Source organism: Copidosoma floridanum, unplaced genomic scaffold (genome assembly GCF_036245765.1).
Source record: "Copidosoma floridanum isolate Cflo_tuat_1 unplaced genomic scaffold, Cflo_Japanese_pri ptg000008l, whole genome shotgun sequence".
NCBI classification, from domain to species: domain Eukaryota; kingdom Metazoa; phylum Arthropoda; class Insecta; order Hymenoptera; family Encyrtidae; genus Copidosoma; species Copidosoma floridanum.
In genome coordinates this window covers 15,026,352-15,098,440 of record NW_028321885.1, presented here as the reverse complement: position 1 = coordinate 15,098,440, position 72,089 = coordinate 15,026,352, and the positions used below count along the sequence as shown (strand labels likewise).

The window sequence follows — 72,089 nt, the reverse complement described above, 5'->3', positions numbered from 1 at the left end:
GGTTTTTTTAAGATCTACAACTTTGTCATTCAACTTTTCGGCATTGGAGGTCAAACGCGAAACTTTTTTTTCAAACGCGAAAAAAGTGATTTTCGGACTTTCACGAATTATTTGGGTTAACTCAGCCACTGAATAACCGAAAAAAACGCTATGTTTTTTAAATTGTTTTCTTTTATATCAACGTATTTTTTGTTTTCTGCTAACACTAATGTCATCCGTTTCGTAGACTAATTGGCCTATTAGGCCACCACTAGGTAGCGCTTTTATCCACGTAAATAGATGGTATGAGACGTGTGTCAAAGCACCGTAGGAGTCATTTGAGGACGATAACAATCGATGTCAGCAACATGGTACAATTTTCGATAATTCTGCTAATGCCGACTGTGTTGAAAATTTTGTGGTTTTTTGTAAAATAGTGCGAGTAGATTATCAATGAATGTTGAATGGTAAAACTACAACAAATATTCAAGATTTGGTTGATAATAGTGTGATACTGCTTAAAAGCATTAAAAACTATCTGCAATCTGTGATAGTGTCACCACACATTAAGCAAAAGTTATCTAATATTAAGTGTCTTATAACAACTTTTTTGAAAACATTTATTAAAAAATTGGAAATTCAAGGACATGGTCTTGCTGATACATCAATCCATGATGATGATACTACTGTGGTGTGGAAAGAACTTGATAGTGCGTTTTAAAATTATATAAGAACTGTCATTATTGTAAATAGCAAGCACTTGAATGTTGTAAAATTTCTGAAGTCTGCGGAAAAAGAGTTTGTTTTAAAAGTGACAGAAATTCTAAATCAGCAGCATGCTTTAAAAGTTAACGCAGTCTTAGCAGGGAAGTTTGTCTTAGTGAAGAATAATGACGTTAAGTACTTTAACACTAAATTGGAATGTATTTTTCATACACGATTTCTTGAGGTTTTGTGCATAAGCACACGATCAGTAAGAGCTAATTTAGGAGTGAGAATAAAAACTCCAAAGTCAGGTGTTAGTTTGAGCAACGTTTCGTTGGTCTTAACGCCAACCTCATCAGGCTCACTTTATTAACAGAAAAAACACAACAAATTTCATTAATTACATTGCACAACACATTTTTTATTCTCACTCCTAAATTAGCTCTTACTGATCGTGTGCTTATGCACAAAACCTCAAGAAATCATGGAAACAATTGGGAGCAGAACGGCACGTTCAACAAACACCGTAATGAAATCCGCCCCCAGATCGGAAAGGGGTCAACTCCAGGAAGGATTCTTCACACGAGTGGAACACCTTCATGGATCATCGTTAGCTAAAAAGCTGAAGACCTTGCAAAAACTACACAGGAACTTGACTCATTGTATGGGCCAATTGTCCTTTCTAAGAAAATGTAGGACACACAACTATTTGCCTCAACACATAGAAAATCTGAAAAGGTACTTTAATAATTTCTTCTTTCACAACAAATCGTCGAAGACTTTCTTTCAAAAACGAATTTACTCTTTTACCTGCAGTTTGCTCAATATTGAGATTGACGATTGTTATGCACATGTGTCCGTTCTTAAGAGAAATATTTTTGCTATTAGACAAATAATAAATAATCTACATCCTAACAATTCATTAGTTCAAAGTTTCATAAGTAGTATATATTTTAACAATAGACAAAAAAGGCAGAAACTCAATCGTACATATAATAAAAAATTTTTATCAATACAAAAGTCATGTAACCAGAACCCCTACAATAATAACAACAAAAAAGAAAAAATGTTCCGAAATCTAACAGATCTTGATGTACCGAAAAACGTAAAAAATTGCGTAGTTTTAGGACCGCAATTTGCGTTAAAACCACAATCTTTGTCAAATAGTGAAATTATTCAAACAATTAAGAATGTAGAATATAGCTTGCGGAAAATCAACGATCTTAATAGTGAATTAAAAAGTAAAATAAGAACAAAAATCACACAAGCCATGAAAATTTATAATAACAAAAAATTAAAACTTGACAACGTTGAACATTCAAATACTTTCAATTTAAAATGTACAAAAGCGTTCCTTAGAGAGAACAAAAATATTATGTTTACTCGTTCTGATAAGGGAAATGTGACTGTTTTCCTTGACAGAAACGTATATGTGCAGAACATGGAGTTGATGTTGAGTGACAACACTACTTACATAATGATAAATAAGAATCCATTACACTATTTACAATCAGATGTCCACAAAATTTTAATGAAACTGAATGACAACGAATTTTTAAATTTTAAATATCATAACAATCAATTAACGCAAACTAATACAAATTTACCTAGATGTTATGGGTTGCCAAAAATACATAAACCTTCCCTTTCATTTAGACCAATTATTTCATCCATTAATTCTCCTACACACACACTCGCCTCAATTCTCTATAATTCTCTTTCTAAAGTATTTGAAAAACCTTCGTCACATTTGAATAATAGCGTTGAACTTATAAAACAAATTAAAAATCTTAAAATACCGGAAAATCATATTTTTATTTCTTTGGATGTGATTTCTCTATTTACCAATATTTCGTTAGAATCAGTCATAAATAGTTTGGAAAAAAGATACATGCAAATCCACAGATTATCAAAAATTCCTTTTCATGAAATTGTAGAATGCACAAAATTTTTGTTCAATAATGTTTACTTCACCTTTCATAAAAAATTTTATAAACAGATTTTTGGTAGCCCTATGGGCTCTCCTGTCTCTCCACTATTCACTGACTTAGTTTTAGAAGATCTTGAGACGGAAGCCCTACGCGTGTTAAAATAAAAACATAATTGCGTTCCCTTCATATATAAAAGATACGTCGACGACACTCTCATATGTGTACATAAAGATCAGGCACAATTATTTTTACAGATTTTTAACAAACAGGACAATCACTTAAAATTCACCTGCGAAGTAGAGAAAAACAATTGTATAAATTTCTTAGACATAACAATTACACATAAAAACTTAAAAATAATCACGAATTGGTACGTCAAGCCAATTTCATCGAATAGATGAATTAATTTCAATTCTAACCACCCCCGATCTTTAAAAGTCAATGCAGTGTACAGTTTGGTTGATCGAGCTATTCTTTTGTCTGATAAATTATACCACAGGGAGAATATTCTCATGGCAAAAAGAATTTTACGTGATAATGATTATACTGAACTTTTCATACAAAAATATATCAAGAAAAGACTTCACCAAATAAAAAATACTAATAATGATAATAACAACTTACTAAATGACAATCTACGTGATAAAATAAAAATTTCTATTCCACATAACCCATTATTCTTTAAATTTTGTTCAAAAATTTTGAAAAAATTAAATATACAAATTTACCCTATTATTCAAAATAAATTGGACAGTGTTATCATTCTTGGAAAAGACAAGATTGATAGGCTCGATCAAACCAATGTTGTGTATCATTTTGCATGTGATTCTTGCTCTGCATCATATGTAGGTGAAACAAAGAGAGCATTGAAAAAACGCCTGTATGAACATAAAAGTACTAAGAAAGATGAACTTGTTGTCGCTTCACACATGAAAAAATTCAACCATAATCTTAATTTTTCTCAAACAAAGATTCTAGACCGTGAACCTAATAAACAAAAAAGATTAATATCTGAAATGCTATACATACACTTTACTAAGCACACTATTAATAAGAAAGAAGATACCTTATTTCTCAATAACATATATAAAGATTTTATAAGTAATCTTTCTAAATAATACAATGTAGTGATGTACTGCTGTTATCTACATTCGTAAGAAACGTACATTTACTGTTTATATGTATATGCGTAAATAAATACATGTTTGACATTTACGTTATTCGTTCGAGGCGCCCAAAAGTCTGTAACGATCGTCATAACGATATAGACGTGAGTAATTGTTTAATTTTTTAAAATTATTTACATTACTATTTTATTTGTGACTACTTACTTATAATTAATATTGCATTAATGTAGATATTTGTAAACATTGGCCCTGCAATGTAATTAATGAAATTTGTTGTGTTTTTTCTGTTAATAAAGTGAGTCTGATGAGGTTGGCGTTAAGACCAACGAAACGTTGCTCAAACTAACACCTGACTTTGGAGTTTTTATTCTCACTCCTAAATTAGCTCTTACTGATCGTGTGCTTATGCACAAGACCTCAAGAAATCATGGAAACAATTGGGAGCAGAACGGCACGTTCAACAAACACCGTAATATTTTTCATACAACTCATTTATATCAATGGTTTGAAAATAATATTTAGAAACCCATTGCTACTGACATTGATTAATTCTAAGAACGAGACGCCACGCCAAGTGGACTTTGCACTCTATTTTAAATTTAGTATTAAATATCAATGAATATCAGGCTATGAATGGTAGTTCTTACATAGAACTACTTATTCCTATTATTCAAAAAAAAGCTTGTGTTAATGTTGAAAATTTAGATCACTAATGTTTCAAATGGGCCGTTTTGTCAGCACTACATTTTCAAAGTCAAAATGCGAGTCGAGTCTCAAATTATACAAATATAAGAATGATTACGATTACACTGGCATCACATTTCTAGTGCAACCTAAGCAAGTACGGAAGTTAAAAAAAAAAAAGGTGTTTCAGTTAATATAGATTTTTTAGAAAAGAGAAATAATAATTTTAAAACTTTTCCACTTTATTTAACAGCTGATAAAAGCCTATATAGGTGAATTTGTTACTTATAGAAAGTCACTACACGGAAATGAATGATAAGGGAAAAACAAATAAAAAACAACAAAAATTTTAGAACGGAGATAATAATTTTATTTATTCTTAAATGATGAGAGAGTTAGAATAAGAAGAAGAAGAAGATGATGATAATGATAATGATGATGATGATGATGATGATGATGAAGATGATGATGATGATGATGATGATAAGGACGATGATAATGATGATGTAGAAGACGATCTAGAAGAGAGTGAAAAGATAAATTATGATCTTAACCATGCTAATAATGATAGGCTTATAGAAGAGGCATACGAAGAAGAATATGTTGAGTCAGAAGATAGCTTAAAGAATAGGGTTAGTCATACAAATGACGATGAATACCATTGTCATTATGTGTGGGTTAAAGATCTGTCTCGGCTTAGAAAAGTGCTAATCAGGTGCTAGATGAAAAAATTTATCACAATTTGTTTAATAAACAGATTTAATGAAGTAAAACACTTTCAAGGTAAAATTTATAAAAGAACTTGGTAAATCTTGATGCAACTTTTGAATCATCATTATATGCAGACATTTTATTTTCGATAAATAACTTTCCATCTCACTTTAACATTTGTAATGTTGTTGGATGACTGTTACTCAAGATTTAAACTTGATGGTTAATGAATTTGGGAAAATGCGATTCTTATTGTAGTTTAAAAGTTTGTATTCTTAAACTTAAGTTCTACAATGTTTTAAAAAGCAATGGTTAAGATAATGCAATAGTAACTGCATATGGGGCCCCTACTTGGCTGGGCTAAATGTCTTAATCACTTGTATTTTTTTATAACTTGTATTTATACCAGTGTATTTTCTTACATCATGTAATAATTTATAACATACAGCTTTTAGCAATACCTTATAAAAAGATGCACCTTTTTTCGAGCACATTAAAATCTATATTAAAATCTTGACTTCCCACTTAAGTGTGTTTGACGTCTTTCATTCATTGATACATAAATATATATTGGTATATAATCAAATTAATTTATATTATAAGGAGATGTGCATTGTGTAATCCAGTTTATAACAAATAATAAATATTATGACTAATTAAAAAATATTTATCCTTTTATTATCACATGTTTTACCTACTAGTCTATGACAAAGTTAGCAATAAAAGAAAATTTTTATTTAGTTTAATCCTTCAATAATTATTTAAATTTCAATTTGAGGCAACTACCTTGGATTTTCATATTCACTATTATTCATTACACAATTTTAACACAAAAAAAATTATTGTTAAAAATTGCTTTAAATACATTTATACAAGAAAAACAATAATTTAATTTAAACTTACGATTACGGCCGTTCAATTAACTATCGTTTCTTGTTTTTCAAATAAGGCTTGTGTATTGTTGAATTTATTAATCTGGAGTCTACTATACTTCATTTTTATGCACTCTAGTACGCGCTCAAATTTTCAAATTAAGTGAACAGGTTTGTTGCGATTGAAGGTTACTTTGGACTGCGCCCATTTTTCATTATGATTGGTTGTAACAGTAAAAAGCACCCCTACTTTTGGTATACAATGTTCTCTCTGTTCTAGTAAACAGGTGTCACTGTCTCAACTGTGTTCTTGCAAATCGAACAGTTTTTAGAACTTGTTGCGGTGCAAAGTGGATATTCAACATTCTTCGGCAGCTTGGCTTCATTGGCGTTGTATATCCGTTATTATTGATCGTTATGTATTTGTAAGAACGATTATTAATCAGTAATCATGTAAAATAAAATGACTTGTACAATTTTTTCTTATATTTATGTATGCACCTGTATTTAAAGACTCGACAAGCTTCAAGTGGAATACAACGCTGCGAGTTTTCTTGTGCAGCTGCATATCATCAAGAATTGGATTGCAAAGTGTGTTAGGTCAGTGACATCAAGTTTCTCGTGTCCTTTTCAAGTGAGTTGTTTTTATGACATGAGATTACAAATAGTTTTTTCTAATTTTCCTTACAAAGAGATGTCGATTAATTTACTTATAGCAGGCTTCTAGAGGAGATTGCTAGGTATTGATATAAAAATCAGATTCTTGCTTTTATTTAATTTTATTTTTAGTTTACCTAAGCATAATAGTGTGTGGTATACGTTAGTGCTTGTATGCGCCCAGTTATTTAGCATGCACGCCGTTTTATACAATCATTTGATATGGAAAATGCGTTTAACTTTAAGTAACAACTAAGTTTGTCTGTAGCTAACGATAAATCAATACATAAATTTCTGTATGAATACACACACAAGTATTTTTCCCACTTTGCTATCATCTGTTAATGATCGATTATTTACTACACATGTATAACATACATGATTTTTTTTTTGCGGTGCTTCCTTCTGTAAGATGTATGACTTGGTAGAATACGGCAGAGGGTTCACTTTTCTGCGAGAATGCGTTCAAATAACTTGTGTTGCCTTTAGTATGTGTACGTTCAAATGTTCTGTCAGATATGACTTATATATAACCATACTTCATCAAATTACCAACATTTTTTTCACCATTAGTCTGTGCTACAGATAATTATTTTTTTAAATTACTTTTTCTGTATTACACAATCCAACATACCTGTCCTACAGTGTATTTACTATATTGCTTTTCCTATTTACTATGTAATTTGTACAGCTTGTAATGACTCATTTTATTTGCAGTGTTAGTTTCAAACGAATTGTTTACATCATAACCTACAATTACGGCTTCCAAGCTGATTTTTTTTTCATTATTAGGCACTTTTACAGGCACCCTAGTAGCAAAGTTGATGCAATTAATAAGCAATTCTTACGCAAAGATTCGTTTAGTAAATAAATTGCATGAGACGATGCTCGGTCTGCTTCCACAGAATAACATGAATCTGCTGCTAGGTACAGGTGCAAGACACTTGCCCAAGAAGTGCACGAGATTTGCATTAAGTTACTTGCATTAATTTACGTTACTTGAGTACACTGGCAAGTGCATCAGACGTACACAAGAAGTGCACACTGACGCATGTGCACGACACTTGCGCAAGAAGTGCGTCAGACTTGCATAAAGTTGCTTGCATTCATTTTTTCATTTTAGTGCACTTGCAAGAGCATCAGACATGCACAAAAAGTGCACAGAGGCACGTTGGCACAACGCTTGCGCAAGAAGTGCGTCAGACGTGTGAGTTACTTGCATTAATGTATTGTACTTTTATGTACTTGCAAATGCATCAAACGTGCACAAAAAGTGCAGAGAGGTGCATGTGCATGATGCTTGCACAAAAAGTACACAAAACTTGCATAAAGTTACTTACAATAATTTTTTTACTTTAGCGCACTCACAAGTGCATCAAACGTGCATATTAAGTGCAAAGGGGCGCTTACGCACGACACTTATGCAAGAAGTGCGTCAGACTTGCAAAAAAATACTTGCATTAATTTTTTCAGTTTGGTGAACTTACAAGGTAAATCTGCTGTTCAAATGAAATATTTTTACTTTCTTTGAAACGAACAGAACTTTTTGTACACAGAAAAATAGTATTCTACTTATATCTGCGATAATTGTGGCTTTGCGTGCCAAATACAAGAACTATTTTGTAGGCTAAAGATAACCTTTTCAAAAAACAGATTTCCGAAACTCTATGAAACCCAAAAAAATAAAAATAAAAATTTTTAAGTCTTGTAAATGATAATTTCTATAACCGAATAATTTACTTAGCATAGTCAAAATGCAAAAGAACCTTTAATTTGTTACAATTGACGAATACTATTCCAAGATTCAATTCATGAAATGCATACTCGGTTGAGGTTTTTTGCCAAAAAATACTAACCATTTGTTTTAAAAAATTTTAAAGCCTACCCAATTGAAAATAACTAATAAACACTGGTGAAAAATTTTTTCATCTGTTTCTATTCGGTTTTGCACTAGGAAAACCAAATAAAAAAGAATAACGTTCGAAAGTTCATTATTTTCATATCTATTTTCTTACTAGTATAAGATTTAATATTAATAAATTGCCTAATTTAACCGTACTATCCAGATGGCAACACCAAAACAGGGGGGTTAAAGTATTTTACATGGAATCTTAAAAAAATTAAGAAAAAAACTTTTCATAATAATTCTACGTAAAACACATAAGCCCCCCTGTTTTGGTATTGCTATCCAGATGGTAGTACTTAATTTGTCAATTTAATTATGTTTAATCTTGTGCTCGTAAGAAAATATATATGAGAAAAATTAACTTTTGAACGTTATTATTTTTTATGTGGTTTTCCTAGTGCAAAAACCGAATATAAACAGACGAAAAAAAATTTTATCAGTTTCTATTAGACATTTTCAATTGGGTAGTTAAAGTTTGTATACTATTGATGAATAGAAAAAAAAGGACTGGCAAATAAAATGTTTTAATTGATAAAAATTGGAAAATGAATTCTCAAAATACTCGACACATCCATTAAATATTATCAATATCTTATTGCAATGAATACATCTCACACAATTCTTGCACACGTGCTCCTTAGCACTTTTTGTGGACGTTTGATGCACTTGTAAGCGCGTTAAAGTGAAAAAATTAATGCAAGTAACTTTATGCGAGTATTGTGCACTTCTTGTGCAAGCATCATGCACATGCACCTCTGTGCACTTTTTGGACACGTTTGATGCACTTGCAAATGCATTAAAGTACAATAAATTAATACAAACAACTTTATGGAAGTCTGACGCACCTCTTGCGCAAGTGTCGTGCACATGCGTCTCTATGCACTTCTTGTGCACTTTTGATGCACTTGCAAGTCCGTTAAAGTAACAAAATTAATGCAAGTTACTTTATGCAAGTCTTGTGCACTTCTTGTACAAGCATCTTGCGTCCGAATCTTGCAGCAGATTGATGTGAATCTGCGGAAGCAGATCGAGCGTCGTCTTATGCAATCAACTTATGCGTGTTTGTGCTACTAGGGCACCTTAAGCGTCTGTAATTATTCAGTCCATTAAATAGCATTCCTCTACTAATAATTTATATCAATCTTTCTTATTCACATGGATCCCTAACAGCTGTTAAAACTTACTTTACCTACTGATTATTTTTAATGGTGGGTCGCTAGTTAAATGGTCAATATTTTGTTATTAACGATATTTTGTTGAACGATTTTAAAACGATTAGAAAAAAATTTTGACGAACACAAAGGTCTTTTAACATATTTGACTCATATTTTAACAGTCAAATTGTAAAGTTATTGGATAATCTTCTATTTTTCGTAAATATAATTCCTAAGTTTTTTAGTTAGAGCAATGACACGTACTTATGTTATACAAGTGTAAAACGCCTGGCACTTGATAATAATGTTCCTTAAATTATTTTTAATATTTCGTATTTTTAAATTTATGCCCCTAAATATTACCTACAAGCACATCTCAGATAGCGCCACCAAGCGAGTCTTGGACAAAAATTCCAAAGACGAAAATTCTGACAAAAACTCCATGGACAAAAATTCCGACAAAAACATTCCCCTAAGAACTAAGAGTTCTTACAAGCCATTCTAATATATAATAAATTCTTCAAGAATAACACAAATGCCTATCACCCAATGACCTAAGGTGCTTACTAGCCACTCTACTAAATAATAAATTCTCAAATTATAATGCATATACCTATCACCCAATAACCCAGGTCACTAACTAGCCACTCTAATGAACAATAAACTCTTAAACAATAATACAAATATCTATCACCCAATGACCTGGGGTGCTAACTGGACACTCTATTAAACAATAAGATTTGAAATGATAACACAAGCGCCTATCACCCGATGACCCAAGGCGCTTACTGGCCACTCTATGAATTAAGAAAATGTTAATTAATAACACAAGTGCCTATCACCCGATGACCCAGGGTGCTAACTAGCTACTCAAATAAATAAGAAAATTATAAATAATAACACAAGTGTATATCAGCCAAGCACCCAGGGTGCTTACTTGCCACCGTAAAAATTGATATTAATTATTAACAAAAGTGCTTATTACCCGATGATCCAAGGCGTTTAATGGCCACTCTAATAAATAGTAAACTCTTTAATAAAAATACAAATGCCTATTACCCAATGAGCTGGGGTGCTAACTGGCCACTGAAGTAAATAATAAATTGTTAAATGATAACACAAGCGCCTATCACCCGATGATCCAGGGTGCTTACTGACCACTCTAATAAATTACATTAATTATTAAAGTAAGTGTCTTACACCCGATGATCCGGGGAGCTAACTGACCACTCTATTTAATGATAAAATGTTAAATAATAACATAAGTGCCTATCCCCTAATAATTCAAGACGCTTACTGGCCATTCTACTTAATCACTAAAGATTAAATAATATAACAAGTGCCTATCATTTAATGACCCGGGGTGCTGACTAGTCGCTCCAATAAATGTTAATTATTAACACAAGCACCTATTACCTGATGACTCGGGGCGTTCACTAACCTCTTTAATAAGTAAAACAATCTCAAATAATAACACAAGTGTCTATCACTTAGTGACCTAGGGCTCTTACCAGCCACTCTTACAAATAATATCAATTATTGACGATATTGCCTTTCTTCTGATGACGTGGGGTGCTAAATGGCCAGTTTAATAAATAAGAATAATTTTCAACACAAGCTCCTACGACTCAATAACCTGGGGTGCTTCGTGGCCATTCTAATAAATAAGAAGCTCTTAAATAATAATACAAGTGCCTTAGACCCGTTGACCTGGGGTACTTAGTGGGCACTGTACTAAATAATTAAATATTAAATAATAATACAAGTGCCAATCACCCAATGATTCCGGGTGCTTACTAGCACCTCTTATAAATAATATGAATTCCTACCACTGGCTCCTATCACCCAATGACCTAGGTGTACCGGCCATTTCTATAGGAGTAGTAATCTCTGTAATAATAACCCATAACTTCTACCATCTAATGACCAGGGGCTTTAACTGGCCACTCTATCAAATAATGTAATGTTAAATAATATCACAAGCACCTATCAGTCAATGACCTGTGGTGCTAACTGGCCAGTCTATCGTATAATTAGTTTTTAAATGACAACACAAGTGCCTTCCACCTAACGCCTTTTACCTGATGACCTGGGGTGCTTACTGGCCACTCTTATAAATGATAAAATTGTAAAATAAAAAGAGCGCCTTTCACCCGATGACTTTAAATGCTTATTTGTAACTCTATTAATAATTAAATGTAAGGTTCTGACTCGAGTGCTGATAAAATGATACTACGTTACTCAATAATAAAAAAGCCTATTACAAGGTGACTCGGGGTACTTATTGGCTTATTCACCCAGCAGGCACGGAAACACAATATGAATTTTAATTAAATTCTTTTTTTTTAATTCTTAAAGAATTCATTAGAATGAATTCAATATGTATTCAATATTTGATCATATGTCTTCAAAAGAATTCTTAATGAATTCTTTCTAAAAATAATTTTACGTCGTTAAGTACTCGTTAAGAATTCATGAATTCATCAACTTATGTCATGTGAGATGGGCCCAACAAGAGTTCTTAAAGAATTCATTAGTCTTCAAGTCAAAAATCTTCTTTATCGACTGCCTGAAATTATCGCACATATATATATCAGCCTGATATCTTAATTGTTCCCAGCGAAATTCAAATGATTTATTTATTTAGTTACAAATAATAATCTGAACGTCAAAATAAATTAATGTCACTTTGTTACGAGGTTAATCCCGACACAACTTTCATTTATCTACAACTACGATATGGTTATATATCACTCGTATTTTATTATAATTAGTAAAAAGAGTTCAAATTTTGCGGGGAACGGGCTAATGTATGTATGTATGTACATCGGGTGCGTTTTTTTAAGTAGTCGGTCAGTCAGTAAACTTGTTTATAAGTCTATTTAGATGTTTATAAATGAAAACTCTCGGTGCCGATCACCAGGACATCGTCATTAGCACCCTCGTATACCTGGACTCGTTTATGAGTCTATTTAAATATTTATAACTAAAAGCTCTCAGTGCCGATCACCAGGACACGTCATCGGCACCCTCGTATACCTAGACTCTCGTTAAAGTCTAATTGAATTTTTTAAATTAAAAACTCTAGGTGACGATTACCAGAACATCGTCATCAGCACCCTCGTGCACCAAGACTCGTTTCTGGCTGTATTTAACTAATGAAAACATTGAATTTCAGATGGAATCCTAAAATCATCAAAAGAGTATACGAAACAAAAATGTAGTCATCATGTGAAGACTTGGCTTCAACTTACCTCTGACAGGCTTAAACAAAAAACTAAGAAGACTACTGCCACAGAGCTGGCTCTGAATCTGTTATTTTAAGTTGAGAACATTACTTTGTTTTGATGTTTAATGCTTTCAAAAAGTATTTTCATTGTAGTTACTTGGAAGTTTTACTATCGTACTAAAACGAAACCCGTTTTTACACATATATTTCAAATTTTTTTTACATATATTTCAAATCTGTTCTTTAAATTATTATATAGATTTTTGAAACCTCACATTTAACTGAGTATAATTATAAAAAACAACATAATATTTATTATTATTTTTTACTCAATCAAGAAGTACTTAAAAAATGTTAATTGAAGTACATTAAAATAGTTTCAAAATATAACATTTACATAATAAATTCATTACTTTTTGTCAGTCACTGCTTGTTTCAATGCAAAAGATCGAAGCTAGTCTATTTTAAATAGTCAGTTGATTCTAAGAGTAATTTATATCAGTATGTAAAATACGATGCAACTTTTTTGTAGTAATTGTTGTCAGAGCCTAGACCATGGTATTTTCTTGAGACGTACCTAAGCACCCTAAAAATAATTACTGGGTTAATTAATTCAAGAGATTGTGTTGTTACTAACGTGTGTTTCATAATCATTTAGAAAAATTTTTTTGGTTTCCCATTTTGATCCCGCGGAACTTAAAAATTAAACTTGAATAAAAAATTATTTCGTTAACAAGTTGGTTTTCTTCTGTACACACTTACTCACTCCGGCTTCGGATATACATTAATATCCGAAAAAAGTCTGCAGACAAGTGGAATCAAACCCAGGTAGCTAGAGCATACGTGTGACTCGAACATGCTTCACCACTCGGCTATCAAGGATTCAGAAATCCCCTAACATTAAACGCCTACATTAACTATTTACAAAAGCTATGATTCTTTGTTATTTTAACTCCTTCTTATGATTTAAAAATTGTGTGAAAAATCTCTCTGCTCTTCTCGCTAATAGACAACGCTATCTTATAACTTTTCATTACACGCGCACTTATCTCTACATATTATAGCAACGTCGCACGATCTGGATTATGTATTATTGTAAGTACATGATCTTAGAATGCAAATTATAAAATAAAGTCTTCGGACGTGTAATAAAAATTATTTTTAACACAAATAAATACCAAATTGAGATTGCAAAAAAAATATTATAATCATAGCGAGCTTCCATATTTAGGACAAGCTTCGGAGCTTCACCATAAACATGATTAACTTCCGACCTAAAGACTACCAGTGCTTTCGTAGCACAGGTGGCTCGCACGCGTATCTACCGTTTCGTTTTTGCATTCTCGGGTTCGAATCTCAGTATGGAAGATGACTTTTTTTTTGTTTTAGTGGTCTTACTGGTTATTCTGTATTTTTTACTCGACAAACTCTTTTATCATTTATACTTACGCAGATATTTAAAATTAAATTATATATTAAATACCTTGAAAAATTTTATTTTTATTGTCCAATAAGCTCCAGATTGTATTTTTGTATCTTATACATACTTCTTCATTTAACTTTTGTTTGATTCATATGAATAAGTTTTTTGCTATTTCAAAAAAAAATAATTAATAGGATGTCGTATAAAATCGCGTGTGTATGTGTCTCGCGCGGTGTTCCCTACTTATCTACTGTTCAAATCACTACACCATATTTAAAAATTCTAAAAGTCAAGCTCCTTGCTGTAAAGCTACTCCAGCGTCTTTTAGGCAAGAGGCCGGGCGATAAGTAGGGAACACCACGCGAGACACACACATGCCTTTGCCTTCAAGAAGCTAATAAATAATTGACCAACAAGTTAAGTTTTTTTTGTGACGCACCTCCTTACCAGCTTCTCAATCTCACGTAACACAGCATCGAAAAATTATTTATTTTGATGTATTCGACACAAAGAGTTGACAACGTACATTAATTTAAATGAAAGTTATACTAAGAAATTGAAACAGAATAATCCATTACTTAAAAAAAAATAAAAAAAAAAAAAAAAATGATGGTGACAATGAGGATCGAACCCAGCATTGCAAAATAATCTCTCCATAGGTATAAGCCTTAACCGTCTGAGCTATTGAGACATTGTGTCATGATAGTTTGGAAGTCACATATGTTCATCAACCACCTCCGGAGCTTGGCCTACAGCTTATGATGAGTAAAATTCATTATTCTTTCTACTCATCTGTGATCGTAAAGTACGTAATTTCATATAATTTTATTCAATTCTTGTTCGGGTGGAAAAAAATTTAAGGTGTGTACTGGAGAAAGGTTGCAGTTACGGTGATGTAATTTCACAGAGTTTTCTTGTGACGATGAGAATTGTTATTTAAAGTTTTTGCACGTGTAATCAAAATTATTATCAATACAAACACATACCAAGTTGAGATTGCAAAATGAATATAATAATTCCAACGAGCCCCAGCGATGTTTAGGACAAGCTTTCGAGCTTTGTTATGAATATAAGTGACTTTTGACTGTAGCTTACACAGCTTCCCCTTAACGCAGATGGCTCGCATGCAAGTTCATCGTTTCGTTTTTGCATTCATGGACTACTCTTTGTCCATGTGATCTGATTTTTTAAAAATCACTTTGAAGGCCTTATTAATTATTTATTAATTTTTCTTACTTGAAGTCTTCTATTACTATTAATTAGGTAGACACGCAAGTAAAAATTAAATATTTAATAAGGTAGCCAAAGTTTATTATGGTGCACTACTTAATTAATTTTCGCCTATTGCTAAAAAAAATAAATGAAACTTAAATTAGATATCATTTTGAGACTTTTTTCGTTTGTGCATGAATTTTTTATTGTTTTTCAACACTGCTTGACTTTTTAACAACTAAAATGACACGAAATAAGCTATCGCTAAAATTCAAAATAAATCCGAAGAATTATTATGAAGTTATAAAAAAAATTTTTATACGCCATCCTATTTATTATTTTTTTTTCGAAGTAGCAAAAAACTTATTTATATGAATCGAATAAAAGTTAAATGAAGAAGTATGTATAAGATACAAAAATACAATCTGGAGCTTATTGGACAATGAAAATAAAATTTTTCAAGGTATTTAATATTTAATTTAAATTTTAATATCTGCATAAGTATTAATGATAAAAGAGTTTGTCAAGTAAAAAATACAGAATAACCAGTAAGACCACTGAAACGAAAAGAAAGGTCATCTTCCATACTGAGATTCGAACCCAAGAATGCAAAAACGAAACGGTAGATACGCGTGCGAGCCACCTGTGCTACGAAAGCACTGGTAGTCTTTAGGTCGAAAGTTAATCATGTTTTTGGTGAAGCTCCGAAGCTTGTCCTAAATATGGAAGCTCGCTATGATTATACGATTTTTTTTCAATCTCAATTTGGTATTCATTTGTGTTAAAAATAATTTTTATTACACGTCAGAAGACTTTATTTTATAATTTGCATTATAAGATCATGTACTTACAATAATACATAATCCAGATCGTACGACGTTGCTATAATATGTAGAGATAAGTGCGCGTGTAATAAAAAGTTATAAGATAGCGTTGTCCATAAGCGAGAAGAGCAGAGAGATTTTTCACACGATTTTTTAATCATAAGAGGGAATTAAAATAACAAAGAATCATAGCTTTTGTAAATAGTTAAAGTAGGCGTTAAATGTTAGGGAATTTCCGAATCCTCGATAGCCGAGTGGTGAAGCGTGTTTGTGTCACACGCGGGCTCTTGATACCTCGGTTCGATTCCACTTGTCTGCAGATTTTTTTCAGATATTAATGTATATCCAAAGCCGGAGTGAGTAAGTGTGTACAGAAGAAAACCGACTTATTAACGAAATAATTTTTTATTCCAGTTTAATGTTTAAGTACCGTGGGATCAAAATGAACACTTTAGGAATACTCTAAGAACACTTCAGGAACACTTTGCGAATACAAAAACAAGTTCCTTGGTAACTTCATAAAGAATTCTTTATGATTCATGGTTGCCGTACCACATCATAAGAAAGTAGTGGTTATTTGTTTATTTATGAGTAGTTTGTAGTTTAAATATTCGTCAATGCTGTAACTAATTTATGTCATTTATGTTTACAACATATTAGATAAGTAAAACGATTAGTGCTATTTTTTAAATTTATGATTTGTTTAAAGGTACTGTATTATTCGTAGTCATATAATATAATTATATTCTAAACATAGAGATTCTAACATTTTTTAAATGTTAAATAAATATTAGAAAATAATTATGATGCAAAAATTATTTTTTTCTGTTGTTACTGTATAGCAAATTGATAAAAAGTATGTACCAAAATTTTTTAAATGAACTCCTTAGGGACAGTAAATGAATTCATTACACTTACTAAAGAATGATCAATGTATTTATACTGAACTTTAAGTGAATTCTTTTTAATGGTCTTTTAGCAGCTCTCCCCACAAAAGTAATAAAAAGTTTCTTTAAAAGAATTCTTTAAGAATTTGCGAACTCAAGACACATGACATAACCCGATGAGATTATGAATTCATTAAGAATTTATTCAGCTCATACCATGACAACCTGTAGAATTCATTAAAATATTCTGAATTCAAAATAAATTTATTTAGAATAAATAATGCCTGCTGGGTCATTTTTTAGTAGAATGTTAATAATTAACACGATTATCTCCGACTAACTGACCGAGATTTCTTTCTAGCAACTACATCGTTTATGGGTCATTGAGTGATAGGCACTTGTAATATTATTTAAGAGATTATTATTTATCTTAATGGCTAGTAAGCACCCCAAGTCATAAGGTGATAAAAGCTTGCGTTGATAATAAATATTATTTATTAGAGGGGCTAGTAAGGGCCATGGGTCATTGAGTAATGGGCATTTGTGTTATTATTAAAGATTATATTGTTTATTAGAGTTTCCATTGAACGACTGGATTTATTCGGTAATAGGCACTTATGTTGATAATTAATACTTTTCATTATAATGGTAAGTAAGCACCCCGAGTCCTTGGCTGACAGACACTTGTGTTATTTTTGATGCTTTCTTATTTATTATAAAGTGGCCAGTTAGCGCCCTGGGTCATTGGGTAATCGGCATTTGCATTATTATTTGAGCGTTTTTTATTAAGTTAAGTGGCAAGTTAGCGCCTTGGGTCATTGGGAGATAGGCCCTTACTTTTATATTTAATATTATTTATTAGAGTGGTCAGTAACCACCCAGGGTCATCGGGTAAAAGGCACTTGTATTATTATTCAAGAGCTTATTATTTATTAGAAGGGCCATGAAGCACCTCATGTTATTAAGTGGTACGAGCTTGTGTTAATAATTAATCTTATTTATAAAAGTGGCCATTTAGCACTCCACGTCATTAGGTGAAAGGCAATTACGTTCATAATTAATATTATTTGTTAGAGTGGCTGGTAAGGGCCCTAGGTCACTAGGTGATAGAGGCTTGTGTTATTATTTAAGATTGTTTTATTTATTAGAGAGGTCAGTAAACGCCCCGAGTCATCAGGTAATAGGTACTTGTGGTAATAATTAACATTTATTGGAGCGACTAGTAAGCGCCCCGAGTCATTGGGTGATAGGCACTTGTAATATTATTTAATATTTAATGATTTAGTAGAATAGCCACTTAGTGCCTTGGATTATCAGGGGATAGGCGTTTATGTGATTATTTAACATTTTATAATTAAATAGAGTGGTCAGTTAGCTCCCCGGGTCATCCTGTGAAAGGCAGTTACTTTAATAAGTAGTATTATTTATTAGAGTGGTCAGTAAGCACCCAGGGTCATTGGATGATAGGCGCTTGTTTTATCATTAAACATTGTATTTTTTAATGGAGTAGCCAGTTAGTATCAAGGGTCGTTGGGTGGTAGACATTTGTGTTATTATTAAAGATTATATTGTTTATTAGAGAGGCCATTCAACGCCTAGGATTATTAGGCAATAGGCGCATATGTTATTTAGTAATACTATTCATCATAACGGCAAGTAAGCATGCTGAGTCCTTGGCTGATAGATACATGTTTTATTATTTATAGTTTTCTTGTTTAATAGAGTGTCCAGTAAGCGAGTAGATAAGCTATGGCGGTTCTAGAACACGGCGGTTCTAAAACAGCCCCCCTCTTTGCGGAATGTCCCCCTCTGAGGCGTGCCCCTGCGGCCAATGGGCGAGAGGCTTGGTTTTTTTTGCGCGCGCTGCGTGAGTTTGTGCGCACTACCTGCACCGCTACTCGAGTTGGGCACACTGCAATGTGCGTCTGCAGCGGTGGTTTGCACGCGCTGCTCGAATATGTAAAATCTTGTGCAGCTTGCATATGTGATGGTTATATGCATTTTAAGGTAAGCAAGCGCGTTGCATGACAATGTAGAATGTGGAGTAGTAGGAAAAAAATTGTTAAAAATTTCTTTGTTTATTTTGATCAATGCGTTTATTAAAAATTAAAAAAAAATGAATTGTACAAATTAGACTTGCAAAATGATTTGTTAAGCATCTTATTCTTGGAATACAATACATTTTTCACAGCTCTTTATTATAATCGTCATCTTCATCATCATCAATATTAACCCATTCCATATTTAAGTAAAACTTTTTTATTCGTTTGACATTATAAAGAGCACACACGGATCTATAGGCACCATTGTGATGAGCACAAGTAGTAACTAATCTGAGAAGTTTAAACGGCACATAGTCTTTCATGTCGGTGACTTGAAAGCCAAATCTTTTAAGCCACTATTTTTTCTGATCTCCAATAACAAGTATCTTCGTAGCATTTTTAAGATTCTCTCGTAAAATATTTCCTATTTCCGTGTACTCGTATTTTCTCGAGTCCCAGCTTAGTCCATGATAGTAAAGTTCAAGGTATAAATTTTTATATTTATACTTTTGTGGTAATTTTTTCCAGGTAAAGGATGCTTTAAAAAGAAATACTTGTGATTATGCATCGGTAGCACTAAGCGGAAGGATAGCCAATTCTTTAAGCACATAATCGTTACCTGGTTTCTATAAAACCTTGCATGTCCACAAAATACTCCATTTTTCCACTAACATATTTTTTTACATTTTTATAACCTTCATTTGTAGGACAAGATCCTTTGTTGGTTAAATACTTATCGACCCAGTTTTTCAGCCAAGATATCTTGTTTCTATTATCACCGTCCTTTGTAGGAATTTTTTGATACTTAACATTAGGTGTTAAGTTGCTTGTACTCGGTTTATAAGACTTATTGATTGAAGTCATAAAACCAAGTTGATTTTATCAAACAATTCTACAGACTTCATCTTTTGATTTTTCCACAGATTTTGTTTTTTCAACCTTCACATCTTTCTTCTCGTTTCTCTTCATAAATTTTTTCCACTCTTCTTGTTATCGTTTATTTTCTGCTTCCTCTTTACTCCAACTGTTGCTCTGACCTTCATCCATGATGGCTGAGAATAAACTGATGCTCGCAGAGCCCATGAATCGACTTTATATAGCTTTTACATGAGTTTCTTAACATCCCCACTCATTGGATTGTACTGAACGATACGGTCATGCAAAATTAAGCAATAAGCTGATGTATTGGCAGAAAAGTTGTTATGCAACACAAATTCTAGCCTCACATCTACTGAAGTATTTTTTAATGACTCGCTTTGTTTGGAACAATCAAGAACAATTAAAGGTATTCGATTGAGAAAGTAATGTTTGCCTAATAAAGGCGTACAATCTTTGCCATAATATGAATTTTGAAAATCAGCATACATATTATATAGCCCTGCATACTGATTACGCGTTATATTAAGATTAAGATCACCATATGGATAATATTGTGAATTTTAATAGAGTTTCACGTTTTTTATGTTGCAGGGATCAAACATACTAGCACTTACATCTTTCTGATTTTTTCGGTTTGTTGGAAAGGCTGAAATAACATAACGCGGCTTTTCCAACTGATTAGATGTCTCGACCGTCCTGATATGTTTTGATGTGCTAGGTAACAGGGGGTACTCATATAATTCCCAAGTTCGAAAACTCATAGATACAAGCTTATCTTTTTGCAGATAATTCAGTAAACGAATTTTATGAGAATCTGACATTGCCACGTAGGGCATAAGCCACTCAAGCTTTAATATTACTATTTTAAAGTCTTCCCAAGTTGCTGCGGCCGCAGGATCAGCAGCATTGGCATTAATTGGAGTTTGCAACACGGCATTTATATCGTTTCTTGATCTTGTAAGTAAAAGCTCATGTTTTACATTAACAACTATCTTTAGATAGTCTCCAGCAAAACCTAAAACCATATTCAGTGAAAGTATTATATCAAAGTAGCCGTTGTTATTAGTAAGGCTATCATCTTCTTCTTCAATGCCAAGCCAACCTGCATTTATCACAGATTTATTTTGATCAGGACAAAGCGATAACCAATTTTTCATCAGGGTTGTTAGTCCAACATTTTCGCACTTGTCTACTTCTATAGCATTTATCTCATATCGTATTTCTTCAAATAAGTGACAGATAGCGTTATTTATTAATGCAGTATTTGTTACTGCTGTATTTTCAGCTGCTTAGACCAATCTTCCGTAAACATGTAGAGAACTTCTGGATGGTAAAAGACACAAGTCTTGATGTTAAATTGAAATGCGAATTTTATCGCTATTCCCATATGTTTATGATGCATATGGCTGATGAGCATAAATCTCATAGTGCGCAATAAATTCGTCAAATGTGACTGGAGACTAAATACTTAGAATCTCGTCTATTTTGTATAGCACAAAAAATTATCCAATTTAGTTATCACCAGGGCTTTTTATTTTTAGACCGATTCTTTTTCCAAACTAAATGTTTTAATGAGTTAGTTTTAGATGTGTCAATCGTTTTCTTGAATGTCTTGATGCTTTGATGGACCTTTTCCTCTGACGTCTTAAAGCTTTGAGAGCTCGTTGTGGACTGAGTGCTGGAGTGCATATTGAGCTGTCTATATGATTTGTCTAATTATAAATAATGCCCATTATAAAGAGGGTCTTATGTGCAATCTTATAGTTATGACTTCTCCCCGAAAATTGACTAAATCACTATCCTGATCTACAATGCGTAGTTTTATATGATCAATGATACGTCCAATAATTGGTAAATAAATTATTTGTAAAGGAACTTTAATGATTTTATATCCGGGTGGTACAGCAGGAAAAAATTCATGAATCGTGTGTACTTTGAGGCTGTTTATGTAAGCTCCACTCGTGATGTTACGTTCAACTTTTAATGCGTTAATCTTTAAAAGAGCTACTGGTAAGTCTGAAATATGAGTGGTATTACTTTTTAGAACTCTCTGAGTGAAACCTTATAGGTGGCCTATAGAATCTTTAGGTCCGAAATTATTAGTATGACTGCACTTAATGACACTTCGAAGCGTATTATTGTTTGCCTTAATATCGAGAGTTATGTTGCGAGGTTGTCATACCTCAATCAAAAATTATCTTGTATCTTTAATCTTATAACTGCCTGTTAGTTATACAATAACCTCATTTTTGACATTTAATCTATTTCAATTTTTATTAATATTAGGGATTGAGTTTAATGACAAAAGTTCTGCGAAGCAAAGAACATAGTTGTGTTTTGGTGATAATTCAATCGGTGGAAAAAACTGTGTTTTTAAAACAGAAGAAGTACTGGAAAGGCTAAGTGTTAATGTCTCTTCCATGGTTGTTAAATTGTAGTTAGGCTGTTTCTTCCTATGTAAGAAAGTTATATTTGTTTTAAGAGAAACCTTAAGCACAAATGACTGCAGTTGTAGGAGTTAAATTTTTGATATCGCTTATGATTATACTTCACTTTATTAAATTTAAGATACAACATTAAGACAATAGGCGGCTGCAGATCTCCAAAACTGTCAAAGTATACTACATTATTACCACGTTTTCGATAAGCCACCCAGTGAGTTCCAGGTACATTGTCATCATCAAGATTTACTATAGCTGTTTTACAAAACCGTGGACCATCAGCGGTAAATTGTTTCTCATGAATACTTCACGAAAATGGGGAATTTTTAAGATTTTAAAATATTTCATCAAATCTATGTTAGTCAGAGCTCGATTAGGTAATTTTGCTTCTTTAACTTTTTTTTTGACGTTTTTTTTTTAAACCTTTTCCAGCGTAAGGCTTCAAATAGACTCCTAGACCTGTTTTATGTGGCTTAAGATAAAGACCTTTCCCAATGGCGAAAGCTTTTATGGTTTGATTATGTGTCTGACTTTCTGCTAGCTGTTTTTTGGCTGACTTAGCAGCATTCATGCTCTTCATAATTCCAGCTTTTCCGTTGGCTATAGCACTGGTTGCGCTTAAACCAGCAAACAAGGGAATCAAAGGTAAAGCTCCACCAATCTGGGTAGGAAGGCTTAAGATGTGCGGGATCGTAACATTTTTTTTACCTTCCGATTTTTTAACTGCACTACGAGCACCCTTCAAAGCACTACTAATGTCATCTCAAGTACTTTTGCTTTTAGTATTCATGTCTTGTAAGGCAGCCTTATAACTGCACTTAAAGCACTACATGTTTTTCTCTTTAATCCACCCATCCTTTTTTTCTTTTTTTTTTAATACCCAGTTTTTTCTTCTGCTTCAGCCCCATGCCAAATTTACTTTTAACCTTCATAGCGCCAGTCACTAGGGCAGCTGCTGCTCTTTCACCAATACTTAAATCTAAAGCTTTAACTCTCTGCCAGGCCTTCTCAGCTAAAATTTTATCTGCTTCGTGTCTGGCTTTCAAATCTTGTCGATTTTTTGAGTACGCTATAACATGCTCTTTGCACGCTGCGTCCAGCGGATTTACCCCTGGATCGCCTCTAGCAAGACGCTTAGCAAGCTTAGTACCTGGATTGGAGTACTGATAGCCAGGAAAATGAAGCTCTTATGTAAAGAATTTATGATTTTATTTACAAGACCATGTCCTGTCTTACGATGCATGATCATGACTAGTCTTCAGAGGTTGGATTGTGACTGAGCGTTCCAGAAAATAAATAATGTATTTATAGTAGACGAGTTCTTTGACAAATAAAGAGCTTAAACTATGTAAGCGTTGTACTATATCATTAAAAGGTTAGTTTAAACTGAATATTCCTACAGTATAGACATAGAGATCAAAGAGCAATCCATAAAATTTTAAGTTCCTAATTTTGACTTTATTGTAAAACAAGAAAAGCGTTTGAATCGACATGGTGAACTACTCCCTGACAGTATTTGCGCGGTATTTTGCTGTCCATCTAAATATGGTAAAACAAGTAGCTTATTAGCTTTGATCGTGCATCCCAATGAAGTTAAGTTTGGAAATGTGTACGTGTATTCAAAATTCCTACAACAACCAAAGTACAAGTTTTTAAAAGAACTATTAGAGCCTATAGAGGGTGTCAAATACCTACCTTTCAGCGAACACGAAACTGTAATCTTACCAGATGATGCTTTACCAAATTCTATAATAATTTTTGATGATATAGCTTGTGAAAAACAAGATAATGTAAAAGCTTTTTTCTGCATGAGTAGACACAAAAATGTGGACTGCTCATATCTTTGTCAGTCATATGCTCAAGTACCAAAGCATCGTGCAAGGGATAATACTAACTTTTTAGTTTTATTTTGTTAGGATAAAGTTAACTTGAGGCATAAGTATGATGATCATGTAAACTAACACATAACAGACTGTTTGTTTTGACTGCTTTATTTAGTCGCAGGGGATGAAAAAAGTTTTTCAACACTTTAAATAAAGGATAAGGCACAAAGGATAGTCGCTTCGGTGTGTAGTCGACGTCCCCTCCTTCTCTCCTTCTCTCGCATGGCGTGCGACTCTTCTCGCTGAGCCCTCGAACACGAGTGAGTGCCACCGGCCGAGCGCGGTGACGCACGAGGTAGGAAGCCGGGAGAGAGCGCAGCGACCGACGTTGCATGGCAGGGCGTGGGTCCCTGCTTGTTTGGTAAGAAAACCCAAACATCCCGCCCACCTTGATCCAAGAGCGAAACTCTAGCCACCACCCGCCGAAGCGGAGGGAGTCCCTCGATCGTCCATCGCAGGGAGGCTAGAGTTTGCAGGTGCCACAGGAAGACGCGCAAGCTTTACAATGGGCCGCACGTATTCGCCGGTGGCCGTCTTGACGGCAGCAGCACGGACTAGTCCATCGGATCCAGGGTGTATGCGGGTGATACGGCCCAGAGGCCAGCGTCCGCTGGACTGTAGCAGCGTAGGGTCAAGAAGAACCGCCAGGTCCCCCACTGCGAAGTTCCAACGGACAGCGCTCCATTTCGGCCTCTGTTGGAGAGTATTTAGATACTCACGGCTCCAGCGCGTCCAGAATTGGGCGCGAACGGCCTTGACAAGCTCCCAGTGCGTGAGCGGGTCCAAATTCTCTGCAGCGAGGGTAGCTTCGATAATGGAATCGAAGGGAGCCCCGATGAGGTAATGTCCAGGCGTGAGCACTTCGAGGTCAGAGGGATCGCCAGACAAGGGCGTCAACAGGCGGCTATTTAACACGGCCTCAATTCCAACGAGAACCGTAGAGAACTCTTCATACGTTAAATGACGAGAGCCGAGCACACGGCGTAGATGGCTCTTGGTCGACTTCACCGCGGCCTTCCAGAGTCCTCCAAAATGTGGTGCACCGTAAGGAATGAACTGCCAGGAAACCCCCTGGGAGGCAAGAGTCCCGGCGACGAGGTCCCAGTTGAATTCTGTGCCCTGCAACGCCTCGCGGAGGTCCAAATCAGCTCGACGAAAGCAGGTGGCGTTGTCGCTCCAAAGCTCGGATGGTCGGCCTCGACGACCGGTGAAACTGGTGCACCCAAGAAGGTGGCCGCGGAAAGGTCGCCGACAAGCTCCAGATGCACGGCTTTGGTGGTCATGCACACGAAGACAGCGATGTAGCCCTTTGTGGTCCAGATCCCCCGTCCCTTCGATGTAAGCACGGAGGAGGGCCCGGCTTAATCGACTCCAGTGTGACTACAAGCGCGAGACGGCGTGACGCGAGACGCGGGCAGCGGAGCCATCAACTGGCTTGAAGAGCGGGCCTGTAACCGGGCAAGGATGACGCATCCTCTAATGTGAGCCTTGATTTAGCGTGGCCCGCCGAGAATCCAGGCACGCCTGGAGACGTATGCACTGGTAATGCGATATCCACCGTGGAGGGCGCGTGCGTGAGCCCAAGAGACCACGAGTCGAGCGAGCGGCGATGTTCCGCTAAGGAGAAGAGGGTGCTTCTCTTCGTAAGACAGCGATGAGTGATCAAGCCGCTCGCCAACACGCAGAACACCGTCGACATCAAGGAAGGCGGCAAGAGAGGTCAAAAGGCTCCGTTTCGGAAGACGTTTACGCTTCCGCAGGAGTGCCAACTCATCCCCAAACGTCATCGATTGACTCAACCGAGGCCAGAAAAGCGTCCTGAATCTCAGACGGCGTCAACGGCGAAAGCACAGAACGGGTGGGCATGCGCTGCAAGCGGTGTCGCACCCATCGACGAACGCGCACGAGGAGGCCCAGTACAGCGCGCAAGCTCGAGAAGAGCTGCAGCAGGTCTGATTCAGGCGCGCGAAAGGCGCAGCAGAGTGAGAGCGTGGGCGTGGGCGATGGCAGTGTCTCCTGGGGCCAAGACTTGTCGTCCTGGGCCAGCCACGTGGGGCCTCTCCACCACAGGGGCTGCTGTCGGAGACCACTCATGTCGGCACTTCTGGTGGCTAAGTCGGCCAGATTCGATTGCAACGGCACGTATCGCCAAGCACTGGGTGGCAGGACCTCCTGGATCTGAGCGACATAGTTGTCGACGAGCATGTTGTTGGCCGGCTGATCAGAGCGTTTCCACTGGAGCACAATTTGAGAGTCGCACCAAGCGTGGCAGTGCTCGATCGCGACTCCCAACTCGCTGGCTACTGAGCAAAGAAGCTTGGTGGCGATGAGGGCCGCTCGCAATCCTAGATGTGGGATGGTCATGCGAGTGGCAGGCTCAGTCATCGGCTTAAGCGCGCGAATGGGCGCAAGCTTAGTACGAGTGAGAAGTATGTGGCAAAGAGCGGGCCCATCTGAAGACCGCAACCTCGAATATACAACAGCGGCCATAGCACGGTGACTGGCGTCAGAAAACACATGCAGCTGGACATTCAACAACGGAGACATACCAATCCAACGAATTAGAGAAAACCCGGAAATGGCCTGCAGCTCGGCAGTGAAAGCGGTCCAGCGGCGAGTCATGGAGGACGGTACGTTCTCGTCCCAGTCCAAGCGCGCGCGCCACAGGTCTTGCAGTAAAAGCTTAGCGTTCAACACGATCGGGGCAAGCCAGCCACACGGATCAAACGAGCCTGCGAGCGCGGCGAGCATGGATCTCTTTGTGGTTTGAGATTCGACAACGGGCGGCGTCAAATGGAAGAAATCCGAGGGCGGGTCCCAACCTACGCCCAGTTCGCTGACAAGGCCTTTAACACTGAGCTGATCCCAAGTAGGACGGAGGCGGACGTCTTCGGGAAAGTCTTCGAGAAGCTCGGGGGTGCTGGCAACCCACTTTCGCAGGGGGAAACTGCCCGCTTGAAAAAGTCTGATCAGCTGGTCGCGCAGACGCTTGGCTGAGCTGATGTCATCAGCGCCGGAAAGGATGTCATCAACGTAGCAATCGTTCATCACCAGTGGCACGGCCTTGGGCCAGCGGCGGCCGTCATCCTTGCACAGCTGCTGTACGACCCGTAGTAACAGGTACGGGGAGCACGAGGCACCGTAGGTAACGGTGAGCAGTTGGTAGTGCGTAGGTGGCTGCTTGGGGTCGGAGCTCCACAGAATGCGCTGCAGGTCAACATCGCGTTCGTCAATCAGGAGCTGGCGGAACATCATGCGAACGTCAGTACAGAACGCAATCCGGTGACGACGCCAACGCAGGAGCACACTGAGGAGAGCATTCTGGAGCCGAGGACCGGCATAGAGCACGTCGTTTATGCTATAGCCACTGAAAGTCGGGCTCGAAGCGTTGAAAACAACGCGCAGTTTGCGACCTTGGTCACCGTGCTGCCAAATGCCGTGATGTTGGATATAGTGCACTGGACGGTGCGATGCAGTGAGTCGGTCATCAGTTAGGGGGTTCATATGACCGAGGGCAATGTACTCTGCCATGAACCGGGCGTACTCAGAAGCCATCTCGAAAGTCCGCTGCAGCCGACGATGCAACGAGCGCAAGCCTGCGGTAGCGCCCTGCAGACTGTCACCAAGGAGGTGCGAAGCGTCACGTTTCAGCGAAAGTCGCACAATGTAACGCCCGTCGTCAGCGCGATGATAATCGGCGAAGATTCGCTCGCATTCCACATCCTCAGGCGCTTGGCGGCTGACATGTGGCACCTCCTCGATCTCCCAGAATCGCTGGAGCTGCGCAGCCAGCTCTTGATCCCAGGGCGACTGAGTGTTCGTGTGCAGAGTTGTGCCTGCGATGAAGGCGTTCGAACCCAGGCCAGGGGCACGGCCGACGAGAGTTCAGCCAAGAGCCGTGCGCTGTCCGACGAGCTCGTCACGCTGGACGTAACCTGGTTTGATAAGGCGTTGGTAAACGTCGACTCCGAGCAGAATGTCTACACGGCGAGGTGTGCCAAACGCTGGATCGGCCAATGGCTCAAGATCAAGACACTGTCTCATCACGGCTGCGTGCAAGGGGGCAGACGGAGAGGTGAGCCCGAGCCGCGGCAAGCAGAGCGCTGTCAGGTGGATTGGCGGTGCATGCTATCCAGTTTAAAGGCGTAGATGCGCTCGGGTTCTCGAAGGGATGGTCAACCCTCTCCCAACTCCATGAATGCTCGCCTCGTTGACTTCTAGCGCTGCGCCGAGCTGCTGGGCCAACTAAATCGAGGGGCCTGGCGGCATCGAGCCACTGGTGGCAAGGGCTCTAAAGTTTCGTCCAGGAGACGGGGGGGCCAGAGAGCGCATGCTGGCTGTGTTGGCTGAACGAGCAGGGCGAGAGGCCTCGACGGAGCTGAGCGCGCGGTACTGTTGGCGAAGGAAAGTCGTCAAGGCAGCAAAAGTTGCAACTTTTGCCGTGGTGTCCGTGCCAGCGTTCTCCAGTCGCTCGATCTTGTCCTCCCACGCGCTTTGGGTCGTCGGATCCATGCCAGATATCGCGCAGGAGACAATCCAGTCGTCCCACTGAGACACAGGGCGACCCAGAGCTTCCAGCTGATTTCGATGTTTTCCCAGGGTGTCAAGGAGACCCTGAAGCCCTCGAGCTGGCTTTTCCTTCAGAGACTTAATGTTACGGAGCGCCGTGATATGATCATGGATAAGAAGACGGTGGTGCTCGAAACGCGCTTTAAGTAAGGCCCAAGCCGTTAGGTAATTGGCACCGATGGTCTGAACGGTGTCGAGAGCGGCCTTGGCGTCTCCGTCCACCAAGGATTTTAAATAAAACAGCCTCTCCACGTCAGTGAGCTATCTATCGTCGTGGACGAGCGTGCGGAAGAGGTCCCGGAAACTTTCCCAATCCTCTCGCTTCCCCGAGAAGACAGGGATGCTGATCTTAGGCAAGCGGGCTTCGTGTCTCGAGTTATGACGGTCCAGGTCGGCGCCGCCCGGGCTAGGGAGAGGCGTGAGGGTGTTTCTTGCGTTGTAGAGGCGTGATCGAGAGGTGATATAGTCCGACTCTGCCGTCGAGTACATCTGGTCAAGAAACTCAAGCTTTTCGGGCGGCGAAGACTCCAGGAGACTCACGTGATTGGCCTGGAAAGTGTTCCAGTAACCGTCCAGCAGCTCGAGCCTTACTTTTACGAGACCTAGGCTCCAGTTCGGGGGGTCGATCTTCTCGACGTCCCGTGCGAACCGGCTGATGACGCTGGCGAGGGCGCTCTGGGAGCCGAGCAGGCTCGTCCAGTCGTCGTTCGACCTGAAAAAACGATCACCAGCTTGACGTTTGCACGAAGCATGTCTTGCCTCTGGGCCACGAGCGGCGGATCCATGTCATCACCAGACGCGACACAGCTGTCGACGTGCGGCGCATCGACGGCAAACAAAATAGATAGAAGGAAAGTGAAAGAGAAAGAGTGTGAGCGAGAACACGAAAGGGCGAGGATGCCATAAGGGACGTGCGTAGACCACGCGCGTGCCAACTCGCACGCAAGCTACACAAGCTTTGAAGACTGTCCCTCGGCGTTGACCCCCCCGCCAGCGTAGCGCAACAGCTTTGCCACGCGAGGCAGACGCGCGCGACACGAGGCCAACATGGTGGCCGCGGCTGATGAGGACACCGCGAGCGCTTGATCGCGGCTAACAATGGCGGCCGCGAAAGCCTGGCTTTCTGACTTTCGAATGGCGCCGAACAAATTGTCGCATCGACAGCCGTACGGCCTTATCTCTGCCATGGCCGAGCACAGCTGCTGGACCGCGGGCTCTGTAGCGACCGTGGCAGCCACCGTGTGCACGTTGTTGATAAGGCGAGTGCCAGCAAGGCAAGCGTTAATGGCGGCACGACTTTGTCGCGGTCAACACCTGTGTCGAATCGTGGGAACTGTGTCGACCACGACGACCTCTATTACACAACATTTCTTTAAACTGTACTTACATTACGCTGTGTAAGTCGAATTGCAGACTGTGACCACCCTAGCTGCGGCGTTGGCTGCTCTTCTCCTCGAAATCCGGCTTGAAGGACCAAATGTTTGTTTTGACTGCTTTATTTAGTCGCAGGGGATTTTAAAAGCTTTTCAACACTTTAAATAAAGGATAAGGCACAAAGGATAGTCGCTTCGGTGTGTAGTCGTCGTCCCCTTCTTCTCTCCTTCTCTTGCGTGGCGTGCGACTCTTCTTGCTGAGCCCTCGTACACGAGTGAGTGCCACCGGCCAAGCGCGGTGACGCACGAGGTAGGAAGCCGGGAGAGAGCGCAGCGACTGACGTTGCATGGCAGGGCGCGGGTCCCCGCTCGGTTGGTAAGAAAACCCGAACACATACATTTAATTAAAAAATTTTTGCTCTAATTGCTAGAGTGACGATAAACATGGAATTGTTGTTATAAATAAGGATTGGCTAATAAATAATGGTCACTACAGAAAAGGCTTTTATAATTTTTCTGTACAATTACGGCATACCTAGCACAATTATTACAGTCTGTTACAAGACATTGGAGCATCATTATCTTGTATCAACAAGAGAAAGACGTTCTACGTCAGTTAGTGAAGGCGCGAGAGGCGGTTAAAAGTACAGACTGTTAAAGTTTGGGAAAAATAAGGCTGAAAAAGTGCTTAGTGAAACTTTTAAACCCTTTATAGACCCTTGAATGGAAATTGTTGCCGAAACAAAAAAACAAAAAAATAACAGTAATAATTCTGTTACTTATAATTATCTTTATAGTGAAAACGATAAAGAACATAACAAAGTTGATAACGTGAGTCAACAAAAACATAGAAAAAGAATTATAGAAGGTGATACAACATTTGAGTCTGCCATTAGTGAAAGCTATGATAATGATTTAAATAATACTATTCTAAACCAATCTATTGATTCTGTTCAAGTCAGTAAGAATTTACTAAATAATTTTTATTAACAAATACTTGATTAGAATCAGAAAAATTTGTTAGATTTGAAGTATGGAGTACGAAAAGAAAATGAGGTGTATAAGCTAGGTGATTTCCAAATAGACTTTGAAAACAATCGTATCAAAATAAATGATATAAATTATCCAACGAGTGTTAGATTAATGGAGTTACTCATTAAAAAGCATCCTGATAAATCTCCACTGACGCAGGATGATTTGGAAGAATATTACACAATATTACAAGCTTCAAGTGTTCATAGAAAAGGGTTTCAAAAAAACGGAGCTATACGAACCAATAATAGCAATAAGTTTAATAAAATTATTGCTCTAATGTTTGATCTTATGGTTCGTAAAAAAGGTGGATCGTTGCTACCCCATTATGAAACTGCTCAAATGATGCAACAAGTAGATTATATACACTGGGAAGACCCTAATGAATTAGTAAATCGTTTACGCTTATTAATAGCTGAGAAGTTGGCAGGAAATACAAGTCATGACAGTAAAATTATATCACTTATCAAAGAGCTTCATGAGGAAAGATATATATATATATATATATATATATATATATATTGATGCATGTAATTATTGCTTCAGTATCGAAATGAGTTGATGTATTCGATCGAAAATTGGGTAGGACCGGAGGTGGTAGCCAAAGTCCTCCTGGTATTGGATACAAACTTACCGTAGAAGGACAGTATGACTTAGATAATAAAAGACTGCGCAATGTTGGAACGCCATAACGTCCTCAAGATGCAGTAAATTATGCTTACTTGATTAATATAGTTAAAAGACTTGAAAAAGAAATAGATAGCTTTCGAATTTTTATGTACAACTTGCAAAAAAAATTTCCATTTATTCAAGCTGATTAAAAAAACTTAAACCTATACAAATAACATATGAAGCAAAGTGTTGTGGAACTTCGTTAGGCAGCCAGGCGTAACTATCCTCGCCGAAAATTCAACATACGTGGCTTAGACGAGACTTGGCAAGCAGACCTTGTAGATAATAGATGTTTTCTTTAAATACGCATGGGCTGTACCTGTCAAGAAAAAAACTGGTGAAGAAGTAACTGCAGCAATGCATTCAATATTGAAAAAAGGACGCATGCCCGTAAACATGCAAACTGATCGTGGCAAAGAATTCTACAATGCTAACTTTTAAAATCTCATGCAAAAATATAAAATAAATTTATACTCAACTTACAGCAATCTCAAAGCGTCTATATGTGAGCGATTTAATTGTATTTTAAAAAATTTGATGTGGAAAAAATTAAGTTTGCAAGGCAATTATAAATAGTTGAATTTGTTACAAACATTAATAAAATTTTATAATAATAGAAAACATCGAACAATTAGTTTAAAACTGAAAGATGTTGTTGTTGAAAATGAAATTTAAGTCATAAGAAGTTGAAAAAAATATGTCAAAATAGTGGTCAGTCTAAGCCTAAATTCAAAATTGGTGATAAAGTACGAGTTAGCAAAACCAAACAAGGATTTGAAAAAGGGTATACACCAAATTGGTCGACGGAAATATTTACAATTACACGAGTAGCAACAACAAATCCAACAACACATCATCTTAAAGATTACCGAAATCAACCTATTTCTGGAGGTTTTTACAAACAAGAACTGCAGAAAACAAAGCATCCGGATATATACCTCATAGAGAAGGTTTTTCGAAGGCGTGGTAATTAAGTTTTCGTTAAATGGTTGGGCTCCGATAATACTCACAATAGTTGGACGAATAAATAACTAAAATTTTTTTTTTTATTGCTTCAAGTTTAAAATTATATGATTGTAATATGTATAAAATGATAATAAAAAAGTTACATGGAACGTTTGAAATAAATACACAAAAATTAAAAAAAAATTGTAATTTATTTTTTCCTTTTTTTTACACTATGCGTAAGAAAATATGATGTGCTTTCCGTTGTACACTATAAACAGTTTTAACTTATTTATAGCATCCAACAATTCATTGTGAAATTTTTTATTTTTATAGAGAGCTGAACTTATTCTAGTCTGCAGAAAAATTTAGAATTCACCATCAAGTTCTTCAACTATTTTAGGTCCGAATTCAGTATACACTTTTCTTAATTTCGACACCATGTAGTTTTGATTGGGAATCAATTTGGAAAGTTCCCTTGTTGGAAGGAAATCGCTGTCAGCGATTTTGTTGAGTGCTGCAAGATCTATCTTGAACAAAAAAACAAAAAAATATGATAGAAAGCATAAAATATTTATACAATACATATACTGTATAAATATGCACGAATATTGACTATAAAAATATGTTACCTTCACTGTATTTAGATTTTTTACTTAGTGGTTCACTTAAAAATGATGTCAGCTTCTGTTGATTAAGTTCAACCTTACTTGGACCTCTGCTAGAGAGTAGAATGAGCTTGTCATGCTGTGACAACTCCTTATATAGTGCTGATCCCTCCTCTATCGACTTATCTGCTAGTGTTCTGTCTATTTTTGGTTGATCCAATACAGTAACTACCCTTACTGCATCTTCTACCTGATTGACCATCCCTTCTATCGAGTCCTCCCTCTTATTGGATGATTTTACCTCCACTATGCTGCAATGACCCCACGGTAGAGAGTCTGTACAATTAGGTAGCAAATATCTTTTGTCATTATGAGCACTTAGTGCAATTTTTGTCTCTTTTTCACTAAAAAGCTGATGATGACGCGATCTAATGTTTTTTTGCTCTCGTTTAATAATAGTGTTTTCATACAAACATGTTATATAATCATTAAAAGTTATTGTAGTCTTTACAATGGAACTTTTAACTCCTGTTGCTTTTCTTTACGGGGTTTTGATCTTCAATTTTTACACTATACATTTTGCTCCTTAGTCCTACTAATTCCAACATGAGCTTTTCATTACATTCATCCTTCATTCAGCCAACAATTTTTTTACTAACGAGTGGTATATTAAATCTATTATCCAAGTGATAGTCTGAAGTATCGAATTCTTGAATATTCTCACGCATTAAATTATAAATGTTTTGGTTCGTTATTTCATACACACGACTATCAGTGTCTGTGTACAAAAGTTTGGACTGATCTTCCATTTTACTTCTCATGAAGTTGTAATGAAATTGATACACAAGTGTCTTTGACAGGTCCAAGACACGTAATCCAACATATTGTAACGCTGTACCCGGTTAGCTTGGCGCACTTACACCTCTACCCTGGGCCCACCGCTACAAATTCAACTGTGCAGCTCCGGCCTTTTTGGTACGACCACCGTACCCCGGTGTCGTAACCCAAAGTACCCCGCACAGCTGTAGATTCCTCTTTCTTTTTTTTTCGATTTCACAAGGAGCCACTATTTTGCCCCCTAAAAGTCACTGTCCGTGAACCCCAGCCACTACTTGCTTTGATCGAGGAGGGCACGAAGTGCACCTTGCGACTCAAATAACCAGACCGCGCAGCCACTAACTTAATCAGACGGTACTCACGGATAATGCCTTCGACCCCTAGCTTCCTTGCGGTCTTCTGTACCTGATGTTGGCGTCGGCCCCAGTCCTTCATAACCCTCAAGCCACGGAACGCACCAGCCAGCCAAGACCCAAGGACAGATTTCCCGGTCAACAGGACACGCGGGAGAGCTAGCCAACAACCCAAGCTCGAAATTTGCGATGATCTCAAGTCAGCCAAGAAAACTTCTCGTAACAAAGTGACGTAGCAAAACTAAATCGAATACTGACTCACCCCGCTTCCTTTATCCAGCTCAAAACCTCGGAAAGAATTTCTACCAGCCTTTTGATCGATCGCCTATCGTCGATCAACGATTTCGGATTGGCTAATTAATCAACAGCGCCTGCTTTTATTGACTTAAACATCCCTTATTCCTTACCCACATAATATTTTGACCAGCAAGTTGTGCCGGCGCCTCCACCGGTCTGGTCCGTATGTTTCAGACCATTCCACTCCTCCAAAAGTGGAGGCGCTGTCACGAACCATTTACCCGCCACCAACCAATAAGCCACACCTCTCATGCCTAAGTCACGTTAGCGCCACTCACCAAGCGCGCGCGCACGACTCATGGCCTGAGAGGCAATATCCAATCACGCCGAGCACACACACAGGCACGCACATATGCAACTAAGGGATTTACCATAGCCAGGCCGCTGTGTGCGCGTGCTCGATGCTGCGACTTCGTCGCAATATATTGGTTTTTTTATACATATATCCGTACGAAGTAATTGTATAGCCACAAGCTGCTTATCAAAAATATCACAGCTATGGAAATTAAGTCGTGCAATATAATATATACTTCTTTTTATAATTAAATAGTAAAATATAAATAAATAACACAAGCACCTATTACCCGATATCGCGGGGTGCTTACTAGCCACTCTATTAAACATTAAAATGTTAATTATTAACACAAGTGCCTATCATTCGATGACTCCAGGCTTACTGGCCACTCTATTGAATAAGGAAATATTATTAGTTAATAACACAAGCGCCTATCACTCGATGACTCAGGGCGTTTACTGGCCACTGTATTAAACAATTTATTTTCAACACAAGCGTCTATTACCTGACATTACAAGACCATAAGTAGCTACTTTAATAATTAATAAAGTAATAAATATTGCAAAAAGTTCATTTACTAGCTATTTGAAGCAATTTCTAGCTACTTTATTAATAAATAAAGCATAAGTTAATAACATAAATGCCACTTTCTATGTTACCTGTAGCGCTTGAGCTGTGAATTATAGCCAAATTAGTTTATAAAGACGCTAGTAAGCTCCAATAACCTGATAAATGGTGTTTTCGTTATTATTTAATAATTTATTATAGTATAAAGAGACTGCTTGTGACCGCTGAGCGTCCGCGTAATTTAATAATTAATAAAAAAGATAGATTAGTGCCCTGTGTTACCTAGTGATTAGCGATAGTGTTATAATTTCTTGCATCATTAAATATTACAGTAGCCAGTAAGTGACCTAGGTTGCCTAGTGATTGGCATCTTTGTTATTATTCATTGCTTTATTATTAATAAAGTCGCCAGTGAGTGCTTCGATTTATCGGGGGATTGACGCTTGCGTCGTTAATTATTATTTTATTATTGAATAAAGTGGCTAGTAAACGCCACGGGTCATCGGTTTATAGGCGCTTGTGTTACTGATTATTATTTTATTATTTAATGAAGTAGCTAGTAAGCTCCCCGTATTATCGGGTGATTGACACTTGTCTTTTAATTAATATTTTAATGTTTTATGAAGTGGCCAGTGAGTGCCCCGGTTTATCAGGGGATTGACGTTTGCGTTATTAATAAATATTTTACTATTGTATAAAGTGGCCAGTAAATGCCCTGGGTCATCAGTTGATAGGCGCTTGTGTTATTTATTAGTACTTTATTATTAAATAGAGGGGTTAATAAATGCTTAGGGTCATCAGTTGATAGGTTTATGTGTTAATTATTAACATTTTATTTTTTAATAGAGCGGCCAGTAAGTACCCCCCCCCCCGGTTATCGGGTGACAGGCGTTTGTGCTATTATTGATTGGATTATTTAGTGAATAAGCTAGGGGTTGTTTTATTATGTATGAAATTTCATCAAGTTATCTGGGTTTTTGCGTATTGCCGGGTGTAGCCAATTTGAATTTCGCGCGACTTTAGATGCCACTGTTGGGAGTATTGTCTTATTTCCCGCTTTTAGAGGAGGTTCTAAAGCTACCTGGCTCTCACCTAATTGGTGGGAGATATTAAAAATGCTGGCCTGTCATTGGTGGGAGTTTTTTCTGTTGGGAGAAATGTCCATGACCCCTCACGTCGTATGCGACTGCCAAGAAACAGCTAATCGATCTGCAAACTTTAACAACAAAGAAAACACGGTAAGACTAAACTGGTCACCAACCCATCCAATTACCAGCCACGCTCAATGCTGCTTAACCTTGCAGATCGGTTGAGCTTCTGACTCTAGCTCAAGTATCAGAAGACATATCCCACAGACTGTCTACTTATTCAGGTTAACCTGTTCTTAGCCATATTTTCTGCAGTATACTGCAACTCTCTGGACTTTAGAAATATTTTTTATGCAATCAGATAACCTTAAAAAAAGTATTAATTATTCAGCCTGAAAGAAATTTTTTAATTTCAGCCTTTTATGTACACAGCAGTAGGATTGTTCATATATATATGCTTTCCATTAGTGAAACGCCTTCATCAAACATAGCCTCTCCCTCTGACGTCTTCTTAAAATAAGACTTTTGGGAGATAATCTTTGTTGCCTGTATGTGTAGGCTATCGCATAATATAGCTCGCGTATAAACGTTTCGACACTATTCTTGGCTGTTCAGTAGATGCACTTTGTTCTCTTGAAGCGTAATAGCCGTGTCATTTAAAAATTGAGTGTCATAACAATATATGATAACAATATACAGGTACTGACAATCATCTTTCTCAGCATCCACTCCATTCATGTTCATCAGTTGTGTCGTTATTCTGTTAGCACTTTCACTTACTAATAATAACTAAAAAAATAATGCCTTGTACGCGATTCTCTTAACAAAGTTGACAGAATTTTGATGAGAGGCACACACAAAGAAGGGCTAGCTCTCACATTACTTTTTTACCTTCGGTTGAACGACTGACTCATGTCAAGATCTGTATTATCGACACATTATCGACCTTTGACGTCATGTTTTTCTTTAATCAGGGGAAAAATAACCTTAGTTTCCCAGTAAAAATTAAAGCTAACTTTAATGAATTTTTCAGTTACAAAAAAATATCGTAAAAATACCGTAAAAACAATAGTCAAGATTCCTTGATTACAACTTCACCATTGCTTTTACGGTAAAAATTTATGTAACTTTTTTCTAAGTTATTGATGGTACCTTGAAGTTCTGATCAGTTCAGGTGGAGTGCAGTTACTAGGTGTCAGAAAGTTACGCGGGAACATTAATGCTCTGCTTTGTACACCTAGTGAGCCGTGAGGGGTTGTACGTAAGTGATACGAGGACCTTGAAGTTCCACTTGGTCCAGCTGGTGAGTCCGTGCATTGTAATTTAGGACTCGATGGTTTAGCTAAGTAATTATCTAAAATAACCACCAACAATAGCAGTAGCAACTGACAGTATTGAAAATTTTCAAACAAATTATGAAGGTTCCTACTTTCATAATAAATAAAAAATATTTATAGCCACCTGCCTAACCTGTTATTTTACTTGGTGTCACTGAACCGTACGAGGACCTTGTAATTCTGATCAGTCCAGGTGGAGTGTAGTTACTTGGTATCCGTAAGTTATGCAAGGACATTAATGCTCTGCTTTGTATACCTAGTGAGCCGTGAGGGGGTGTACGTAAGTGATACCGGGACCTTAAAGTTCCGGTTACTCTAGTTAGTGAGTCGTTACTTGCTGCCACAGAGCAATACGAGGACCTTGCAGTTCCACTTGGTTCAGCTGGTGAGTCCATGCGTCGTAATTTAGGACTCGATGGTTTCGGAGAGTATGTTGGTGTGCTTGTAGAAGCTAATTTAGCTGGTGTACGTGTGTCCACAGTGTTCTGTATTTCATTGTCAGCACAACTATTAGACACTCTTGTATGGTCATAACTAATTTTTTCTTCCAAACTTTTAATCTGCTTCCGAAGTTCCAAGATTAATTTGTCCTTATCATATAAATCATGATCATAATCTGTACCTTTTAAATGATCAGTCTTAAGAGGCTGTTTATCTAACACGGTTATCTTTGATAGCAAAGTATCATGAGATATGATAAGTAATTTCCCCTGATAAGAAAACAAAACTATTTGTTTGTACACAACGTAACCGTATTTTCAGATAAACTTATCAATTACCTTTTTTTTATACATTTCATTGTTTAAGTTTTTTCGCTTTATTTTCTTGGCCTCATCTTCATTGGTTTCGACATCATCGTTCTCTTCTTCATGAGATTGTAAACCCTGATTTTGTTATGCCAGTATATGCAGTGCATCACTCCTTCGCATATTCCAGAATTTATATCTCGCATTGTTTTCTTTAAGGCTCTTGATATTATCTATAAGTACAGGTATTTCGACATTCATAGCAGGTATACAACGACATATATAGCGAAAGTATAAAGAATCAGTTACAAAAAGGATGTTGAAATACTCACCAGCAACAGCAAGTATTTGCGCTGGTTCAAAAATATTCTCCCCAGTGTCATCAACTCCATACTTTACGCGTTTTGGATGCGAATACTCATTCACGACAAAATCTTCTATGTCGCTGATGGGCACGTATCATATTTTTGTACTTTTATCCCCGATGAACTTAACAGCTGCAAACATTGTTGAGTGTGATTCTTCATCAGCATCCATCTCTACAGACATTGTAATATAAACGCATCTTATATGTCACAAGCAAATTCAGTTATTTTATATAAATAACGTCATTAATAAATACTAACCTTGCTACTTCTGCAAAAGCCAAAAGAGAAATATGTAAGTCGAAGAGAGATTGTATATAGTGTAGTCTGTATTCGCGCACGTATACATACATATTATATATAGGAGGGCAGGTTTGTTCGGCCGTCTGTTCCTTAGTTATTCTACCTATAGTTGGTAACGGAATACGGGCAACCGACTTTGGAATTTTGGAGCGTATCAAAATACCCGGGGCGCCCGCATTTTGGAATACGCTCAAAGAAATACCTATTACTGTGTACACAATTCAATGCCAAAGGAACGAACGTAAACGTGAATCATAAACCACCCGTTCCGTAAGCAATTCCATAGATCCACCAGTAGGTGTGGTGTGAGTGCTTAGAGAATATATACATGGAGGAAGCATTGTATGCTCCGGCCGCGAGACGAGATGAGAGAGACAAAAGACAAATAGCAGTACAACTTTTCTCTCTCTTACACGCCTCTGGTTGGTTGGCCCCCTTCCGTATATATAGGTATAGTCGTATCCACGAGTGACGGTCATGGGGTAACAGAGCAGATATATGTAACCTAAGCTCTGATGAAAAAGAACTTATACATTACCAGAGAATATAGAATATATCCTCTTTAAGTATAGAAGGCCAAAGCGGAATTCCAAGCAATACACACTAAAACAATAATCTTCCATTACAACATAATTAAAACAACAAAATTTAAATAAAAATTTCCAATTTTAATTAAAGCCCTAATACCTGGTTAAACAGTTCATGTGTGGCTAATGACTCAGTTGGAATGTTTGTCTTCGATAGCTGAGCGGTCAAGAATGCTCGATTAGCTTTTGCGCTCTGGGCTTCGAATCTGACCTATGGTTTTTTTTTTTTTTTTTTTTCAGGTTAACATTTTCATAATACTTGTTTTATTACGTTACGTTTGTTTATAATTTTTATGTATTTTTATAAATAAATTTATTTTATAAGATTTCACACTTTAATAATGAGATTTAAAAAACTACTCTTGGCTAATGCCAGTAAAATACTAATGCAAAAATGTGTAAATACTTTTTGTATGTTATTATTATTACAAGTGTAAATAGTATTTGTTTAATTACTTACTGCATTGATCGATACCGATTTATTGGGGTTCTAATATCTAATATGCCCTTTATTCTGCATGTATCCTATCCTAATAAAAAATACTGCCACCTTCCCGTCGGTTTCCATTGAGTAATGCCAATAAAAAATGAATTATACGACGAATTGTAATAGTATAATATTGAATTTATGCTCGCATTAGTATTTTGTTGGCATTAGCCAAGAGTAGTTTTTTAAATCTTATTATTTAAGTGTGAAATCTTATAAAATAAATTTATCAATAAAAATATATAAAAATTATAAACAAACGAAATGTAATAAAACAAGTATTATGAAAATGTATACGTGAAAAAAAAAAAAAAGCATAGGTCAGATTCGAAGCCCAGAGCACAAAAGCTAATCGAGCATTCTTGACCGCTCAGCTATCGAAGACAAACATTCCAACTGAGTCATTAGCCATACATGAACTGTTTAACCAGGTATGAGGGCTTTAATTAAAATATGAAATTTTTATTCAAATTTTTTGTTTTAATTATGTTGTAATGGAAGATTATTGTTTTAGTGTGTATTGCTCGAAATTCCGCTTTGGCCTTCTATACTTATAGAGGATATATTCTATATTCTCTGGTAATGTATAAGTTCTTTTTCATCAGAGCTTAGGTTACATATATCTGCTCTGTTCCCCCACGACCGCCACTCGTGGATACGACTATACCTATATATACGGAAGGGGGCCAACCAATCAGAGGCGTGTAAGGGAGAGAAAGGTTGTACTGCTATTTGTCTTTTGTCTCTCTCATCTCGTCTCGCGGTCGGAGCATACAATGCTTCCTCCATGTATATATTCTCTAAGGGTGAGTGTGGTGACGCTGCTGTCTTAATCTTAGGGGTACGGAAACGGAAAGTCCGGCGGCAGAACGACTGTATACTGCCTTTCATAAATCCACTGATTGTTGATCTTTCAGTAAAGGCGCGAAAATAACTCACATTATTTCTAAAGAGAGATAGAGAAAGAATTTTTGTTTGATTTAAACTCAGTTCTATACATACTAAACAATAGCAGGTTAGCTAATTTCCTATATACTTAAACATTATTATTTCTTTATTTTATTTATATAAACTATCTCCTTTATGAATTGAGTGTTATGACTTTCAACCTAGTGATCTATTATTTACTTCATTAAATATGAATACTTTTTACTTTCTGGTTTTTTGGACAAACATGAATTCATTATACCTTTCAGTATTCAGTAATCTAGTAGTGGCTTATGTTTATGCATGCACACACATATTAGTATTAATAAAAAAACGTTTTTTTGCAGTAAAGATACAATGCGCAGATACAAGAATTTTTTAGACGATGCATCTCAGTGTACCACGATCAACAGCTTACAATCGACGTTTAGCCCAAATTAATTATGATGCTTGTAGTGATGATGAAAACAGGCGTGTAAGAGAACATCTTTAATTATTTCAATAATGGACTCTAATTTTTCGTTCGTTGATCACATAATGGAATATATTTCATTTAATTCATAACCTTTATTATGCTGGTATGCTTTGGCTTCTGTTTGATCTTTTGTGAATGTTATCAGTTGACAATTATTATTTTTTGTAAAAATGCAACATGAAGACCATCAGCAGCTCATTTATGAGCAGCTCCATTCACCCTCCATGTTACTGGAATAAGCCGAAGAAGAGCCCAATGTATGCAAAGACGCAGATGAGATTGAGTCGAACATATCTGATAATAATGCTGTGATTCATGGCAGGTTCGTGAACGATAATCATCTTGCCTATTTCGTTCCATCTGATGCAGAAGATGAATATTTTCATGTACGTATCCTACCAAACAATAATTATTGCATGAAATACACTTCCTCGTTGTTCAAAAATTTTGTTAAGCATGTTACTAATGGACACGCTTATAGGAAATGGTTCAAAACATTAACTAATGAGATAGGATGGATAACATGACCTAATTATCTTTGAAATTATTTCTAACAACAGTCTTTTCGTTGGTTTTTTCCTATTTATGATCCACGATAATCATTCATTGTCAGATGTTGACTCGCTTGCAAGGTGTTGTCGTCTAGTTCGTGACAAACAGATTTTTTTTTTTTTTTAATTTTTGAATTCTCAGATTGCACATTGCATTGCGTAGTGTATTTACGTATACAGTATGGGAAAGATAACCTAGTAAGCTAAGAGGCAAAATGCCAGAGAGGCAATACTCCAGTCAATAATCATTTTACGATTATATTTATTTTTTTTACTTAAATTCAAGTTTAATTTCCAAATAAGAGCATTTTTTCGTCATTGGCTGGAGTCTTGCCTCTCTACTGCTTTCTGGCATACTTTACTCTAATTGCAATCAATAAATCTGCAACGTAAAAAGCAACTCTATTTTAAGGAGAAGTTCTTGTCTTCATACATTCCAAATTAAAGTAGCTAAATAATTTGATAGATCAGTAAAAAAAAACTAATTCGGATATTCGTTTTACCCAGCCATGTCATGATACTTTGTTTACATACATGAAGTGATTTAAGCAAGTGACCACGAGGGTGAAGCACTGGCGGTTTGACATACGTAATAAGAGAATAGGCACGAATTTTATTGACGTAATTGAACTACGTAATAGGCTTTGCGTAATTACCCTCAGTAATGTCCACCGTATAATGTAATTAAATACATGAATTGTTAGAGCAGAATTCTTTTGTGTAAAGCGTTGACTAATTTTTAATGATCTTTTTATGTGCATTGATATTAGAGTATACACGGTGCTATGGAGTTGATACTTTTTCTTATAATGCAAATTTTTTTATAGCGTAACTGGGAACAAGACATCAGCGGAAATGAAAGTGAAGATGGCAATGATGCTGAGAAAGAACAGTTTCATGACGCTAAGAATCAAGTCGTAGAAGAAGTACTTAATGATGCAGAACCCCCCTTAAGTAATTTGCAACAAATTTTGCCAGATGGTGAGATTAATCAAGTAATTGATGTCCCGTTAAGTGTAAGTCGTGCTGATATTCTTCTCGCCGTACTAAAATTTAGTCTAGTATATAATTGACCTCAAATCGCTATAGCAGACTTATTTAAAATGTTGAATTGCTTTTTAGTGCGCCCAATTTTTGATGATACGGGTTATATAATTGACAAGATTTTTTACATTAAAAATAATGTAGATTACCATTGTTTGGGCCCTCACTGTAAATAATATGTTAAGAAATTTGATAGAAGTGTTGACCATAGTGCGAGGTATAATACTTGTCTCCCAGAATTCTCTTTAGATGATCCAACATACACAGATTTTTTTGCTCTCATAGATCCCGAAAAAGAAATCGCTCGTCTAATTGAACAAAATTATTGACCTTGTGAAAATATTATGAATGACGTTGCGCAAGAGACGATTTACGAATTTCATACTTGTGGCTTGTATGAGCAATTTAGACATTCATTGCCACCAAATAAGAAAAATAATTTCTTAACTGCAATATTTAATAGCGATGGATCCCCGGTATTTAAAAGCTCTATGTACTCTATTTGGCCAATACAACTTGGGATAAATGAGTTACCCTATTACGTCAGAACTTCTACACCTATAATCTGTGGATTATGGTTTGGTAAGCAAAAGCCTGATATGAATATTTTCTTAGAGCCTTTTGTAACAAAAATGAATAGATTAACTAATGAAGGTGTAGTATGTAATGTTGCAAATATTTTTCGACACCTCTATGTTTATTGCATCTGCTGCTGCGTCGATTCGCAGGCACGAGCCCCAATGCAAGGCATCAAGCAATATAATGGATACTACGGTTGCAGCTGGTACCTGCACCCTGGGTATTATGTTGGTCAAGAAAGAAGCGGTTGTGTCAAGTATACACTTATAGACGATGCAGTGGAACTCAGGACCGACGTTGGTATGTTTCAGCATGCAGAAGAAAGCATACAACAAGGGCAACCTGTTTTCGACGTTACACACTTGACTACGCTGTCTAATTTAGAAAAGTTTAAGTTGAGCTCAAGCTTTGTTCCAGATAGTATGCATTGCATTGATCTGGGTATTGCCAGTCAATTTATTAAGTACTGGCTTGAATCTAGTAACATGCCTTACTCATTGAGCAAGAATGATATCGATAAAATTGATGTTGTATTGAAAAAAGTCAAGGTCCCTAAGGAAATTTTAAGATTTACCCGTTCTATTACTAATAGAAGCTTCTGGAAGGCAAAGGAATGGGAAAACTGGGTTCTGTACTACAGCATGCCTATTTTACTACTTTTTCCTTGTTTACGACCGTACGCTAAACATTGGAACTTACTAGTACAATCCTATTTTATTTTAATGAAGGACAATATTACCATAGAAGATTTGCAAAATGCTGACAGAATGCTGAGAAAATTCGTAGTTTATATAGAATATTACTATTCTAGATCAGCTATGACGTACAATGTCCATCAGCTTTTGCATTTAACGCAAAGAGTTGCCAATTGGGGTCCTCTGTGATCTCATTTTGGCTATTTTTTCGAAAATGGCAATGGTCGTATAATAAGAATGGTCTATGCCGCGAAAGGTGTCCTAAACCAAATCAGCAGACAAATCGAAATGGTGGAAAGTGAATTGACCCTTAGAAGTCACATAGATTTAAATCCAGATTCACAGGTATTGCCTTTTGTCAAATACTTAGATAAACAAGAAACCAAATCATTTTTAAAATTAACTCTATGTATTGCGGGCCTAACTATCCAGTAAGCTTAAGGTGGATAAGACTTCTTAATTTATCTAATCAAAGCCAAATATATCGAAAAATGATTAGGAATCAGTGTGTATATACGTCCCTTAGAAACAGTGCATTTCGCTCAAACAATTCGTTTGCAGTAACTAATAGTGGGGACGTTGTCCAGATCTTAAATTTCATAGTCGACCAAATTCAAATGAAAGAATTGATGATTTTTCGTCCTGTCAAAACTGAAGATATATTTGGCGAAGAGCATGTGTCGTCGCTTAAAAGAATTGCAAGAGTTAGTTACGCTTTAATTCCGATTGAAACTAATACAATAGCAAAGATTTGTGTCCAAATCAGTACAGATAATAATAACAAATTTATTTCACCAGTGCCTAATTTATATTCTTTTTAAAACAAGTTATAATGTACATTATTATTTATATCTACTTTAGTTCATTATAATCTTAATTATAATTCATTGTATATTATACAGTACCTTTATTTTCAATAAAACAAAGAAGAAATTTTTGTATAGCTTATTTCGGTTTCACCTGGATTACGCAATCATACAGGAATGACCTTTAAGCAATTTTATACATAATTTAATGCACATTAAAGTTACTTAAATTATTTGCTTTCACCGATGTTTCACATGCATATTTATTTCGGAATTTAGTGTACGTAATTTATCTACGTAATTCTTATTTTCGTATCGTAGTTACGTCATTTATCTACGTTACTGTGCTACGTAACGATTTGTTCCATTTCGTTACGTAATTCTCATACGTAATTAACGTACGTATTTTAAATACGTAACATATCTACGTGACAATTAGCAATAGGGTAACAAACTTATGGACACGATGAGTAGAAACATTTTGTTTTGTTAACAAATAAATCAAAGTAGTTTTATAAACATCAAAGATATTAGAAGTATTGTAAGCCAAAATACTTATTGATCAAGTACATACATTTTGGCACTTAAAGAATGTCTGTACAATAGTCCCATGTCTGAAAAACAGTACCAATATACATATTAAATAAGATTGAAAAAAATCGAAATCTATTCCTGGACATCGTATTGCATACGACAGGGTAAAACATTATTCACAAAAGCCTAGCATCAGTACTGCAGATAACAAAATTTAAAGATTGTAATCGGTTTTCGAGCAGTTTTTGTTTGTGTTTACTATTTTTCTTTGCAAGTTATATTCTTTCTTTGAACAAATAATGGGAAAAATGTAATTTTTTTTCTTACAAAACTTTTGTAAGAAATTGAAAAAAAATGATTCACAATTTCACTGAAAAGTCATAAATAAAAATTTGACCATCTTTACAAAAATAAGTCTTCAGCCTAAAAGTTTACTAAATTTTTGCTTGTGTTTTCAAGTCTTGATCGTTTACCCGCCACTCGTTCATCTAGGTTTAGATTTTTAAAGAGAAAAAATACATCTCAGGCCTACAGAGTGAATATGTTTTGACTCACCTAGGTTTCCGATTACTTACCATACATTCGTTCGTTTATTCATACACAATAATACAGAAAAGCTACCAAGGAAAACTTGTTTTTAATATAACATATTTTTTTTACGCTCCTGTCTACCAGACAAAGGCAGGGTCCATATTTTTTCAGTGAAATGCCTTAAAAATTGTACAAAGCTTGTTTTCTGCCCTTTAACTGACAAGTAACCTATTTATTTGTTCATTTATTTATCAATTAATAAACTAAATATGTATAAATCATCAGAGCCACATGGTATTAAAGAGCTTGGCATCTGAACTTACCTGCTCGCACAACTTAATAATTTTTTTACTAATTAATTAACAAAAACTCAGCGTTTCTCCTAATTCAACCCAGAGTACTAGTATTCTATGTATGACAACGTAGCGTAAGGGCATTGTTTTCTTCTTACGGCAGAGCGCTAGGATTTCTTTTGTCACAACCAACCACGGAGAAATTTTTTTCATTGCAAGGCAGCGTAGGGGATTCTCTTCGTTGCAGTACAGAGCACTGGAATTGTTTTCGTTGCAACGTAGAGCAGAGGAATTCTCTTCTTTGCAGTACAGAGCACTGGAATTTTTTATGTTGCAGCATAGCGTAGAGGGATTCTCTTCGTCGCAACGTAGCGCCGAGGGTTTATTTTCATCGCAGTGTAGTGTGATGGAATTCTATTCATTAAAGCAGTGAGTTGGGCTTGTTGTGCTTGGAGTACATAGCGCTGGAATAGTCTTCGTAAAACCTTTGGTCTGGAATAGTCTTCTTCTCAGGCGTCGAATTTATGATGTACAGAATAATAACATAAGCAATAATCCCTCATCAACCCAGGTTGCTCATTGGTGGCTTACCTTGATTACAATTAATAAAATAATGGGGCAAGCACTAATTTTAACAAAAATCGTTGGTGTTTACTTATAGCTTTATACATTTATAATAAATGAAGGAATATCATGAGCGATAACCCTTAAATAACCCAGGGTGCTTACTGGTGGCTCACTTAATCAACAATTATCAAAATCATAAGGCAAGTGCCAATTCCCACACAGCTTGTAGCACTTACAAATCGCTTTTTTCACTTATGATAAGTATAAATATAAGGCAAGCACCAATCCCCACTCCAACTAGGGTACTTACTGGTCTCGTTAATTATTTATAATAAATATAATAATAAGTCAAGCGTGAATCCCCACACAACTTTGAGAGCTTACTGGTCCATTCAACTATTGATGATAAAAATAACAAAAGGAGAAGGGCCAATCCCCGCAAAACTCGGGCGCTTACTTGTCACTAAACTAATTTTCAACTAATAAAATAATAAGGTAAGTTACAATCCCTGGGTCTTTCTAGGTATTTACTTGTCGCTTACTTATTTTACAATAAATAAAATAATAAGACAAGCGAGAATCACCAGATAACTCTCAGTGCTCACTAGTCGCTTTAATCATTGATAATAAAATATTCATAAGAGAAGCACCAACTGCCACACAACCCAGGGTGCTTACTGGTCACTTACTTATTTTACAATAAATAAAATATTAGGGCAAGTGACAATCACTAGGCAACTTAGAGGGCTTACTAGTTCCTTTGAACATTCATAATAATAATAACAACAAGACAAGCACTTATCGACACACAACCAGGGGCGCTTACTTGTTGCTTACTTTCTTCACAATAAATTAAATAATAGGGCAAGCGACAATTTGTTCACAACCCATGGCCTTTACAGGTTGTTTGAATTATTTATGATAAATATAATAAGACAAGCCTTGATCTCCACACAATCTGGGGCGTTTACTGGTTGCTTTCTCTAACTATAATCAATAAAATTGTTAGGCAAGTACCAATCACCGCGCAACCCGTGGCGCTTACGGGTCGCTTCCTTAATTTTTGATGAACAAATTATTTGGACAAGCACTAATTTTTACACAACTTGTGGCTTTTACTGGTCGTTATAATTATTTATGATAAATATAATAATAAAACAAGCGCCAATCCTCACCCAGCCCAGGGCTCTTGCTGGTCGCTTTATCGATTTATGATAAATAAGATCATAACATGAGCGCCAATTTCCACACAACCCACAGCACTTGCTGATTAATTACTTAATTCGTAATGAATAAAATAATAAGGCAAGCTAAGATTCTCACATATCCCGCGGTGCTTACTGGTTTCTTTACTTATTTATAATAAATAAAATAATAATATGAGCGCTGATTGTTACACAACCTGGGGTAGTTTCCGGTAGAATTCATTTTTATTAAAAAGCATTTAAAAACAGTTTAAGTGCAAATTAAGCTCAACTAGTAGTTAGCAGTAAGTGGTTTGGATAGTCAGGTGATAAGCACTCGCATTTTTACCTAATTAATTACATTTTTATTTACACCGACCAGTTAGCATTTCAGGAAAATTGTTGCTTGTCTTGTTATTTATTTTCTTGTGAATTAAATAAGTGTCGAGAAAGCGCCTCAGATTCTGTGGATATTGGTGCTTATATTATTATTTTATGGAATGTAAAATAAGTAAGTGACCAGTAAGCGCCCCGAGTTGTGTTAGGGTTTGCGCTTGTCTCATCATTACATTCATCATGAATAATGAAAGCGACCAGTAAGCACCACGAGTGTCTTGGTAATTGTCGCTTGCCTCATTATTTTATTTATTTTCAACTAAGCAAGTGACAAGTAACTGCCCAGGTTTATGTGGGGATGAGCGCTTGTCTTATTTTTATATTCATCATGAATAATTAAAGCGATTAGTAAGTGACACTAGTTGAGTGGGGATTGGTGCTTGCCTTATTATTTTATTTATTGTAAAATAAGTAAGTGATCAGTTAGTGCCTAAAATTGTCCGGTGATTGTTGGTTACCTTATTATTTTATTCATTGTAAAGTAAGCAAGTGAACCGTAAGCACTCCGGGTTGTATTATATTATACAGCAACATTTTTTTTGTATCTATCTACAGGACTTTTACCTTTTTTTAACCCACACGCTGTTTTATATAGTCTCTATGCGTTACTTACGTATATTTTCTAACTCCTGAATTTTTCTCTTTAGTAGGTTGTTCGTTATTTTTTTTGTATCCTCGTTAAAAGTCTTAAGTTTATGGCAACCTTTGACTATAGTTCACTTGATAGTCGATATGTTGTTACATCAAATTGTAACAAGCATTCGAGTTCCTTCTAATATGTATCGCATTGACTTGTCTAGTGATGTTAATTCTTGACAAGCATCGTTCATTGCCAAGTATTTGGTTTGACAAGTAAACAGTATGACGTAAGTCTGCTTATGACTTCTCTATGCAATTGTTTTTTTTCTAACAGTCTTATTATATAGCCTCCTGTGGAGGTAGAGTCTTTACAATCTCTAAAACTTGCATCTGTCGACACCTCTAGTGTTTCAGCTCCGCCTCTAAAAGTTATGCCTATACTTGGACTTCCTTTTACGTACCTAAAAATTCTCTTTACCTACAGCCAATTTTCTTTTGATGGATTGAGTTGACTCTGGGGGAAACAGTTTACTGCAAAAGCTATGTCTTGTCTTGTAGTATTAGCTCAATATACTATACTCCACATAGCTTGTATAAATGGTACTCTTTTGAATTCATCTTTAACTGTGGTACTCTCAAGTTTTTTTTCTTCCAGTTTACATCATTCGGGATCTGTTACTTACTTGTCTAGTCGCTATAGATGTATTATCTGGTTCACACTCTTTTATATTTAATAACTCTAAGATATTCATTATGTAGGCACTCTAATGCAATTTCAGTTTTGTGTTGGATCTATTTCTCTCTTTACCCATGCCAAGAAAAACTTTAGGTCTACCCAAGTTTTTTATGTTGAACGCTTTGCTCAAACTCTTTATGATTTGATCTATTTTGTCTTGAGAGTTCCCCACTATTAGCAAATCATTTACATAAAGTACTACACAAATTTATTTTTCTTTCTCCCTCCAAGAAAACAAACATGGTTTATAAAGATTATTTTCTAAGCCTTACTTTAGAACTTTTGTACTAAATGTTTTGTTTTATCTCTTTTAACTTATTTTTAATTTATACAGAGCTTTCTTAAATTAGAAAACGTTTGTCAATTAAGGATTTTCGTCAACGTATAAACCGTTTGAGATCTTTATGTATATTTCTTCTTTAATTTTTCCGTTTGAGAAAGCAGATCTTACGTCCATTTGAATAATGTCGAAGTCATATTTGTTAACCATTGCTAGAACTGCTCTAACCGCAGCCAGTCTAGTGACTGGAGAGTAAAATTCTTTTAGATCGTACACATTCTTTACCTTAAATCCTCTAATTACAAGCCTTGCTCTTAATTCCATTAATCCAGTAGTTTGGAAAATAGGTAAAAATAAAAAAAAAGAAAAGAAAAATCTCCAATTATAGATACTTAAGTGAACACGAACATGTAAAGTATAAATATATTGATTAAATACGAACAACATCATTAAATGTAAACTAGTAGTAATCACATGACTAATTCACTAAATTTTTTTAAACAAAAATGTAACAGAAGGCAGAGCGCATACATAAACAGAATTGTCATACACAATTATACTCGAGTACAGAATGGGAAGGACGATTGAATGTGAAAATGTACAGAGAACGGCGGTTTTCTAAAAGAATGAAAGTATGAGTGAAACATTGTATGTGAGAAAAACAACACAAACAACATAACACACGCATCACACACACAATCATAGGTACAACGGCCACCAGACACAATTCAGCGTCGTCGAGGACGAACGACGTTGCGGCCTCGGACGTGTTACGTACGATATGCTGGGCATATCATACTGACTCACACTAGTAACTACAAGCCTACACTAGTAAAGGACACCGATAGGGGAAACGAGCTTATATAAGACCCTACGAGACACGAATCGGGGCACTCGAGCGTCTTTTAGGCAAGAGACTGGACGATAAGTAGAAAACAACGCGCGAAACACACACACGCCTCTGCCTTCAAGAAGCTAATAAATAATTGATTAACGAGTTGAGTTCTTTTCGTGATGCACCTCCTTACCAGCTTCTTTATCCTACGTAACAGTACACTAAACATCCAAACCTCTTTATTTAATTGAATCGGACTTTTACTTCTGGGACAAATTTTCTTATTGGTTTTTCAAACTTCATTATTCTGTGTGGTAATCTGTTGTATGCATGTTCAGCAGATTCTCTGGCTAACTTCCACATGCTTTTGGGTAGGCCTCAGTCAAACATGAATGTTTTAATTGTCCTTTGTAATATATCATTAAATCTCTCTGCTGAACCATCATGCTCCGGCGTCTAAGGTGGTGAAAACTCAGACTATGTTGTTCTTTTTAAGAATCTCTAGAAATTTACCTCCAGTGTACTATGTACCTTGATCTGATTTAAGGAAGCACACTTTGTCATTTTTACCTAGTAGATTTCTTCCTGATATAAAAAAGTTTTCACGTGCACTTTATGACTCCGATTTTATTTAAATAGGATAAGCCCTAGCTTGTCTTGAATATTTGTCTACAAATACAATTGTAAGTCTCTTGTTATCGGGGTATGAGATTGGCTTAATGAGTCTCATGATATCTGTGTGTATAATTTAAAAAGGCGTTTGTGTTCTTGCTTTTAGTTCACTAAATGGGAGTCGATGCATTCTTGCCATTATACAAACCTCACTATCCAGTATAGATTCATGAAACTTAAAATTTTTTCACTTTTTCTCGTATTTTTGGAGTTTTTATAAATAACTTAGAGATGCGTGACCTAACTAAAAGTGCCATATCATACCTTTTGTGTACTTGTTTTTCTCTAAACTACTATTCTTTTACTTATCTTAACTGATCATGCTCTCTATGCTTTCTATTGATTCTAATTTATCTATGTTCGTAGTTTGCCTGGTCATCAGATTTGGGTTCCATTTGATTGCAGTCTTTCTTGATTTCTGTGCAGTTTTAGTTGACTCTAATTTAATGAGTTTTTCTCTCTCCGACCCAGTTGCAGGAGGGTTTTTTCCTAAAGTAGGTGTCTTTCCCTCTGGATTGGACAATCCTATTTTTGTGCTGTCCAACTGCAATTGTTAAAAGGATTCATTGTTTAGAAATATTGGATTTCTACGACAGTAATTTATATTTTCTTTGCTTTTGCGATTTTGTTTGTTTTTATGATAGAACTCTTTAAATCGTCCCGTCCAATTGAATTTTTAATAATCGCCTTCTAAGATTGTTATATTTGAGGTCTTATCATATACTCTAAATACCTCATCATCCAAGTAAATTCTTAACCCAACGTTTGCTAACCTTCTAAGTAATAGTAGATTATCTGAAATATCTTGAACCGTAAAAACTTCTGTTAATTCAACGACGTTATTCTCTCAATTTTCTGTTTTCAAAATTAAATTACATGTACCATTTTTTCTTATGCCAGTCAATTCATTCTAATTTGATTCAATTCATTTGAATTTTAAAAATTTGATAGAATAATTTTTTTATTAAATATGCGATAGGTTCCACCTAAATAAGCAATAAAATATGTGTATGAAATATTCTTACCTTGGTTAGTTTTTCCAGTTTCTTCTTTTTCCTCTGACGACTGAGTTGCTGCTCTTCTAAGTTTGCTCTGATTTCTCTTATTGTTATTGTTTTTGTTTACTCTACTTAGAATAATCTTGTTTGGCTTATCTTTATTGTTAGACAAATTTTAAACATTCTCTTACTTATCAATCGCATTTTTATAAGAATTATAATTATTGATATTATTGTTACTCTTACCTCTAGCTTAGGGACAGTCCGTGCCTGTGGGATTTCATACTGCCTGGCAATAGTAGCAAAACCACAAGTTCTTGGGACGTAGAGGGCAATCATTAGCCCAGTGACCATCTTTGTTGCATGGGTAGCAATGGTCCTCTAAAACTTTAGCTCCCTGTTGGGTGTACGCTGTATGGGCTTAAGGATTTTCATACATCTGTCCTCTATTAACCTCTTCTGTCTTTCCTGCTTGTAACTGACATAAGACAATGTTATTTCCTCTACGCTCATTTCATGAGTCGTTTGTCCTCTAATAAGATCAGTACTTCTGATCTCAGGGACAGTTAGAACTACCGCCTGATAGAAAGCTGCTCTTTTTTCTCGATCCGTTAGAGGATTAGCCTCTTTTCATATTTTAAACTCTCTAAATATGAATTCAAAGTGTACACAAGAATCATCTAATTTTTTTTTTTATCCTAATTTGATATAATTCAGCTCTTACAGATGTATAAGTCACATTTAGTTTAGTTGTTTTTAACCAATTAATTTTTCTATGATCTCTTTCAGTTCTTGAACGTCCAGGATCATTTCATGATAACATTCATCAAAGCGATTACTAATTATGTCTTTTACTAAATTCTTTCATTTATTTATGGCCTCCTTAGTAAAATTTCTTGGATCATTGATTTAAGTCAACAACATCGTATTGATTATTTATTATCAGCTCTGATTTTATATAATCGATCCAAATAATAAAGTTTAATTTCTGCGTAAGCTTTTAATCGCTTTGAATTGATATTTTTATAAAATTTAAATCATCTATTATAACTCTATTTATGCTTCAATTTTCGGTACTTTTCTTAACTTCAAAGTCAAAAATTTTATAAGGATAATCCCTAAAATTTTTATTTACCTTCAATTTTTTCATGCGCAGCCTCTCAGCTTCTAGATTGTTCTTTGATGCCTCTAGCATCTTGTCGACCACCTCTTTCATAGTCTTTGCCGTGGCCACTTGACTATTACTTATTTCTTTGAGTTCCTTGAAATGTTCCTTCGAGACCTTGAAATATCCACTCCTGCACTGACTGTTGGTCCCTGGAACCACGCTCTGCTGGAACCAAAATGTTCACGAGGGAAGGGGTTTTATGCTGCTTCCAATTCAGTTCAGTCGTGTAGAGGTGGAAGTGGTTTACGGCGGAAAATAAATGTAACGCAAATGTGCAATAAAAATTTAAACAATATATTTACAGTGCTTAAATTATGAAAATGTGCTCAAGTGAAGGCAAGTGGAGAGAAGCTTTCTCTGCCGCCGCGGCGCGCTTACTAACTTACTATGCTCGCAGAGCAATATTTATAGAGACAAAAGTTAAAGTAGAAACTTCTAGTACATTGATAAATAAAGGAACAAGAGTAAAGGTAAAACGGTCTCTTGGGTATTGCAAATGTACGCGATGATAAAGGCGTATGATCGGAAAATTACTTCAACTTTAATATAAGGATAACGAACGTGACGCAATTTAAATTTAGAAAAGGTTTGTCGGCAAATATTCAAGTACAAAACTGAACACTAACCTTACAATGTAAACTAGATTCAACCTTTGACAATAATCATTGCTGAATTGTCAACTTAAGGATCACTATCTATAGATAAAAGAAAGTGTTTATAACTTTGTAAGCTGGTCATCCTTAAAACAGTATTTAAAGTGGGACAAAAATTTAAATTCAGGTTAGAGTTAAATTGAAAGTTTGATGAAGAGGATTTATATGCACAATATATAATTCTTTTAATTTTAGACGGTATACACATACAGACGCGTATAAAGATGTGTCAACAGAGGTCTTTTTTATCTTATTAAGAAATTTATAGAATAAATAAACTGGTGTAGACCAGTTCTTAAAAAAAAACCTTTGTTCTGAATCTACAGTAAAACAATTTATAAAAAAAGATAGTATAACGTTACAGTGATGTAACACAAATCGCAAAGACAGCGTTCCATTGTGCAAAAAAAATATGAGTTAATTCAACAAAATAAATGGTCAATGAATTGCTACACTCAATAAGCATTTTTATTTAACTGCAATGATATTTTTTTTAACGTAACATATGTAACAATGCAGTCATGAAAGATCCTAGCTAGATTTTATCAGAAAGCCATGCGAACAACTTGCACATTGAAGCGTTGAGTACAACCAAGCAATTTTCACTTTATAAAGAAATGTAGTTTATGATTAGATCTTATTAAAAATAACACGATATCGACAGCGGCTAGCATGATGACTTGAAAGATTTTTTTATTTAGAGTTGGAAGCATTTTAAGCTCAGTTGACACGAGGTTCGTCTGAAAAATGGAATTAAACGTCTAATCAAACGTTAAATTTCTTTTCAGAGTAATAAGTAAATTTCGCATAAGCATCAAACTTGCACGAAGAGTAATTTCAATTATTACAGACAGTATATATCAAATGATATTCTCAACAAAGCGTTATAAATCTCCTCGCTTATCATGTAAGAAAACCTATGATACTTGATGAACTGGTTTTCACTATAATAATAAAATTCTTTTAGCTTCTCGATTGTAAAAAACTTGATGTGCATAAAACAAAGTAGAAATTAGTGTAATAATACAATTAATAAAGTTTATATAATATTAAATACATGAATAGTAGTTCAATAATACACCAAATAGGAGCAGTTACATGATGAATGATAATAGCTATGTAATCTTACAGCAATAGCAAAGTTTAATACGTGACATACGTGACATAATACGTGACTACTGAATCTTAAAAACAACAACTTGTATGCTATTAAAAAAGCTTAACACACTTAAAGAGTATTGTCCATCAGAAATAAAGCAAGAGCATAAACATTTTTAGAATCACAAGATTATGTAGAGGTTGCCACTTTACGTAATTATTCATGTTTAATTACCGTATATTACTACAACAACCCATAATACATAGTGTGTTAGTGAGCTAAATTTATCTTTTTGAAAAAATAGTTGCTAAAATGTTTCTCAAATTTTACTATATAGAATAATAAAACAGAGTGAGTAGATTTGTATGTTAACTGATCAATTTAAAGATAGCATTTATAGTGGTGTGACGACTAAATTTCACGTGAGGTTCAAAAAAAAATTTTTTTACTGGCCTGGTGTACTATATATTAAAATCTATAAAACTACATAAGCCCCTGTTAACCACACATAAAAAAAAAATTTTAAGTTGTTACACTTTAGTTGAAATATCTTGTTAATGTGACAAAAAAAAGCAACAGCAATACGATAGAAATTGAACAACAGGACTTTGTATATAATGATCAGTCTAAGAAATGTCAAATTATAAGCGGTCAATTAAATTTTTTATTGTGTTACGGAAGATTTCTGACAAAGGACGGTAGAGATAGTTATTGGGTTGTATCCCGTTTATTCAAATCAATTGCGAGGAAGCACTACAACTGCCCGGAAGTACTATCAAAGCTCGACTGCCGTCCATTGTCATGGCACGGCCGCTGTTCTCTGGCCCTAGTTCTTTCTTCGAATTCCTAAGGAATTTAGGGAGACACTGGTGGGTGTGCTGAATCGGCCTTACGATCTGGCTGTTGCCAAACGCTTGCGCGCTTGGCTGAAAAGCGCTGAGCTTGCGCTAACGTGTAAGCCACGGGCGTAGGCCGGTCACGCTGGACCATGTCCGTGACTCGTCCAACGGTCGCAGGCCTTCGCCCTCGAGGGCTCTGACAAATTACAACGAAAACACAACTAGCAGGCAAGGTGGAGTCATCCATATGCGGTGATGGTATGCGTGATTCCTCTTGAAGAGAAGTTGGGTAATACAATTTTGTTTAACACAGAAAAATAATAATGTTAATAATACTATACTCATTACAACAACTAATTTAACGTATTGACACAAACGTGCGTAGCTAATACATGGAGTATTTGTTATTCCTGAATCCGAGTTGAATTGATATGCAGGTATGTGCACTTTTTTTTTTCTTTTTTTTTAATATAGATTCTTACAACACTTCGTAGTGTGTGTGTTTTCAGCTTTAATCTCTACATACTATAAGTTAATTGTAACTTATTATGATACTATTTAAATACATAAAATAGATATAAAAAAAATAAAATAAGAACAGTAAGGTCATCTGTTATAAAATACACAAGTATTGAGGCTTCCGTAACACAGTTCTTATTACTTCGTTTTAATTAACACCTATACGCACATATTAACATACTTGTATTACCCAAAGGATAAATAACATCTAGGGAGGCCATACTTAGCAATCCTTTGTATATAACGCCGTTGCTGTGCACTCTAAAATTGAAATGTAATAATGTACAATCATTATTTTTGTGCTGACTATCAAGTGTGAGGGAACTAAGTTATACACCAATGGCTTTGATTGGCCGTCACGTTTTACTTTTATTTTTTTTTTCATATCTTATTTATTTATTTGTTTGTTTTTTTTTGTTTTTGTTTTGACACTAAGTGTCGACCTTTATATTATTGTACGTAATGCGGAGGTAAGATGAGAGTTATAAGAAGCTCCCGTTATTTTCCATTACTTTTCTCTGTTCATAGCCAACGTTCCCTGAATGACATTCGTATTCCTGGGTGACATCCAATATGCTGATTGTGGTTTATATCAGCTTGGTTCGTCTTTACTCTCGTCCCTTTATTGACGTTGTTTAAAAGAAGGATTTCTCTAAGTGTTTTGTACTTTGTAGTTGGTATAAGCAGACAGTATCACTGCATCTGTTATACTCTGCAGCTCCCGATTTTGACTTGCTCAAATTAGTGCCGATAGTTCTTTTCTTTTTGCTTGTAATAAAAGAAAACAGAGACAAGATAAGCCATGCTGCAGCGTTTTCACCAACCGAATTTTCTCGGTGGCTGGCGTTTTATCAACTGTGCTAAAAACTAGGGGTATGAGGGTGCAAGCCCTTCGACGTCACCGGTGACAACAGTCACCTCTCCTTTACTATCAAACGAACAGATGTAGAGGAGGTAGTAAACGCCTACGGGAGGTGTAGAAAAGTAAGTGAAGTGTGTAATTTCTTAGTATGTGTGAGTATTGTGATTGTTTTTTTTTGTTTTTTTTGTTGTTATTTAATTTTGTGTTCCTTTTTGTTTGTTGTTTTTTATTGCCTTACGATCGATATATTATTACTTTGAAACAAAATTTCGGGTATTGTCATTATTATCATGTGCGAATGTATGCTTTCTAAAACTATTTCTATATTGTGTTTTTGTTATACTTACTATTACCCCTACTTGTTTTAATCAACTTATTATGTTTCTGCTTGATTTATTTTATGTGTACTTATTGTAATATTATTTGAGAGCCTGATGTGGCAAAGTCACAAAGCCTTAATAAAGTTCAAGCTCAAATCAAAACTCATCTATAAGATGATTTTCTTGTAGCTCACCACCTACAGTTTTCAGACGCACGCGTACGCTGACGTGGGCTTTGGCATTACCATGGGTAACGAACCGAAAGTCAGTATGTTGATGCCTGCGCCCGGGAAGGCCACATTCGAGATCACTTGTCCTCTTTGCGGTTGGATGAGTGGTCTCCACTCTTTTATATTTGTGTTTTTCATTTGTTTTATGTGCGCCTCTTTTTATAAGTATTTACGCACTTATTTAAATTTGATATTCGGTGCATTGTTGACGTATGGCGAGAGTGTTTGTTGGCACTTTCGCGCCAGTTGGACAGGCGCTTACTACGTTTAGTCACTATCGATTTCCAGTGTAGCCCTGTAGCTTACATAGCGAGTTGCCAGGGAGTAAAGCTTTTTGCGCTAGTTGTGCGCATGAGCAGCTAGATGTGGTCCAAAAGCTGTTATTGGAGCCACAGGAACGTCTTGTGGTGGTAGTACTGCTTCTTATCCGGGCCGTGGAACCTGGACATAGAAGCGGATGTGTGTTGGGGTGTGAATGCCACGGTTCAGTAGTATGTGTCAGCGTTGGGGTTGGCATTTGAAGGGAATCAGACTCCAACCTGGGAGCGTTTGTTGCACTGACAAAGATGTTACGTAGGGCACATGAAAAGGAAAAAAAATGCACATACAATTGTTATAACAATTAATAATTAATATTAATAAAGAGCAAAATTAAATTAATATTTCTGTGATGTAGTGGTTCTTTTTTTTTGCTATATCTTCTTGAATTGTATATTTGTACCACTTGTATAGTAAATAAATAATTGTAACGCTGTTTGAGCCGTAATCCAGACTTATGATTTCGTATGGCCCTACATATTGTGCATTAAATTTGTTTTTGTGCTGCTCTTTTAGTAAAAATACTGCCTTTCCCACTCTAAAGTGCTGAGGATTAATTTTTTTTTCCTCAAAATATTTGGAACTATATTTTAAGTAGGCTTTATTCATGGCTGCCATAGTTTGAACTTCTCGTAGTGTTTTGGATAAATTTTTTATATATTTGTTTGTGTTTATGGCTTAGGAGCACAAACCACCGCTCGTAGAGGTTCGTGCCTTCCTGCCAAAGACTAACTCGTGTGGTGAGTAGCCCGTGCTTTCGTGCACCGTCGTGTTATAAGCGTGCATGCAAAGGTTTAACCTATTGCCTCAGTCATTTCGGTCTTTGCAAAATCTCTTCAGATACTCGGTTATTTCCGCGGATACTGTATATTCAGATACTCGCGGAGTGCATTTCTTCGATGCTGCCTAAATTCTGTATGTTGTTGTATAATATTTGTTGATTCAGAAAAAGCGAGCCAATTCTTCTAATAGCTTATTCTTTTAGTGTGTACTATTATTTTGCAGTATGACATCAGCTAGACTAAAAAGACAGAGAACTTCAGTTAAGAGGTTTTCAGGTGTTTCTTTCGCGTTCACTTGCCTTACTAGTATTAAAATAATGTATTTATTAAGCCCGTCTTGTACTGTAAGTATCCGTTTGTTGCATTTTTCCGTTTCTGTTAACGGGCCATAAAAATCCATTAAAATTTTACCAAATGGGAAAGCAGGTGTATCAGTTAAAATTATAGGCAATTTTATTTTTAGACGAACTAGTTTGTTCTTCTGAAATCGGTCGCATCTTAAGAAATACTGCCTAATATTGGGTTTTATATTTGTCCAATAGAAATCATTGGAAATTTTCTTATAGGTCTTGTTTAGGCCCCTATGGACCCTCTATTGCTGATTTCTGGTATTCCTTTATCATTTGCAGTCTTTATTCTACTGGTGGGTTTAGTATGTTGTTCAAATACAAAACTGCTGTTAGCTTGTGTCCTTGAAGCGTGTTTTCAAATGTTTCTACAAATTGGTTCCAGTAGGGTTTCTTTAGTATTTCTAAGTCTTTTACAAGCCCTATTGATTTCATGTTGTTGGCTTCCATAAATCTCTTAAGTTCCTTTACTTATTTCCATATATCTATCAGTAGGATTTTATCTTCTAAGTGCGTTTTTGTGAGAACCATTATTATGGCTATTCCAAATGGCCATTGAACTTTGGTCCTACCTATCGACCATTCTTCTGCGTGAAGTTTTCCTGGTTTTATAAGGTCCCTTAAAATCAAAACTTTCCTTATTTTCATCTCTAGAATGCTCGGTGAGGTGCTTAGTATCACTAAATTTTCCATGTACCTGAACGGATGTTCAGTGATCTTTCGGATCTTGTAAAATATCTTCTTGCCTAGTGACCATGGTGGTTTTTTCCGGGGTAGACGGGCTTTAGCTACTATGTAGTGTGTTAACCCTTACTCTAGAGCTCTAACGTGTGCAGTATCATCTGCCAACACTGCACCTTGGTCAGAGTCTTCTGATTCACCCTCTTCCCGTGATGATTCAGTGTCGTTCCCGTTGCTTATAACTTCAGGCTTTTCTCCTGAATGTGTGATGTTTGTTTCGTGCTCTGTCCCTTCATTTCGTTGTATAAAAAATGCTTCGTACAATATGTCTGTGATCATTTGAGCTTGTTTCCGAGGTAAGATATATTTGTCTCTTACCATCTTAAGCTAAAAATCTACTTGTATCGTTCTAAAGTCTATTGTATCTCCATAGCCTTTTTTAAATGCAAAATTTTTTACTTTAGATTGTGTAAGACGTTTTCACAACCAATGCCCTTTCTTGTCACTTCCGACGGCTACAAACTCGTCTTTGCAGTATATACATTTGTCAGTAGCTTTTTTATTATCGATATTCTGTGAAGAGCTTTTAGCCGATTGTTGGGATGGCTCGTCCAGATTCTTAAGAGGTGTGGAGGCAATTCTCATCAGAGGAATATAATGCTGTTTCTGTAGACAAATATGTACGCATTTTACATTGCTTTCCGTCCCAAAGTCAAAATATAGGGACTTATCCAACCACCTTGCTTCATTAGAATGGCGCAAATGCACACATATGTTCTATTCGAAGTATTGTGAGAAGAGGAAAATACAGTCCCCATTTCTAAACTGCCTGTCTGAACTCAAGATTTCCTTAACTTCGTCGGGGAATTGATACTTATCTATATGCAGCGAGTTCAGCAGCTCTGCTCTTAATTTACTTGCTGTTAACTTTAGCTGACACCCATTTATTAATGAATGGAATTGACAGTTGCCGTCAGATTTAGTAAATTCAGGCCGCAATTTAAGTTGTTATCAAGGCTTACTGTAGATATTTTCTTCTGAACTCATAATTCTTGGTAGCTCTGTTAGTATTGTTTTATCTGTGTCCTGCCGTTGTTTTGGATTTTTATCTTACGATGTAATAGGAGAGTGTATGTTGCTATCTTTGCCTTAAAGTGGATTTCCTTGGGTGTCTGCTGATAGTTGCCTATCGTTCACGTTTTTCCATTTTCCATCATTCATGTTACATGGATTGTCTCTTGCATTCATTTAAGTGTGGTTCTGCTTCCGATCATTTTTGCAAGCTAATTGATGATAATAGAAGGGACACTCCTTGAGGCTGTCCCCATACGCAACGTCTTGCTCTTGCCATGTATCTATTCTTGCTCCAAGCTTGCCCTCTAGTGTTTCTATTTCCTCTATTTTTATGGACACGTTGACCGTTTTCCCAGGCTTGCTACTAAAAATTCTGCTAGCTATTTTCTTCTAAGTCAATCTTCTTTGCGTTTCTTGTGGTAAGCGTATGTCATCACTGTGACTTGTTTTCTGCGTTGAGTTGAATTCTTTTCCGTTTGCCTGTTTTTGTTGAGCGACTGTTATTTCCTCTGCAGTATCTAAATAGCTCGGTTTTTCGTCAGATTTGTTGTTGTCCTGCACTGGAGATGAGCAAGTTTTTTAAGGTATTATCACATCTTTTCGTGCTGGGATGACAGTTTTCTCTAATAGCGTACTTGCTGCTCGAATTTCGGTACTTAGAAATCCACTCTCTAAGGGGTATTCTGCTGTCTCATTTGACTCTGTTTTAATTTTAATGCTTCTTTTCTCTGTACCGTTTGCATCCAAGTAAGTGAAGACTTTTTCAGCTTTTTGTGTTTTTGAAATAATTTCTTGCGTACCCGTACAGTATTGAGTTGCGTGCCTGACTCCATGCTGTTATAGTCAGGTGAAGATGAATCTGAATCTGATTCCTGCGAGCTTACTTCGTCAATTTTTATTTTCTTAACTCTTTCTTCATAATCCCGCACTCTTTTAGCCTGAACTGCAAACATCCTTGCTGATGGCCTGCTTTCGTAACAGATCCCGTCTTTGTCTTGCTTTTCTGCAAGTAGGTAAAGGTCTCTTTTTGGCAACTCCAGATTAATATTCCTTTCGCAATTACAGGGTTTCTAGAGAGGGCATCCTCGTAATTATCCTTTCCATGCCTAAATATGATGTCGAATTCATAACCTAGCAGTTATGGCTTTAGACGATTGAACTTTAAATCAACTTTCTTGGTGTTATGAAAATGCTTTAGCGACTCATGATCTGTTATTACCGTAAATCGACGTCCATACAAGTAAGGACGGAATTATTCTTTTGCACAAACGACTGCATAGAGTTCCCTGTCGTAAAAGGGATACCTTCATTCGGCGCTTTTCAGAGTGCACGAGGCATACTCGCAAGGGCGATCATTGCCCAGTTTGCTTTGACTGTGTACTGCACCAAACGCGTTTTCTAATGCATCTGTCGTTACAACAATAAACGGCTCCTTAAGGTTTGAGGCTTCTAGCACAGGTTCTTTATACAATTCCTCTTTAAGCTTCTGAAAGGTCTTCTGTTCAACTAGTGTCCATTTAAAATAAGTGTTTTTGCAGAGCAATCCTGTCCAGGGTTGTGCAACTTTGGCGTATCAGGTGGGGTAGATTTTGCCGAAAATAAATACGTAGAAGGCAAAAAGTTCATGAGAGTATTACAAAGATAATATATCATGTGAATTAAATTTTTAAAAAGAACTTTACTTTTTCCAAAGCTTTAAATTCATACATTATTATTCTTCTAAAAAATTGAATAAAAAACTTATGTTATAAAAAGAAGATGTAAATATTTTTAGTTAAATGAAATTGATTCAATCAAGACATTATTTTATAAGAAATATAAATACTGAAATTAAAAAAATTCTTCAATTTTGTAAGCAAATAAAATGCCAAAAAAAAATTTATGTTAATGATACATACACAAAAAAAGATTTGTTCAGTAATAATGAGCAAAATTTTTTTAACCAAAATGAAAATATCGTAGTGATAAGTTCAGAAATATAGACTTCGTATATTAGTATAGAAGGATAGTATTCAGAATTATTGCAAAAAATACTTTCATTTAATAAGATGTGATCCACCGGTGCTTCAATGTTAATTGATAAATTTAATTAATTGTGGGTAATAATGTGGGGACCTGTATTCATGACCATCATTAAATTAAATTAGAAAAATTATAAGTCAATTAGTTTCTACCTTAATAATAAAATTACCATTTTCTCACGCTTTACTGCAATGGATTATAACGAAAAATTTTTTCTATTACTGTTGAGCTAAAACATTCAGACAAATGTAGCGGCATTTGTACTAAGAAGCCTTTTATTACGAAATATATCTATAAACGGCAATGTTATTTTCAACAGTAGAAGTGAAGTGATATACCATTTTAGTGAGTTTTAACTTGGCCTAAATTTATGCTGAGATCAAACTCTATGAACTAAAAATAAATTTTTTATCATTTAGTAATACTAATCAAAAGTTATAGAGGTTTAAAAAAAATAACCTATTTTCATCAAATAAGTACGATATTTCATTTTTAGTGATTTTCATTGTTCTCCTTTTAACATCTCTAACTTTCGATAGGTGGCACTAACTTGAACACAATTTTTTTTAATCGATAGGGCTTTATTCTAGTTTTCATTTAAACCAAGTACGAAAACTCCAACCACACAAGTTGCTTATCTATACGTATCAGAAATAGACGAAGTTTTTCAGAAAATTTACTAAAATAAAATTTTACAAAATGTCTTGTATCTTTTGACTAGATGACTTTATACTAAAATCGCTTTGAACACTTATTAAGGCTGATATTTAGGATGGAAGAATCATAGAAAACAATTTTTTCAACATCTTTTTGTGTATGTGAGTGTATGTGCGTCAATAGATACACTGGTAGAGATTCACCTCCTGCGTACTCTGCGTGCCAACCCCCCCTACTACATAATGTTGAATTATAGAATCATGATATTTAAATAACGATATTTTCATTGAATCGCATAGTCTTAGAATTTTAATAAAAATGACAAAGGCTACTTAGCTGAAAATTAGAATTAGCAAATAATACATACAGTGTATCAAATAAACTTTTTTCTGATTTGTATACATGAAATTCATATTTTTATAATGGTCTTTTCTTTAATATAATTTAAATGAATAATTTAAATAAATAGTTTAAACTTTAAGTTTATTTTTCTAGTAAAAGCTCAAAAAGTCAAACTAATTATTTTAATTATGTTTTTTCTTAAAGTAATCATATACCTTTAAGTAATTTTCATAAGAATATGAAATATTTTTATTAATTTACTTTATACAGACTGCAAAGTTTGAATACGTTAATATTCCAGAAAATTAAATTTGTAATAACAAACTCAAGAATCGAAAAAATAAAATTTACGGAAAACTACTGCTATAGTGAGATCATTTGGTTTATTCTTGTATTTATGATTAATTATTCGCTTGGTTCTTACTTTTAGAAAACATTCAAGGTGATAAAATTTGGAAACAATTAAAAATTTCTTTTGCAGACAAACTTTAATACGAAAAAAAATTGTAAACCTCTACATATAAATAATTCTTTTATTAAATAGATTTATTTATAATATTACTTTCAAGAAAAACATATATTTACGGCTTGAAGTGGCATTGTACTTATTTGATTTTTAAATGGTGTAACTAGCCATAAAACTTTTTGTCTTACTGTAGATTTAATAATAGTAGAACCTTTTTTTTATATCAGAATGAAAAAAACTGATAGTTTTCATTGAATAAGCACCGCGCCATAGTGACCGGGCCTATTTTTTGACGCAAGGACCCTACAGTAGCTCCGGATGGATGGCACTGATGTGTATGATGTAAGCAGCTAATGGGAGTTTTTATCTGGGAGATTATGTTGCGCTCTTCACCCTCAAATTGTGGAAAAAACGTCATATTCTGATGGAGGAAGGTGAAAAACCGTATATGCTACACGGGGATGAAAGTACGGCATCGACTCCTGGGTTCTTGCTTCCCTCACCTTCAGCTCAGAAGGCAGTTACAACACCCGGGTGGGAGTGCCGTACTTTTGTCCCTTATGGCGTATTATACTATTACGCCTTCCAGGCCCAAAGTGATTTACTGGGCGAGAAATTGTACTTTTGTGGAGAACTGTAAAAAGGTTTATTGGAGGCTGTGGGGGTGTGGACTGCCCCACCCGAATCACTATAATGTATAATATAGAAAAAAACATATATTTATTTGTGTAAAAACTGACTTACGCACCCTACGTGCTATTTAGAAATGTACTTATAACATTGAAAACTTATGCAGACACCCAGCATAAGTCAGGAATAGTCTACATAACTAAGTTATTTGTTTGTTACGTGTATCTATGTACGCGTGTGTGTGTGTGTGTATAGCTTTACCCCATGCATGCTCTGGGCACTAACCTCCGCTAACAGCTTATGCTTTAACTGAAATTCTTTACAAATAAGTTTTTGATCTTATTTTACTATCCTTGAAAAATAATATTATTAAATTTTTTGTACCTAAAAAAGATTAGGTCAAAGTGTTTGTAATACTTTTCTTGTTATGTATTATTAAAAAATATATTAGTTTTAAACTTGTTTATCTCAACTATAGTAAAAGGATGTTGGAGATAGATTTTTAGGCTTTAAGAATATATGTGGGACAACAATTTAAAAAAAAACCATTCATATCAATTGAACTTATCGATTTAAGGTCTTGAGTACACAAAATGCGTATTTCTTGTATTGTAGAGGCAATGGATCTTAAAAATTGTAACCAATGAATATTGTAGTCAATAATAATATCTTATACACTGGAAAAAAGTTGGGCGCCCTGCGCCACCGAATACAGTCACGCCGTGCACTCACTATCTTGGTCGCGCCGCATGCCTGTTTTGGGCGCGCGGCGCACCCAAAATACCTGGCGCGCGGGACAACTAAAATTTAGATGCGCAGCTGCTAGATCTAAATTTTAGTTGTCCCGCGCGCCAGGTACTTTGGGTGCGCCGAGCGCCCAAAACAGGCATGCGGCGCGACCAAGATAGTGAGTGCACGGCGTGACTGTATTCGGTGGCGCAGGGCGCCCAACTTTTTTCCAGTGTACCTATAACTTTGAACTGCGAAGAAGGGGGACAGTGGTGCCGTTTTGACCCTCAGTGACCTAGTAATTTCCAAGTATATGATTGGACTACATGCCTACAACTTTTGATTTCGATCAATGGGGTGATTAGAAATACCATAAGCCTCTGCGTCTACCATATTAAATCTAAGCTGGAAGTGCTTACAGTGCGGACACATTGTCCGCTTATTTCCTCGAGGCTGACCAAAAGAGTCTTTTTGAAAGACTTCGTTTTCCTGGGCCAAAATTGGAAGATCTCGTTATAAACTGTACCAATAACCCTAATAACCCTATACAAAAACTATTACTCCACAACAAAATGACATAAATCAATGTAAGGCTGCGAAAGGGGGCTTTGGCCAGATTTATAATGACTACGACGTTTCTCTAGAATTCTCGGGAATGTTTAAGTACCTTACTAAATAGCTAAGTAAACTAAGTTACTATTGCAGGCTGTGACCACACTCGGAGCACTTTTTCTTGGGAGTACTCGGAAAGAGAGGTTCTGCAGTGAGGCCGCACAGGGCTGTGGAGTGCTTCCAAGGATTATAAAAAAAAAAAAAAACATAAAATACTTTTGAACACGAAGAAAACGATAGTTTTATTGCGGTAGGGCTGCGTTGGAGCTTATAACGAATTACGATTGTTTAAAACACGTCAAAATTTAGTGAACACGTACGTACATTACTGGGGGAGACGTATGTCGTTACGACTATATGTATATAAATATATGAACAATGATTGTAATTTCATAACTTCAAAATTGAATATATGATACACCTGTAATAATTATATTACAGTAGTAAATTTAAATTGACTATTAAATATTCTTTCATGAATTGCATACCAGATGTGTATATGTATTAATTACATTTAACAATGTGTTGCGAAACATGTTTTTTATTTTCGCACGTTAACTTATCCAAATCTCTATAGGCTGTTGTAAAATGATATTATACAACACAGAAGCACAAAGTTACATACGCTTGAAAGAATATATTTATTGTGAAACAAAGTATTACACAGTATATGACGCATACAGTCTCTTATCCATTTAGAGAATAGTTTATATTGTATTAATATATTAATCCTTTTTTTTGTTTATGCAATAATTTTCAACACCTTAATGTAATTAATTTTAAAGCTGAACACAAAACCGTCCTGGCTCGTACGGCGCAAACCTGAAAAAACAAGAGAGCTTTAGTATTTACAATACTTATTAAAAGATATTTTTTTAAACTTTACGACTTATGATTTCTTAAAAATATTCCAGAAAAACTATAATAGGTTAATATTTCACTTCTATAACTCAAACATTAATATTTCTGACAGTTACTATATTTGTTTTTATATCTACTGGAACCTGTAGTGCTCTTAATGTTCTTGTTAGGGGATCAGACATAAAATTCAGTTGAAATATTTATTTTAATATGTAACTGTTATCACCAAATCAACCAATAACAATTTTGAGTATGACTACATTTAATTTAAATTTCGTTAGTACGTGACAGAAGAAATTTTTAATTATGCCCACATCCATTTTTTGGGAAGTAAGTTTGAAAATGCAAAGGTGTTAGCATGTATAAAAAAAGTATAAGTAATTTAAAATAATAAGTCTCGAAGGTTGTTTTTTAACACACGTGTATCGTGCACTAATCATACAAAAAAAGACATTTTGTAAGATTGAATGTTAATCATTGCGCAGTATAGGATACAATATATAATAGGATTACTTAGGTAAACAATTCATTCGATTTTTATGCTCCATTTTTCGATGTTTTATAAAAAAATAATTTACTGTCGAAATAGTATTCTAGTACTTATATGCAGTGATAATCTTAATCTAACGTTTTTGTATCTCAAACTGTATTTATTATCAAATATATTCGAAGGATGTATTTTCATTATGTTCAACATATTCCCACATCTTCTTTTTATTATCTCTACTCTGAATTTACTTGAATATCACACATTACTGGAATAAAGGCATTCGAAAAAATTTTTATAAGCAAATCTGCTCCTCAGCATTGTTAATCTATATCCATTGATAATTTTTTGTACAACCCTTAATTTCGATTTGTATTTATGTCAAACAATCATAATTTTAAAGGAAGTTAACCAAAGGGGTGTGAATTAATCAGATTGAAGCTAAGCCATTTTCAAAAAAATTTTTAATTTAATCGTGTTTTACGTTGAAAAATAAGAAATTACTGTATTCTTCGGTAATTGCAGTAATAATTAGCGCATTTTTCAACTTTAACATAGTCAATACAAAATGATACGGACATAACTCTTACGTGTTTTCTTACAAAAATATTCATCGTTGCAGTATACTTTGAATAAGAACACTATTTAAAAACAAGAATGACGTATTTTGCATTTTTACCAATTCGACATCACAAATATCGACCCTAAAACTGCAACATTAATCAATACTAAGGTATGAAATATAAAAGTGTTATATTATTATAATACATATTTCAAATATTAAAAAATTTCTTGTAAATACTAGTAACATTTTATTAATGTGCATGCTAAAAATAATTTTAACTTAATATTCATGAGTAAAGTAATAATAACATAAAGTAAAGAGAACAAATCAACATTTACAGATTATTTAAATCAATATTATTCGAACAACACTTTATTAAACGTTAGCTGGATACAAAAGTTGTACTTTTATGAAAACACTTGAATTAAAATTTACATTAAACTACGTCAAATATTTAAGCAGAAGTAAATAATTGAAGGTACGAAGGAGATACATTTTTCAACGAGCTTTGCCAACTAAGTCAAATGAAATAATTTATTTTGAAATGTAGTTTGTCATGATAGGTAGACAGTTCTTCTTCGACGACAATATTGTCTTGTTTTATGTTTTGCTAAATAAAAATGTGAATAAGATTACGAATTACCACATACAACTCGCATAAAAGACATAGTTTTAATCCATCCATTGTTCAGTCTGGTCGTCCAGCTATGACTATTATAGTACTTATTACGGATATGGGTTTGTCTAGTAAATATATATTTTAAGTAATTTTCAAAAACTCTAATGTTATAAACTGCGGAGTAATCAATCATGGTGTTTACTAAGAAACAATCAATTTTTTCAAATTTTATTAGTAATAAATCATGGTCACGTACGTTTCTCACAGTCAACTTATCGAGTAACCATTTGTTTCTTATACCCTGATACTCGTCTGAGTTTTTATACAGTTACTTTTTGTTTTACTAATTCATAACGCAAAAAAAAGTTCACTGAAAACGAAAGTAACATTATCATATCAGATGAGTAATTATAAAATAAAAGTTGTTTAACACTAATATTATAAATTTTTTAGTAGAATAAACGTTAAACGTACTCAATGACAACAAAACACACAGTATTTAGCCGGTGCTTGGGGATAAAAATTATTAGACAATGCCACAAATATTAAGTATACAACTGTACTGGTATTCTACATAGGCTGCAGATAATTCGCTTAGAGGATAAAAGGATACACACACGCATGTTCTTATATTTTGTATTCGATCATACTATTGCATTTTAATCACACAATAAGTTTTTTGTTGTTAAATTGGTAAGGGTATTAGTACATAATACAAAAAATTTGTGTAATAATCTTAGCGCTTTCTTAAGAAGGCTTCTTAACAAAATATGTTTTTTTTTTATTCAATACATTTTTGAGCTTTGTTAATCTTGTTATGGAATATTTTATAAGGGATTCTAGAAGACCATAACATTTTCTGTAAAATAACCTATTTAGATAAAACAAAAAAATATTAGGTATTTAGGTGTGCGTGAGTGTAAGTAGACCCATGTGTACAATCAGTCATTTTTCGGGATAACAATAATATTTGTCGATAAAACTAGGATTGGGTTCTGAGATAATTATAAATTTCAAAATAAAAATTTGAATACATCGACTATTGTTTTGAAATTTATTAACTTTGGTGTCTATTGCTTGATGATAATCTATCAAATGAAACGTAAATGAAAATGTAACACTTACTACGTTTTACTCTACATGGTAATGTAGAACCTACTGAGATTTTTTACAAAATTATCACTCAATACGCGCACTGTTACACTACTACGCAAAAGTATAGTTTTGCTACAAGCGTTAAATTTATACTTGGCGCTTATAAATTGAACGCTTGCAACAAAGTTATACTTGTGCGTAGTAGTGTAATAGTGTGCATATTAAGTAATAATCTTGTAAAAAATCTTAGTGGGTTTTACATTACCATTTAGAGTAAAGCTAAGTAAGTATTACATTACATCTACGTTTTGACTATTGTTTTGTTATCATTACGATTTAATTGATTTTGAAAAATTATTTATTTTGTTTAAGGATATCCTATGACAGAAACTCTTAGATTGTAGAAATTTTTTATATAAGAAT

General features: G+C 35.6%; 1 protein-coding gene and 1 pseudogene across 1 annotated transcript; one reads left to right on the top strand and one right to left on the bottom strand.

Annotated features, from left to right (window-relative positions):
• Window positions 1–26,316: 26,316 nt before the first annotated feature.
• Window positions 26,317–28,101, bottom strand: LOC149375320 (uncharacterized). The gene has a single exon (XM_089589238.1). The coding sequence runs from the start codon at window positions 28,099–28,101 to the stop codon at window positions 26,317–26,319; it is 1,785 nt and encodes a 594-aa protein (XP_089445364.1).
• A 9,150-nt stretch (window positions 28,102–37,251) lies between these two features.
• Window positions 37,252–45,713, top strand: LOC149375319 (uncharacterized; annotated as a pseudogene).
• The last annotated feature ends 26,376 nt before the right edge of the window (window positions 45,714–72,089 follow it).

Bases quoted from the DNA above. Each gene is read 5' to 3' on its own strand.
- LOC149375320 (XM_089589238.1), bottom strand. From the start codon at position 28,101: ATGGCTTCTGAGTACGCCCGGTTCATGGCAGAGTACATTGCCCTCGGT.